At 44.0% G+C, this 72089-nt stretch overlaps 3 protein-coding genes across 5 annotated transcripts; all 3 read right to left on the bottom strand.

Moving 5' to 3' along the window:
* Positions 1 to 18514: 18514 nt before the first annotated feature.
* LOC123102186 (uncharacterized) lies at positions 18515 to 20147 on the bottom strand. Of its 2 annotated transcripts, none has more exons than XM_044523489.1 (4): positions 19892 to 20147; positions 19045 to 19154; positions 18894 to 18954; positions 18515 to 18808 (listed from the first exon to the last, which is right to left on the bottom strand). In XM_044523489.1, exons 1-4 carry the CDS (start codon positions 19912 to 19914, stop codon positions 18700 to 18702), a joined length of 303 nt encoding a protein of 100 aa, XP_044379424.1. In that variant the 5' UTR covers positions 19915 to 20147; the 3' UTR covers positions 18515 to 18699. The 2 variants fall into 2 exon arrangements, with proteins under 2 accessions (XP_044379424.1, XP_044379423.1); XM_044523488.1 differs by having other exon boundaries at positions 18515 to 18815; positions 18898 to 18954.
* LOC123102187 (histone-lysine N-methyltransferase ATXR7) lies at positions 19672 to 37384 on the bottom strand. Its single transcript, XM_044523490.1, has 20 exons — positions 36755 to 37384; positions 35930 to 35999; positions 34389 to 35585; positions 33438 to 33974; positions 32566 to 32640; positions 30429 to 30574; positions 29873 to 30323; positions 29660 to 29782; positions 28715 to 29005; positions 28280 to 28612; positions 27864 to 28169; positions 27397 to 27778; positions 26321 to 27316; positions 25839 to 26242; positions 25635 to 25757; positions 25464 to 25544; positions 25101 to 25154; positions 24872 to 25023; positions 24027 to 24069; positions 19672 to 20173 (listed from the first exon to the last, which is right to left on the bottom strand). Exons 1-19 carry the CDS (start codon positions 36811 to 36813, stop codon positions 24048 to 24050), a joined length of 5802 nt encoding a protein of 1933 aa, XP_044379425.1. The 5' UTR covers positions 36814 to 37384; the 3' UTR covers positions 19672 to 20173; positions 24027 to 24047.
* A 2234-nt stretch (positions 37385 to 39618) lies between these two features.
* LOC123102184 (protein TRIGALACTOSYLDIACYLGLYCEROL 2, chloroplastic) lies at positions 39619 to 43740 on the bottom strand. 2 transcript variants are annotated; one of them, XR_006448804.1, is made up of 7 exons: positions 43312 to 43740; positions 42667 to 43051; positions 41902 to 42231; positions 40955 to 41070; positions 40760 to 40850; positions 40480 to 40681; positions 39619 to 39937 (listed from the first exon to the last, which is right to left on the bottom strand). XR_006448804.1 is itself a non-coding variant. In XM_044523487.1 (6 exons), exons 1-6 carry the CDS (start codon positions 43635 to 43637, stop codon positions 40589 to 40591), a joined length of 1341 nt encoding a protein of 446 aa, XP_044379422.1. In that variant the 5' UTR covers positions 43638 to 43740; the 3' UTR covers positions 40281 to 40588. The 2 variants fall into 2 exon arrangements, 1 of the variants encoding a protein (XP_044379422.1); XM_044523487.1 differs by lacking the exon at positions 39619 to 39937 and having other exon boundaries at positions 40281 to 40681.
* Positions 43741 to 72089: the final 28349 nt, after the last annotated feature.

Below are 72089 nucleotides of genomic sequence, written 5' to 3'. Positions count from 1 at the left end.
TAAATTAAGACAACTCCTATGGCTCCTGCCGGTTGTCATACTCATCGACATGCAAGTCGTGATTCTTATTACAAGAACATGATCAATCTCATACATCACATATATCATTCATCACATCCTTTTGGCCATATCACATCACATAGCATAACCTGCAAAAACAAGTTAGACATCCTCTAATTGTTGTTGCATGTTTTACGTGGCTGCTATGGATTTCTAGCAAGAACGTTTCTTACCTACGCAAAACCGCAACGGTGATATGCCAATTGCTATTTACCCTTCATAAGGACCCTTTTCATCGAATCCGATCCGACTAAAGTGGAAGAGACAGACACCCTCCAGCCACCTTATGCATCAAGTGCATGTCAGTCGGTGGAACCAGTCTCACGTAAGCGTACGTGTAAGGTCGGTCCGAGCCGCTTCATCCCACAATGCCACCAGATCAAGATAATACTAGTAACGGTAAGCAAATTAAACAAATCATCGCCCACAACTACTTTGTGTTCTACTCATGCATAGAATCTACGCATAGACCTAGCTCATGATGCCACTGTTGGGGAATGTAGCAATAATTCCAAATTTTCCTATGTGTCACCAAGATCAATCTAGCAGATACTAGCAATGAGAGAGAGGGAGTGCATATTCATACCCTTGAAGATCGCTAAGCGGAAGCGTTCAAGAGAACGGGGTTGATGGAGTCGTACTCGTCATGATCCAAATCACCGATGATCCTAGCATCGAACGGACGGCACCTCCGTGTTCAACACACGTACGGAACGGAGAGACGTCTCCTCCTTCTTGATCCAGCAAGGGGAGAGGAGAGGTTGATGGAGATCCAGCAGCACGACGGCGTGGTGGTGGAAGCAGCGGGATCTCGGCAGGGCTTCGCCAAGCACTAACGAGAGGGAGAGGTGTCACGGAGGGAGAGCGAGGCGCCACGGACTTTGGTGCGGCTGCCCTCCCTCCCCCCACTATATATAGGACCCCTAGGGGGGGCCTAGGAGATCCATACTCCAAGGGGGGCGGCGGCCAAGGGGGGGACTTGCCCCCCAAGTCAGGTGAGGCGCCCCCCACCCCTAGGGTTTCCAACCCTAGGCACAGGGGGAGGCCCATGGGGGGCGCACCAGCCCACCTGGGGCTGGTTCCCCTCCCACTTCAGCCCATGGGGCCCTCCAGGATAGGTGGCCCCACCAGGTGGACCCCCGGGACCCTTCTAGTGGTCCCGGTACAATATCGATTACCCCCGAAACTTTCTCGATGGCAGAAACTGGACTTCCTATATATAAATCTTCACCTTCGGACCATTCCAGAACTCCTCATGACGTCCGGTATCTCACCCGGGACTCCGAACAACTTTCAGGTACTGCATACTAATATCTCTACAACCCTAGCGTCACCGAACCTTAAGTGTGTAGACCCTACGGGTTCGGGAGACACGCAGACATGACCGAGACAACTCTCCGGTCAATAACCAACAGCAGGATCTGGATGTTGGGGAACGTTGCAGAAAACAAAAAATTTCGTACGGTTTCACCAAGATCCATCTAGGAGTTCGTCTAGCAACGAGTGATCGGATTGCATCTACATACCTTTGTAGATCACGCGCGGAAGCGTTCAAAGAACGGGGATGAGGAAGGCGTACTCGACGTGATCCAAATCACCGGAGATCCTAGCGCCGAACAGACGGCACCTCCGCGTTCAACACACGTACGGTCAGCGTGACGTCTCCTTCTTCTTGATCCAGCAAGGGGGAAGGAGAGGTTGAGGAAGATGGCTCCAGCAGCAGCACGACGGCGTGGTGGTGGTGGAGCTGCAGTACTCCGGCAGGGCTTCGCCAAGCACTATGGAGGAGGAGGATGTGTTGGAGAGGGAGAGGGAGGCACCAAAGGCGTGGGGTGAGAAGTCCTCCATCTCCCCATTATATATAGGAGGGCCAAGGGGGGGGCGCCGGGCCTAGGAGATCCAATCTCCTAGGGGGGCGGCGGCCAAGGGAGGAATCCCTCCTCCCCAAGGCACCTAGGAGGTGCCTTCCCCCTTTGGGACTCTTCCCTTCTTGAACCCTAGGCGCATGGGCCTCTTGGGGCTGGTGCCCTTGGCCCATGTAGGCCAAGGAGCACACCCCTACAGCCCATGTGCCCCCCCGGGGCAGGTGGCCCCACCCGGTGGACCCCCGGGACCCTTCCGGTGGTCCTGGTACAATATCGGTGACCCCGAAACTTGTCCCGATGCCCGAAATAGCACTTCCTATATATAATTCTTTACCTCCGGACCATTCCGGAACTCCTCGTGACGTCCGGGATCTCATCCGGGACTCCGAACAACATTCGGGTTACTGCATATACATATCCCTACAACCCTAGCGTCACCGAACCTTAAGTGTGTAGACCCTACGGGTTCGGGAGACATGTAGACATGACCGAGATCGCTCTCCGGTCAATAAACAACAGCGGGATCTGGATACCCATGTTGGCTCCCACATGCTCCTCGATGATCTCATCGGATGAACCACGATGTCGAGGATTCAATCAATCCCGTATACAATTCCCTTTGTCAATCGGTATGTTACTTGCCCGAGATTCGATCGTCGGTATCCCAATACCTCGTTCAATCTCGTTACCGGCAAGTCACTTTACTCGTACCGTAATGCATGATCCCGTGACCAGACACTTGGTCACTTTGAGCTCATTATGATGATGCATTACCGAGTGGGCCCAGTGATACCTCTCCGTCATACGGAGTGACAAATCCCAGTCTTGATCCGTGTCAACCCAACAGACACTTTCGGAGATACCCGTAGTATACCTTTATAGTCACCCAGTTACGTTGTGACGTTTGGTACACCCAAAGCACTCCTACGGTATCCGGGAGTTACACGATCTCATGGTCTAAGGAAAAGATACTTGACATTGGAAAACTCTAGCAAACGAACTATACGATCTTGTGCTATGTTTAGGATTGGGTCTTGTCCATCACATCATTCTCCTAATGATGTGATCTCGTTATCAATGACATCCAATGTCCATAGTCAGGAAACCATGACTATCTGTTGATCAACGAGCTAGTCAACTAGAGGCTTACTAGGGACATGTTGGTGTCTATTATTCACACATGTATTACGATTTCCGGATAACACAATTATAGCATGAATAAAGACAATTATCATGAACAAGGAAATATAATAATAATGCTTTTATTATTGCCTCTAGGGCATATTTCCAACAGTCTCCCACTTGCACTAGAGTCAATAATCTAGTTACATTGTGATGAATCGAACACCCATGGAATTCTGGTGTTGATCATGTTTTGCTCTAGGGAGAGGTTTAGTCAACGGATCTGCTACATTCAGATCTGTATGTACTTTACAAATTTCTATGTCTCCATCTTGAACATTTTCACGAATGGAGTTGAAGCGACGCTTGATGTGCCTTGTCTTCTTGTGAAACCTGGGCTCCTTGGCAAGAGCAATAGCTCCAGTGTTGTCACAGAAAAGCTTGATCGGCCCCGACGCATTGGGTATGACTCCTAGGTCGGTGATGAACTCCTTCACCCAAATTGCTTCATGCGCTGCCTCCGAGGCTGCCATGTACTCCGCTTCACATGTAGATCCTGCCACGACGCTCTGCTTGCAACTGCACCAGCTTACTGCCCCACCATTCAATATATACACGTATCCGGTTTGTGACTTAGAGTCATCCAGATCTGTGTCGAAGCTAGCGTCGACGTAACCTTTTACGACGAGCTCTTCGTCACCTCCATAAACGAGAAACATTTCCTTAGTCCTTTTCAGGTACTTCAGGATATTCTTGACCGCTGTCCAGTGTTCCTTGCCGGGATTACTTTGGTACCTTCCTACCAAACTTACGGCAAGGTTTACATCAGGTCTGGTACACAGCATGGCATACATAATAGAACCTATGGCTGAGGCATAGGGGATGACACTCATCTCTTCTATATCTTCTACCGTGGTCGGACATTGAGCTGAGCTCAATTTCACACCTTGCAACACAGGCAAGAACCCCTTCTTAGACTGATCCATATTGAACTTCTTCAATATCTTATCAAGGTATGTGCTTTGTGAAAGACCTATGAGGCGTCTTGATCTATCTCTGTAGATCTTGATGCCTAATATATAAGCAGCTTCTCCAAGGTCCTTCATTGAAAAACTCTTATTCAAGTAGGCCTTTATGTTGTCCAAGAGTTCTATATCATTTCCCATCAAAATTATGTCATCTACATAATATGAGAAATGCTACAGAGCTCCCACTCACTTTCTTGTAAACACAGGCTTCTCCATAAGTCTGCGTAAACCCAAACGCTTTGATCATCTCATCAAAGCGAATGTTCCAACTCCGAGATGCTTGCACCAGCCCATAAATCGAGCGTTGGAGCTTGCACACCTTGTCAGCATTCTTAGGATCGACAAAACCTTCCGGCTGCATCGTATACAATTCTTCCTTAAGGAAACCATTAAGGAATGCCGTTTTGACGTCCATTTGCCATATCTCATAATCGTAGAATGCGGCAATTGCTAACATGATTCGGACGGGCTTTAGCTTCGCTACCGGTGAGAAAGTCTCATCGTAGTCAACCCCTTGAACTTGTCGATAACCCTTAGCGACAAGCCGAGCTTTATAGATGGTCACATTACCATCCGCATCTGTCTTCTTCTTAAAGATCCATTTATTTTCTATGGCTCGCCGCTCAACGGGGAAGTCAGTCAAAGTCCATACTTCGTTTTCATACATGGATCCTATCTCGGATTTCATGGCATTTGTCGGAATCCAGGCCCGCCATCGCTTCTTCATAGTTCAAAGGTTCACCGTTGTCTAACAACATGATTTCCAAGACAGGGTTGCCGTACCAATCTGGTGCGGAACGTGTCCTTGTGGACCTTCGAATTTCAGTAGGAGCTTGATCAGAAGTATCCTGATCATCATCATTAACTTCCTCTCTAGTCGGTGCAGGCACCTCAGGAACATTTTCTTGAGTTGCGCCATTTTCCGGTTCAAGAGGTAATACTTCATCAAGTTCTACTTTCCTCCCACTTACTTCTTTCGTGAGAAACTCCTTCTCTAGAAAGGATCCATTCTTGGCAACAAAGATCTTGCCTTCGGATCTGAGGTAGAAGGTATACCCAATAGTTTCTTTAGGGTATCCTATGAAGACGCATTTTTCCGACTTGGGTTCGAGCTTTTCAGGTTGAAATTTCTTGACATAAGCATCGCATCCCCAAACTTTTAGAAACGACAACTTAGGTTTCTTCCCAAACCATAATTCATACGGTGTCGTCTCAACAGATTTCGACGGAGCCGTATTTAAAGTGAATGCGGCAGTCTCTAAAGCATAGCCCCAAAAAGATAGCGGTAAATCGGCAAGAGACATCATAGATCGCACCATATCTAATAGAGTGCGGTTACGACGTTCGGACACACCATTACGCTGAGGTGTTCCAGGCGGCGTGAGTTGTGAAACTATTCCACATTTTCTGAAGTGCGTGCCAAACTCGTGACTCAAGTATTCTCCTCCGCGATCTGATCGCAGGAACTTGATTTTCCTGTCACGTTGATTCTCAACCTCACTCTGAAATTCCTTGAACTTTTCAAAGGTTTCAGACTTGTGTTTCATTAAGTAGACATACCCATATCTACTCAAGTCATCAGTGAGGGTGAGAACATAATGATAGCCACCGCGAGCCTCAACACTCATTGGACCGCACACATCAGTATGTATGATTTCCATTAAGTTGGTTGCTCGCTCCATTGTTCCTGAGAACGGAGTCTTGGTCATTTTACCCATGAGGCATGGTTCGCACGTGTCAAATGATTCGTAATCAAGAGACTCTAAAATTCCATCAGCATGGAGCTTCTTCATGCGTTTGACACCTATGTGACCAAGGCGGCAATGCCACAAGTATGTGGGACTATCATTATCAATCTTACATCTTTTGGTACTCACACTATGAACATGTGTAGTATTACGCTCGAGATTCATTAAGAATAAACCATTCACCATCGGAGCATGACCATAAAACATATCTCTCATATAAATAGAACAACCATTATTCTCGGATTTAAATGAGTAACCATCTCGAATTAAACGAGATCCTGATACAATGTTCATGCTCAAAGCTGGCACTAAATAACAATTATTAAGGTTTAAAACTAATTCCGAAGGTAAATGTAGAGGTAGCGTGCCGACGGCGATCACATTGACCTTGGAACCATTCCCAACTCGCATCATCACCTCATCCTTCGCCAGTCTCCGCTTATTCCGCAGCTCCTATTTTGAGTTACAAATGTGAGCAACCGCACCGGTATCAAATACCCAGGAGCTACTACGAATACTGGTAAGGTACACATCAATTACATGTATATCACATATACCTTTCATTTTGCCGGCCTTCTTGTCCGCTAAGTACTTGGGGCAGTTCCGCTTCCAGTGACCACTTCCCTTGCAATAAAAGCACTCAGTCTCGGGCTTGGGTCCATTCTTTGGCTTCTTCCCGGCAGCTTGCTTACCGGGCGCGGCAACTCCCTTGCCGTCCTTCTTGAAGTTCTTCTTACCCTTGCCTTTCTTGAACTTAGTGGTTTTATTCACCATCAACACTTGATGTTCCTTTTTGACTTCTACCTCTACTGATTTCAGCATTGCAAATAATTCAGGAATGGTCTTTTCCATCCCCTGCATATTGAAGTTCATCATAAAGCTCTTGTAGCTCGGTGGAAGCGACTGGATGATTCTGTCAATGACCGCGTCATCCGGGAGATTAACTCTCAGCTGAGTCAAGCGGTTATGTAACCCAGACATAGTGAGTATGTGCTCACTGACAGAACTGTTTTCCTCCATCTTACAGCTGAAGAATTTGTCGGAGACTTCATATCTCTCGACCCGGGCATGAGCTTGAAAAACCATTTTCAGCTCTTCGAACATCTCATATGCTCCATGTCTCTCAAAACACTTTTGGAGCCCCGGCTCTAAGCTCTAAAGCATGCCGCACTGAACGAGGGAGTAGTCATCAACACGTGTCTGCCAAGCGTTCATAACGTCTTGGTTCTGTGGGACGGGTGCGTCACCTAGCGGTGCTTGTAGGACATAATCTTTCTTGGCAGCTATGAGGATGATCCTCAGGTTCCGGACCCAGTCCGTATAGTTGCTGCCATCGTCTTTCAGCTTGGATTTCTCTAGGAACGCGTTGAAGTTAAGGACTATGTTGGCCATTTGATCTACAAGACATATTGTAAAGATTTTAGACTAAGTTCATGATAATTAAGTTCATCTAATCAAATTATACAATGAACTCCCACTTAGATAGACATCCCTCTAGTAATCTAAGTATAACATGATCCGAGTTAACTAGGCCGTGTCCGATCATCACGTGAGACGGACTAGTCAACATTGGTGAACATCTTCATGTTGATCGTATCTTCTATACGACTCATGCTCGACCTTTCGGTCTTCTGTGTTCCGAGGCCATGTCTGTACATGCTAGGCTCGTCAAGTCAACCTAAGTGTTTGCATGTGTAAATCTGTCTTACACCCGTTGTATGTGAACGTTAGAATCTAACACCCGATCATCACGTGGTGCTTCGAAACAACACACTGTCGCAACGGTGCACAGTTAGGGGAAACACTTTCTTGAAATTATTATGAGGGATCATCTTATTTACTACCGTCTTTCTAAGTAAACAAGATGCAAAACATCACATGCAATCAAATAATAATAGTGACATGATATGGCCAATATCACATAGCTCCTTTGATCTCCATCTTGGGGCTCCATGATCATCTTATCACCGGCATGACACCATGATCTCCATCATCATGATCTCCATCATCGTGTCTCCATGAAGTTGCTCACCAACTATTACTTCTACTACTATGGCCAACGCGTTTAGCAATAAAGTAAAGTAATTTACATGGCGTTTCTCAATGACACGCAAGTCATACAAAAATAAAGACAACTCCTATGGCTCCTGCCTGTTGTCATACTCATCGACATGCAAGTCGTGATTCCTATTACAATAGCATGAACATCTCATACATCACATATATATCATTCATCATTCATCACAACTTTGGCCATATCATATCACAAAGCACTTGCTGCAAAAACAAGTTAGACGTCTTCTAATTGTTGTTGCAAGTTTTACGTGGCTGAAATAGGGTTCTAGCAAGAACGTTTTCTTACCTACGTGAAATCCACAACGTGATTTGTCAACTTCTATTTACCCTTCATAAGGACCCTTTTCATCGAATCCGCTCCAACTAAAGTGGGAGAGACAGACACCCGCCAGCCACCTTATGCAACTTGTGCATGTTAGTCGGTGGAACCGGTCTCACGTAAGTGTACGTGTAAGGTTGGTCTGGGCCGCTTCATCCCACAATACCGCTGAAGCAAGATAAGACTAGTAGCGGCAAGAAAGTTGACAACATCTACGCCCACAACAAATTGTGTTCTACTCGTGTAAGAGAACTACGCATAGACCTAGCTCATGATGCCACTGTTGGGGAACGTTGCAGAAAACAAAAATTTTCCTACGGTTTCACCAAGATCCATCTAGGAGTTCATCTAGCAACGAGTGATCGGATTGCATCTACATACCTTTGTAGATCACGTGCGGAAGCGTTCAAAGAACGGGGATGAGGAAGGCGTACTCGACGTGATCCAAATCACCGGAGATCCTAGCGCCGAACAGACGGCACCTCCGCGTTCAACACACGTACGGTCAGCGTGACGTCTCCTTCTTCTTGATCCAGCAAGGGGGAAGGAGAGGTTGAGGAAGATGGCTCCAGCAGCAGCATGACGGCGTGGTGGTGGTGGAGCTGCAGTACTCCGGCAGGGCTTCGCCAAGCACTATGGAGGAGGAGGATGTGTTGGAGAGGGAGAGGGAGGCACCAAAGGTGTGGGGTGAGAAGTCCTCCATCTCCCCACTATATATAGGAGGGCCAAGGGGGGGGCGCTGGCCCTAGGAGATCCAATCTCCTAGGGGGCGGCGGCCAAGGGAGGAATCCCTCCTCCCCAAGGCACCTAGGAGGTGCCTTCCCCCTTTGGGACTCTTCCCTTCTTGAACCCTAGGCGCATGGGCCTCTTGGGGCTGGTGCCCTTGGCCCATGTAGGTCAAGGAGCACACCCCTACAGCCCATGTGCCCCCCCGGGGCAGGTGGCCCCACCCGGTGGACCCCCGGGACCCTTCGGGTGGTCCTGGTACAATACCGGTGACCCCGAAACTTGTCCCGATGCCCGAAATAGCACTTCCTATATATAATTCTTTACCTCCGGACCATTCCGGAACTCCTCGGGACGTCCGGGATCTCATCCGGGACTCCGAACAACATTCGGGTTACTGCATATACATATCCCTACAACCCTAGCGTCACCGAACCTTAAGTGTGTAGACCCTATGGGTTCGGGAGACATGTAGACATGACCGAGATCGCTCTCCGGTCAATAAACAACAGCGGGATCTGGATACCCATGTTGGCTCCCACATGCTCCTCGATGATCTCATCGGATGAACCACGATGTCGAGGATTCAATCAATCCCGTATACAATTCCCTTTGTCAATCGGTATGTTACTTGCCCGAGATTCGATCGTCGGTATCCCAATACCTCGTTCAATCTCGTTACCGGCAAGTCACTTTACTCGTACCGTAATGCATGATCCCGTGACCAGACACTTGGTCACTTTGAGCTCATTATGATGATGCATTACCGAGTGGGCCCAGTGATACCTCTCCGTCATACGGAGTGACAAATCCCAGTCTTGATCCGTGTCAACCCAACAGACACTTTCGGAGATACCCGTAGTATACCTTTATAGTCACCCAGTTACGTTGTGACGTTTGGTACACCCAAAGCACTCCTACGGTATCCGGGAGTTACACGATCTCATGGTCTAAGGAAAAGATACTTGACATTGGAAAACTCTAGCAAACGAACTATACGATCTTGTGCTATGTTTAGGATTGGGTCTTGTCCATCACATCATTCTCCTAATGATGTGATCTCGTTATCAATGACATCCAATGTCCATAGTCAGGAAACCATGACTATCTGTTGATCAACGAGCTAGTCAACTAGAGGCTTACTAGGGACATGTTGGTGTCTATTATTCACACATGTATTACGATTTCCGGATAACACAATTATAGCATGAATAAAGACAATTATCATGAACAAGGAAATATAATAATAATGCTTTTATTATTGCCTCTAGGGCATATTTCCAACACTGGATACCCATGTTGGCTCCCACATGTTCCACGATGATCTCATCGGATGAACCACGATGTCGAGGATTTAATCAATGCCGTATACAATTCCCTTTGTCTATCGGTACAATACTTGCCCGAGATTCGATCGTCGGTATCTTGATACCTCGTTCAATCTCGTTACCGGCAAGTCTCTTTACTCGTTCCGTAACACATCATCCCGTGATCAACTCCTTGGTCACATTGTGCACATTATGATGATGTCCTACCGAGTGGGCCCAGAGATACCTCTCCGTTACACGGAGTGACAAATCCCAGTCTCGATTCGTGCCAACCCAACAGATACTTTCGGAGATACCCGTAGTGCACCTTTATAGCCACCCAGTTACGTTGTGACGTTTGGTACACCCAAAGCATTCCTACGGTATCCGGGAGTTGCACAATCTCATGGTCTAAGGAAATGATACTTGACATTAGAAAAGCTTTAGCATACGAACTACACGATCTTGTGCTAGGCTTAGGATTGGGTCTTGTCCATCACATCATTCTCCTAATGATGTGATCCCGTTATCAATGACATCCAATGTCCATGGTCAGGAAACCGTAACCATCTATTGATCAACGAGCTAGTCAACTAGAGGCTTACTAGGGACATGGTGTTGTCTATGTATCCACACATGTATCTGAGTTTCCTATCAATAAAATTCTAGCATGGATAATAAATGATTATCATGAACAAGGAAATATAATAATAACTAATTTATTATTGCCTCTAGGGCATATTTCCAACAAGAAGAGGATGTCTGGACTTTGGTGGTAGACTAGCTCCTAATGAATTTGAAAAGATCTTGTTTAGGCTTTAAAACCTCCAGCATCTTAACAGCTTCCAGCACCCTGAAATGCATAATTGTTCCAGCATCTACAAGAGGAAGCATCGGATACACGTTTAAACTATTCCAAATGATTAGATAATTAGACTAACATTACTAGCATAAAAGTATCATAGAAATATCACATAACTGCTGGAGTTGTGCATACCCTGCGTTGCTTATACTTTTGTCTCGAATTGCTGGTAAAGATGGGCCCTTTCTATTGAGCCGCAAATCTTGTATGGCTATAATGCAATCCTTCAGCTCTGATGCCTTGTAGCCTATCGGTTTTGCATTTCCTTACTCTACTACACAAAATCACAGGATTGTTTAGCCTTGAGAGCACAAAATATCAAAGGCAAAAAAATGAGCTTTCAGAATCTACCTCTTAGCTCTTACCCGAGGATTAGTATCTAGCCCAGTGGTCAACCTAGAAAGAAAAAATGATGAAGCAACAATATTGATGGCAAGAACGGGAAACAACTCTAGTCCAAACGACTCGACTCAGCACAATAGCTACCCAGGAACTCAAGTAACAAGCTGGAGCACCGCGACAAAGCATGCAAGAATAACTTCAGGCGTCGACACAAAGAAGCAATGGAGGAAGGATTAAATGAAGTTGGTCCAATATAATGAAAGGATTGGTAGTCACCTTTTGTCTCTTGGGCTAGATCTTGTAAACCACATGACATTATTAGCGAGACAAAGGTAAAATACACAAGGACTTAGTTAGACACAATTCGGAACATACACATCACAGAATTGGCAAATGACGCAATATGATACCACCAAGCAATAGTTCTTATATAAAAAACAAAGATGCATTTGATTGTTCAGTTAGTTGCTAGCATACTATCTCTGTCAATCATAGGAAAACTAGTACTCCTAAAGTGCCAATTACCAAACTATATAGACTCCTAAACTTCTAAACTACCAATTACCAAACCATATGTTCATATTATCCTCTACGATGAGCCGACCATGAGAAAGCTTCATCTGCTCCAAAAGGCAGAGCAATAGAGATGGATGTTAGGTGGTGCTACTGTTGGAGATGAAGCACTATACAATTTAATTCATCACATGGCATAATATGGAAATGAGCAAACACTAGTCCATTTATTTATCTTACTTTTGAGTCTAAAATATGGTACAAAGAATTTTCTTAGCAGTGTGTCATAAGCTCCTTTGAGAAGGAAACATAATGGTTTCTCATGAGCTAGCTAATATCCAGGCTAATAATGGCTCTTGAATTGACATCAAAGCAAAAAACAGATCATAAAATAGGGACAAAATTATCCAAATCATGAAAAAAATACAATGCATCAGCAAAGAGTACGAGCTTTATCTCAGCGCTTGCGAGTGTAGAGCAAGAGAAAGAGGTAAAGCTACGGCCATATGAATTCAAAAGTTTTAATTCTAGAAAGTATGAGCTCTAGCATTTCATTCGTCAACCATAGATAGAAAAATGTGTAAGAATAGGTCAAAAAGCACAAAACGGGTTGGCAACCAGGTGTTAGTATCAAGGCAATCTAACTATAAACAAAGAAAAACGCTTTGCATTTCCTAAAGGGGTGATCTTCTTCTAATTACTTGGTTTTATGTTTTAAAACAAAAAGATACAATGAACATTACAAAATATAAATGGTATGGCGGTCCCTCCTCTTTTTACCCGGACTTGGGATTGGCTACACATAGCATAGGCAGAGTTACCCACCCACCCTCCAAAGTGAGCAAAACAATCCTTAATTTTGGGGAGAGCAAATTTTCTCTCCCCTACTAGTAAGGATTGCCTCGCCCTTGAGTAGCATTAAGCAGCAAGGATTTCCTCTTGCATAGGCTTTTTTTAACCAAATGATCAAGGCAAACGTTAGTTTTGATGGAGAGCAAAATTTGCTATCCACCAATAGCAAGAATTGCCTTGCCCCTTCAGTAGCCTTAAGTGAGCAAGGTTTTCCTTGGTTTTGAGGGAGGCCAAATGGCTCTCCTTCACTATCAAGGATCACCTTACCCCTTGCTTAGATTTACATTTGTATTAATTAACCAGAGTCTTCCTTCAATTTTAGAAGTAAAATATGATATTCTACGTAGCCAAAATTGATTTGCCTCTTGCATAGCCTTATCTTTGCGCCAAATAAACAAGCCAGTCATTGTTTTTTATGAAAAGAAAATTTTGCTTTCCTCCACTAGCAAGGATTGCTTGAGTAGACTTAAGTAATCAAAGATTTCCTTGATTATAAGAAATGTGAGCAAAATGCTATCCCTTTTTTGGAGGGGTCAATTCTCTAGAAGCGAGGATTAAGCTATCCATACTTTTGAGCAAAGTGAGAAAAAAATCCCTTATTATGGGGAGTCAATCCTCAAAGAGCAAGGATTTCTATTTACCTAACCAATTTTTTGTGCAATGTACACAAGACTTTGTTGCATACGTACGAAGTCAACCCTCCATGAGCAAGATGATTTTGCCACTTGTCTGATAGGCACCATACTTTCGGGGACAATGCGCAGGTGCAATGTTGTATGAAGCATCGGTTCAACGAGTGCAACATGTACACCACTACCTGTTATCATGAAACAATTATCGTGATAAGAATCAACATCATATTTCATAATAAAAGTGCATTGAGGTTCAAGTAATAATTATGAACTGTGTAAACCCTGCTATTTTACTAAAGCATGAGCGCCAGACCAACATAGAGATTCACTTGGGGTATCCAGTATACATAGGAAGTAGAAACTACATCCATACAACATAGCGTCACGCTCTAAAAGATCAAAGGATCAACTGTATCAAAAAGAAGAAAGGGCTCCCTCATAAAGTAGCAAAACTACAGAAACAGAGTATTACTCATAGGAATAGAAAAAAAATGAAATGTTTGCTTAATCATGACACTTGTTTGTGGTAGGAAAATGACCTAATAGTGGAGATAATAAATAAATAGGATAATTTATGTGATCAAACGTGTATCTATTATCACCAACAGTAAAGAAAGTTGCTATTTCAGAAAGTAGGTGTAGAAATATTTGGAAACCATGTTTCAAAGGAAATGAAAATATATTCATAAATGGATAGTTGCAGGTACAAACTTATGGATTCGATGCAAACAACAAGGAAAAATTATGACTCATTAAGCTCATAGAATTGACAACATATTTTTCGTAAATAAAGAAAGTTCAACAATGTTATAGTAATAATTATGAACTATTGTATGTAGACCCAGCCTCGTTATCATGACCCAGCTTAATTCTCACACATATTTGTGGTACGAAACCGACCCAATTAATAGTGGGGATAATAAATAAGTTGGATAATTTCTGTGGTCAAACTTGTGTCTATTATCATCGAGAATACAAAAAATTGCTATTTTAGAAAGCCTGTGCAGAAATATTTGGAAACGAAGTTTCAAAGAGAATGAAAAGATTTTCATATATGAGTAGGTACAGTATACAAATTAAACATATGGACTCAAACGACGAATGATAAGAAAAAAAAACATTGACTCGTTGAGCTCATGTATGATCCGAGAACGAATGGGTTCATCAAGCACTACCACGGCGCACCGTGCGTGAAGAGGGATCGGATGAAAGCTTGGGCGTGCGTGAAGCACAAGCCGGCGTCCGAGTCTAGCCTCCCGGCGGGCAAAATTAATCCAGCCAACACCATAAAAAGTGTGGGCGAGCTGAGGTGGGGGAGAGGCATGGAAGCTAGTCTGGAGAAGAGTGCGTGCGGTGAGGGACGATGAAGAAGGGGGCTGGACGGCGCTACCGGTTTGATGCGACGAACGGTCAGCGCGGGTCAGAGTTGGATGGGTGTGATGCTTCTTTCTCCACTTTCAAAGTGCTAACCAATCGAGTAAGTTTAAATAGTTTAGTCACAATCAAGTAGCTCATGCTTAATAGGCATTCTTTCCTTTGCAATGCCGCCGTTAGGATATTCAGGAGAGGGGCCAAAAAATCAAGCTACTACTACATGCTCATATCCTCGTCAACATTCTGGATGTCTCTTTTTTATAAAAAGTTGTATTTCTGGGTGTTTCGAATGAACAAAGCAATGTTGGTTTCCTGCGGGCAGAAAAGGTGATACCCACCGCACACACACAAAAATAACATGTATTTGAGTGATAAGTAATTCTGGACAAAGGTAGTAGTGGATTTTTATATCTGACATTTCTAAATACCCAAAAAAACAAGTTGAGAAAAATCTATGCATTGGCGGATTACTCGTTTCATGGAGGGTTGCGGTGGCTTCTATATTTCAATCTACGGTTTTAGAAATTTATAATTCTTTTTTTTTTACTAGGCGGAATTTTAACCAATCAAGTTTTTTTCTGAAAAAACCCTCGGATCTATTAGCAACACCAGCAGTACAAACAACCGCAACAAAATAGAAATCACAAAGAGATCCAAATGGAGTCAACCACCTCCATCTTAGCTAGCTAAAACTGTAAAGCCATGGTTTTTCCATAAAAAAAAAAGGCAATAGAGGGATATAGCTACCGCGGGGAGTTAAATGTGACGATAGATGGCCACCGAATAATACTGGTGAGGATAGTTGATTGTGATGCCCGTTTGCACCGAAGTACCAAGAATGGGGCGGCGCACCAAGCGATACTACAACAATGATCATATGGACTAATGATGGACAAGGAAACCAACATTTATATTAAGCATTAGGTGGAACGTCCACTAAAATTTTCACTAGATGGCTTAATGCTTATTGTAATTTTGAGCATCGTCGATGTCGAAATTGAGTCGTTGCTGAAATCATCGTCGTCAAAATCATCCTCATCCTCACCTGCGTGCTTGTGGTCGTCTTCACCATCACCTCCGTGCTCACCCTCGCCACGTTTGTGACCGACGGCATCGACCCCGTCGCCACCGGCATGCTCTGATATATGTCACACTTGCCATTTGGTCCACTATTGTTGGTTATTTGAATATGCAATTTTAGTCTAATTGAAGAATAAGTATGTAGCTAATGATATACGGGTCTCGTATATAAAAAAATTATGAAGGCTCGGATATGGAAACTCTAAATTTCCATGCCTTCAAAAGCAGCAGGACAGGGACGAAAGATGTTGAAGAGTGAAGACCAATGCTCATCGCGCAGGAAAGTCCATTTCCGAAACCTGCTCTTACATACATTATGCCATGTATTTTCCATCATTTTTCTTGTGAGCTTGGTCATATTTCTTGTAGCAGTTCGCTGCAATAGAACAATAGAGAAAGTCGCAATCTCTTGTACTCCAACTCGGTTCCTGATTAATGAACTGTATTGCACTCATTTTATAATAAAAAGGGCAGCCCGATGCACGTAGCTCCTGCTTGTGCAAGTTTCGGAGAAGGGTCCAGCCACTTTGGGTCTTTTGTACGTAGGTTTTTCCTACATTTCTACAAGAGGCTATTTTCAGGATTCGAACCCGTAACCTCATGATCACAAGGCAACAGCTTTAGCACTGACAATAAAATATAAGATAGAATATATATAAAAAAATTAGCCATATAAGAAGATAGGCGCGAGTAAAACAAACGTTGAAATAGCAAAATCTGGTGGAGCAAGCAGAACTTTGGTGATCTGCCAAAAATGCCAAACACAACCTCAGTGTTGTTGTCTCTTGAGAAGGAGTTCCGCTTGAGAAGAGGTGACCTTGCACTTCACGGCCAAGAGCCCAATACCACGCGAGGTGCAAACGGTTTTTTTTTTCAGCCACACAGACACAGGACCTCAGATGTGCTCTGACACGCACTGTTTGCCTTTTATATAACAACAGTTACATACAAGAATGCAAACAAGTCTTAAAATGGCAATACAGTTACTTTGTGGCATGAATTTTACAGGAAAAGAAAAACAGGGGTTCAATGAAGCTTTACATCCTTGCGTTGCATGCTCGGTAACATTTCACTCCTCGAAATACGTATATTTAGGTAAAAAGGTAAACCAAGTCCATTAGTCTGAGCTAAATAAATACTCCCACCATGGGACGGAGGGAGTATTTGTTAATTGAACTAAAATCACGACATTTTTTTGGATCGGAGGGAGTATTATTAACCTGGACTGATCGCATAGCAAAACAGACACGAGAAAACTATATTCAGGCGGTCAATTTTAATTTTATTTAGTTGAAGTTGCCGACCTGCCGGATTCGAACCGACCAAAGGAGAGCACGGGGGATTTCCCATCCCTGTGCTGCCACCCACGCTCTTCCGACCGAGCTCAAAGCCGGTGACACAAACAACCACTTGTTACACCTACTAGTAGGCTTAATAAAGACAGGACATTAACAAAGGATTATTTAGTTAAGTATGTTGTTTGTTTATATGACATGAAATGGCTAGTGTCACAAAATATATTTTTAAAAACAACTACTAATAATTGTGATTTTGTATAGAGAAACCACATGTTAGCACAAGGATTTGGCGTACGAACATCTGCTGCTTTTATACGTGTGTGTGTGTGTGTCTATATATATATATATATATATATATATATATATATATATATATATATATATATATATATAGTATACTATACTACTAATAACACCCACAATAAAATCAAAATATAATCCACAGATCTCCTTGGGTTTGGTGTTCACTTTCCTTGCTCTCTCTTGTCCAAGCGATTGGGCCCGAATTTTTTTAAGTTTTCCTCACATAAATAAATCTTTGGTCCATGGAATGGGCCCAGCAAGGCAGATCAGCGTTTCCTAGGCGCTCAAATACAAATCATACGCTTGCAAATGCTTCTAGATGATTGACGTTTGATGGATGATCCAACATTTATCCACGCTTCCAGTGGACATGGTTACATTTACAGTGTACCATTAAAATGTAATTTTTCTCCACTTGACATAAATTTTCTCCACGGTTGATTTTGTCCTGGAAGTCTACAGCATGCACGAACAGGTGGGCCAAGGCTAACGGGACAGAGAACCAGAGGCCATATACCAACAGTGTGACGCAAGGGTCTGATGTGTTCTGTCATACTAGTGACTTTATTTGGGGGCTCAACCCTTCACACGTCATGCAAAAAAAGGAACTTCCTACGTCGGTTGGTCATTAGAGCTGCTATGAAAAATATACTGTCTGTTTATGTATTGACAGTGAAAATAGCGGTTAGTTTGGTTGTAAATAGGATCAATAAATCTAGCATAGCCACAAACGATTGCACGCTCACGTCACACCCCAAAATGCCAAGCGGAGCCATGTGGCTTCACTGAGCTTGAGCTTCCATGGAAAGATGGTAACAATGGGCGTACGTGTTCGGCCTGTGCCCAAACTAACCATGAATTTTGTCCTGCTGGCAGAGCCTAAAAGCTTGTCACATGCTTGGATGATTGCCAAAAGCTTGGTCTTTTCTCGCATGCCACAACTATGTATTGGCTTGGCTATCCATGGGCACAACTCCTGGCTTAAGATCTCCTTTTTTCCGGGTTTGTCTATCTATGTCTAAGTCGACTGAGATTTTCAGTTCAGAAGAGTGCATTTTTAGTTTAGTGAAGTAGCGCAACTTACATTTTATTTTTCACCAAAAGTTGCGCTTCTCTAAGAGAATCTCAGTCGACTTGGAAGTAGCAACGCCGGGTTTTTTTCTTCTTCTTTTTCTTGGCAAAGCCAGCTGATTTAGCAACGCACCAAACTCGAATCACCCATTATTTTCTTTGGGATATGCCGAGCCTGAGACCTGCGGGCCTCTTCATATTCTTGCCTGCTTTGGACTATTTCCCCGTTCCTGCTCGCTTTTGCAGTGAGATTAGCATGCACACCTGCATCACGGGTTGGGGCTACACAAGCAAACAGATTAAGAATGCACTTACTTACACTGGTGGATTATGCATGTCTCGGGCGAGAAATCAAGCAACCTGCAAGAACGCCATCCTGTGGTTAACACAGAAGTCAGACCAAATATAAGCAATGCAATTAGGGGAAATAATTGGTGGCTAATACAGGCAGGAGATGAACACATACCACACTGGTTCCGAATAGTTTGTGGATAGAAGCATATACATTCACATTCATACAGGGCGTCTCTACATACAAACCCCACGGATGACAGATAGAGATATATATGTATGTACCTGCAACAAGACGAGCAGGTCCATGAATAAACAACACGGCTTACCCAAAGACAGGATACAACTGCGCCCAAGAAAACAAATTTTATAGTGTGATTTATAACATATTAAAGCATGTGTGCAATGGCTCTGACAGAATTTCTTGTCAATCCCAAGAAAATGGGTCTGACGAGAGTTGTATCATCAAAAGTTCCAAGCGACAGTGTTTCCCTGCTCAAAGCAACTAAAGCCAAAGCAAAGAAAAGGCCCAAATCTGATTCATGCTGATCCGGGTGCAAAAGCTGGCCATGTTGGTAGGTACATCTTCCGTATGTAGGGGATACACGGAGAAGGCATCACACCACAGGCCCATCAAGCAGGAAAGGAGATTCCCTGCCATGCATGTGCAAGCAAGCGACAAGGCTATTTCCTTCCATACTGACATGCACGCAACTAATATGCATACTTCGTTCAAGTTGATCAAACACAGCAGGGGCAATGCATCCGTGACATTCTAGCATTGGGGCAAAGAGCATAATCCTCACAAGATGAAGGCAAAACTTCATTATTGCTTGCCTTTCTGTGTTTCATCTTTTACAGGCTACTAGTTAGATTTACTTCTCGTCCAATAACCACAATGTAATCTCTATATCTTTCAATCGGTCAAATGTAATTAATCATAGTGTTGGGCTGTTTGGCAATGTACAAGATTGTGGGTTTTCCAAATCTATCCAGATATGAGCAAGAACATTAGTATTAACCTTGTCAGCAAGTAACCAACCATCCACTAGCTCCGCCCACGCTGAACTCACTTGTCCTCCTCTTCACTCTCACCAGACCAGAGGGAGAAAGCTCACTTGCAGTCTTCCACAAGGCAGTGGCGAGCTGGCAACCAATAGTCGGCGATTGTGCCTTACTCTGGATAGCCTGAATTAGCAGCTCATCTAGCCTAAAATAGTGTAGTTTGTTCTTCATCACAGGGTAAGAAACTGTAATCTCCCCAAAACAGCATGTTCCACCATCCTGTACTTTAGTGTAAAATCCTGCCCAGGGACAAAAGGAAGACAATAAAAAACTCTAGATCTCCAGCAAGTCGTTTTCAAGTTAAAGATTCAAAAGAAACTCCAAAGTTGCCAGCAATGCAGATATAATGATATGGAAATAAAATGATGGCATTAGCCCACTAGAAGTTGGCCGCTGGTGCTGGATCAAGCCTAAAGGTACATGTAAGTAGCTCAGTACCCAACCATATATGAATATATGGAAGGTCATCCATATACAGGTAAAAGTTACATTACACTCTTACAAAGTACTTGGGTTGCTGAAGTCTAAAATAACTGATTTTATCAATCGGGATCTTTATGTCAGAAATATTAACAAGAAGGCATGCAATTGCGCGAGCTTGGACTACAAAGTAACTCGTTGACATTCCGTGTTCCATGTCATCTCTACACTATTAAAGGGGGATCTGCTGTCGTCGTGATGGTTCCACCTCCTTACCACGTACGATTCCCTCACCCATCATTTTTCCCATCCCAGGGATCTGTCGTCATCGTGATGGTTCCACCTCCTCCTTACCACATACGATCCCCCTTCCCATCGTTTTTCCCATCCCCGCCGATCCCCACCAATTTTTTCCGTAACAAAAAGGAAACAACCCAACCCACGCACACACGTCTCGCCTATGTGATCCCTAACTGCCACAGGCCACTTACCTCTACACATGCACGATCTGCTAGGGCGAAAGAAATTGCTACCCTACTGTCGCCTCCTATCGCACTCCCTTCGTCGTCATGCTCGCCGTCGTGCCAGCCGCCTTATTGCCATGGTGTCCCTCCCTCCCTCCCTCTCACGATGGTTGTGCGGAAAGCGATCGGAGGGCATGGCCGGCAGCAGCACACGGAGGCTCGCAGCGGCACTTGTGGTTCATGCTTGCGGCGGCTGCGGAGAAACGTGCACAAGCCCAGGCAGGCAGCAGCCAGGAGCAGCGGGCGAGACCGAGGACAGGCTGTGCTCATGTTCGTCTCTCCCCTTCTCTCCCTCATATGCGATGTGCTTCCTCCTGTACACTACTCTCTTTACCTCTTGTATTTTTACTTTTCAAGCAACCTCTTTGCCTCTTGTATCCTGTAGCCCTAAGTATGACTTGTGCAAATCAAGATGAAAAATCTAGGTGGAGAGTTTGATGAAGGTATTTTTTTTCTGGTCAACAAAAATCAAGTTTGTTCCTACACTTTGATATTATGATTTGTGGTATAGTAAACACCATTGCTGCTTATTCAGTAAATATGAGAATATAAATGGGTAGCATGGTCTAATAAATAGATTATGGTACTTTTCTGCAAGTTATTTTATGAATGATAAAGATACAAAATTTATCATGTAATATTCAGATCTCACATTTATCTCTATACACTTATGGCATCAAAGGTCTTTGTTTCCTAGAAACCGAAAATAGATACAAGATCAAGGGGCTGTTTGGTTTGTGACTAAGATTGCCAAACGTTGCCGCATCTAATTCTAAGGTTAGGCAAGTTTGACCAACTTAGGTGAGTGTTTGGTTGAAGCCACACCTTAGGCAAGCCACAATATGGCCCCACGTGACATACACACGAAAAGTGTGGCAAGATTCCCTCAGGCTTGCCAACTTGTGGCTCTCATTTTGTTGAACTAATCTAAGGCAAGCTTGGCAAAAATGTGTGGCAAAATATGAATGCAAGGCCTAGAACCAAACAGCCCGCAAGTATTTTGTATGTTTTTTTCAAACTGAAAATTCTAATATTTATCTAGCAATCTTTTGCAGGTTGTGAGGCTGCTCCATCATTCCATATTGTCGAGCTTCCTAAAAATGGAGGGGACTTGTTGCAGACTCATAATCTATGATCTCACGTGTTACGTTTTTGGTACCATTTATTTGTCGAACATTTTTAAGAAATTTGACTCTTCGCACTACTAGATAAGTGGCAGCATTCAATATGTAGTTCTACATGAGTTTATCATCATTATGTAAATATGGTTTTGGAATCTTTCACAAGCGCAACAAAACAAACATGATAAGCTCTGCTAAGCTTTCATATTAATGCTACTTATTGTAGACATGCTAATAAACTACTAAGCTTTCATATTAGAATTTTAACGTTCCGTAAGTACTTTCCTTTACTCCCAGTTTTGTAGGTATAATGATCAAGGTCCAGATTCACTAATTAACTGATGGATTTGTGCAAATATTTTGAGGTCAAGCGAAAAGAAAATCAACTTCTTGATTTCACGATTTAGCGAACATGATCAAAGAGTTGTGTAGTCATGAGGACGCCAACTTCACACTGGAATACTTAACGTAAGGAGTCATGAGGCTGGAATATAACACTTCTTTACCTTCTACTTATATTTGCTACAGTGAAGGAGAAACTATCTATCTTGAACACTATGTGTCATTGTTGTATTGTGTAAATTGTAGCCATGCACCCGTAAGTATTAAAGCTAGGAAGGCATGAAGCAGACTTTTATTTTATGTACTCCATTCTTCCCAACATGTAAAGCACTTACTTTGGAGGACACGACTTTGACCTGTTGTATATGCCAAAGTACGTGGATTGAACATGTTTAAAAGGTATGGTAGTATTTCTCTTGAAAAATAATTTTATTCCATGTGTGTATACTAATTTTATAGCCATACACTAAGTGAAAATAATAGTCAAAGTTGTGTGACGAGGAACATAAAAAGGCAAGCGGGCCCTACATTTTGGAAGGAGAGAGAATACTATACATTTTTGGAAGAAGGGGGTATTAGTTTATTGGTGTCACTTAATATCTAATTGTTTTGTTTCAAATATAAGTGTCAAATTGAGTGATTAATTTTGCTTTCCCATGTCATGCATGTGCCTCTAACCTTTACTTGTTCTGATGTACCTGGACCGTAGAACCTTAATGTTCTACACTCCCAACTACACCATGCGACAGGTTGCTTCAATAAGGCTTTTGTCGGCAACGCCAAGAAAATGTTGTGACTTATACAAGAAATGAATTCTAAAAGTAATGGTCTTGTCACTAAAGTTTTAGATGTAATTTAACTTTTCAAAAGTTGTTATCCAAAAATATATTTTTGAATGCTTCAATCTCGTAACACTTCTATGATACAGTTCAATAAACAATGCATTAGCTATAACTAAATGGATCAAATAACCTCATACACCAAAGTAAGCACATCAAACATTGAGTACTTCCATCATCTGATCGATAAATCGTCACTATTTTATATCCTCCCATGGCAACACACGGGCGTTCAACTAGTCTCTGTAATAACACAATATGACAGAATTGCATTTGATTATCTGACTGCACAACACCCCCATACGGCTTCAGTAATGGAGTTAAACTGATCTCAGAAATGGAGATATATAAAATGAATGAGGGGACTGTGAACCATTGCTAAACCAATCGGATTACTTCCCCATTGACCTAGATTTCTCGAACCCACACCGAAATGCATGTAGTTTGTATTAGAAGAGGAACGCTGAGAAGGGGACAACATTGCCCATTGTCCTGGAAATTAAGTTCATTATAGCAATCAGCTGAGCATTTGCAGTTCCATATAATGAAACCTATATATGCTGTCCAACTCTGGCAAAAATTCTAACCCAACGATAATACTAACACCCAAATTTAGGGCACACAATAACGTAACACAATGATTTGCCACTTCAAAGAATGTCTACTGATGATATGGCTATGCTACATTTTTTCTTATCGAGGAATACCATATCAAATTCTTTGGAGCAGATTATTGTCGGCTTTCAGCTTTTCACCAATAAGAATGATAGCTAAACAGACGACAAAGTATAATGTAAATGCTAACTTCTGAGCCTAACATGGAAATACTTGTAACTGTAGCATTACCTCAGTAATAAGCTTGACTTCTTAGTTCATTGATCCACGGCACCTAAACAGCCAGCACGTAGTTAGCAAGTGAATGAGTAAAAGAGAAATATCCTAAAAATGGCACAAACAACTATCTCGATAAAATAAGGATAAGATTAAAATAAAACAAAATTTAATGGTAGCATAAATATTGTATCAGATGAATAAACACATGAAATTATTCTACGGGCACTCTCAAGCTCCAAAAAAATTGAATTTGAGTACTGGCTATTTGTGCTCAGGTCCACATGACGGTGGAACAGTCAGTGGCAAGCGCAGAATTTCGGAACACATCCCAAGCAAATTACAGGAAATAGCACGACAAAGAAAATCAATGAGAAAACAGACGTCATTCAATTTAGCAACATATGAATTCATATGTATGTAGATCATAGTTTAAAATCTTGTTGGCTAATCAAAGTGGATAGCAGGAGTATCAGTTCCTGGTGAGAGTGTCATTTCCAGCTGTCAATTGTTTTGTAGTTTATTCTCTATTAGATCATACTGAAACTTACATAATACTGAAAGTTTAAAAGAAGAATGAAGGTTCACAGCAATCAGAGCAGTAACCAATCCTGTGGAGGTGTAGATTTTTTTTGGGGGGGGGGGGGGGGGTGTTGAGTGAAGTACAGAAATGGTATCGATTCTGTAGCTATCAACAGTTCAGTGAAAATTATTCCTGTGCAAGCAATTCCTTAGCATTCATATATAATTAACCAGGGGGGGGGGGGGGGGGGGGGGGTCAGACCTAAAATAAGTAGAAACTATAAAAAAAACGCATTAACTTCTACAGAAGATGTCATGTAAAATATCTAAGCGATTACCTTTGGGAACCACAGTGGCATGGTATCTTCTTTTCCTCCAATGGAAATTTGTAATTGTACGTCAATTCTTCGCCAGCATATATACGCCTCTTTGCGTAAATGAAAATCTTCTTGTGGCCCTCAACAGTAATTACTTTTGTATAACAATTCGGCTGGCAAGGAAATAATGAGACTGCTATTCAGCATGTTACAGACATCACAGTTGAATGTTTATTGTTAAGCAGTTTACCTCACACGAATGGTTGATAAATCTTGCTAAACCACCACGCTTAGTAGCATCAACCTGTGTAAATTAAGAAAAAATGGAGGCAATGAACAGAGTTGCGCAAGGTGCAGTCACAAAAACTGGCAAAGATTAAACATGATTTCAATCAAAGGTTTGAGACTACCAAGCATCACAAGGACCCCAACCCATTAAAAGATCACATTTATGCTTTACATTATTATATTGTCACATAGCTCCATCATTTTCTGTACTGCTTCAACATTATCCAATTCTTCTATTGTCTAAGAAGCAAATATCAGAAATAAAGACATGTATGCAGCACACCATTTTAGATAAAGGCAGATAGGAATAATCTTCTACACCTACCACATAATCATCGTCCAAGCGAAAAAGGTAACTGCTTCCAATTCCACTCTTCTCATATTGATCCTCACGTATGTCTGAGACCTGCATGGTACAGATATATCAATAAGCTTCTTATAAAAACTACGTACTACATTGATGAAGGGATTGTTGATTTCAAGATAACAAAATTACCGGACGGCGAATCAGTTCACCAACATATTCAATAACGAAATCTTCTGCATCAATTGACTCAAGGGCCACCAGACCCCATTCATGGATCTTGCTCCTTTGAAAACGTAACCGCTTCTTCCTTGCCTGTATGCCAAAGATAGAGTCAGTGGTCATCCAAACTGTCATGGCAAGAGAAACTTGTGTACATGCAATGATTTATTTTACCTTCGATTGGGTAATTTTCAGTAGCTCAGTGCCTTCAGAAGCAGCTAACAGGTTTCGTAACTTTACGCGATTTGTTCGCGCAGATGTACCTTTAACTTGCGGATTTTTCCACACATTATTAGCTGAAGTTGAAAGAATACTCCGAACATGGTACCCTCTCACACGAGTCCTTTCTGATGGAGTGGCGGTGCGTGCCCAATTACGCCACTCCCACCCATTGGAGGAAGCTCTTGCACAGCCATCTGACTCTGGACACAAAATCAATGGCTTTGCCTTCTGACTGGAGTCAGTAGACATGTTCTTATTCTTTCTTTTCTTTGCGAGCTTTGTGGGCACACTAATGTTCTCAAAAGGAACCTCATTATCAACCAGAGGCGTCCTAGTAAGATGAGAAGTCCTTTGTCCTACAAAAGAAGGATGATGCATGTGATAAATCTATGCAAATTTACAGGGGATGAAGCAAACAGGATTAAAATGCTTACTCTTTGGCACATCATTGGAAAGCCGCTTCAAGTCTTGTTCGATATTCAAAGGGTTTACAACATTATCAAGAGTTTTGGTACGACTCTTGGAGGTCTTTGGCACATCACTGGAAAGCCGCTTCAAGCCTTGTTCAATATTCGTAGGGTTTACAGCATTATCAAGAGTTTTGGTACGACTCTTGGAGGCTTTTGGCACATCATTGGAAAGCCGCTTCAAGCCTTGTTTGATATTCAAAGGGTTTACAGCATTATCAAGAGTTTTGGTACGACTCTTGGAGGCCTTTGGCACATCATTGGGAAGAAGCTTCAAGCCTTGTTTGATATTCAAAGGGTTTACAGCATTAGCAAGAGTTTTGGTACGACTCTTGGAGGTCTTTGGCACATCATTGGAAAGCCGCTTCAAGCCTTGTTCGATATTCAAAATGTTTACAACATTATCAAGAGTTTTGGTACGACTCTTGGAGGACTTTTTCGACTTCCCGGCCTTCCTTGGTTCCTGGACATTTTTAAGATGAACCTTGCGCTCAACAAGCTCGCGTAGAGGCTTGGAAAGCTGCTCATCCGTTGGAGTTCCCACTGCTTTTTTGGATGACACTGCTTCACAGTTGTTCCTTAACTTTCTCTTTTTGTAGTACGCATATTCTTTATTAGGTCTCAATGATTCGTCGATGTTTTTAGGCACAAAAGTCTGCTTGGTATACCATGAATCAAGGCACTCGCTGATAGTATCTGACAGGAGAGATGCCCACTCTTCTATAACATTCGTATGCAGTGTCTGCCTGCAGATAGCCACGCTGATATGTCTAGATATTCCGGGCATAGAGTTAATTGATTTTGAAGGTCGGTATTTGTTTTTGTCCATGACCAGCACAGAAGCTGAGCCAGTCTCCACACCAGGAGGCACCTCATCAAAACTCTCATCCGATTCAGCTGCCTCAGATACATCCAGCTTTTCAAATATACTAGCATAAGATGAAGAAGGGGATTGATGCTCCACTGCATGCAAATTAAAGGGGTTAAAAATAATATAACCAAGCTCAGGTAAGACAAAATGCAATAGAATAATGGTCATTTACCATGAGAAGTGAGCATTTTATCTGTTGCCACATCAGATACAGATGATGTTGCGCCTGCCACCATGTCAGCAGGACTGGGTACAGTATCAGTAGCTATTTCAGCGGTAACCAACACTTCATCTACAGCCATTTCAGCCGGACTGGTTATTGCATCTACAGCCATTTCAGCCGGACTGGTTATTGCATCTAGAGCCATTTCAGCCGGACTGGTCATTGCACCTAGAGCCATTTCAGCCGGACTGGTTATTGCAACTGTAGTCATTTTAGCAATATCCAATGATTTATCTTGAGCCATTTCAGGAGGAATGGGGGGTGTTTCAAGAATGTCCATTGCAGCAGAACTAGGCGAGTCCGGTGCATGAACAGGAGTACGAATTAGTTCCTGCAATACACATGTCCAACATGAATCATGTAAATTTCAAAATCTCAGTAGTCATAAGAGAAATTATTTATCATTGATATCTCACTTGTTCAGTGATGTCTTCAAGTCCAAAGCACAACCAGTTTGTTATCTCCTCTGCAATAACCTCCCTGAAATGGTGAAACAAAGTTTCCTTTGCTGCCACGTATAGTTCATTCGCCAGCATTACCTGGACTCCTGATGAGGGGTCAAAATACATGGTGGAACTTGATTCACGCCACCAACTATTTTTGTCATTGCAAGAACTAATGGCTAACAGCGGCGGAGAGACGGGGCTTGCACACTCCAATGTTGGCCCAAATCCAGGTGGGAAATCCATGTCGCACTCAAGAGCTACTGAATCACATATTACCTGCAAAGACATGGAGGTATAAGAACCCATTATATATGACGAAAGAAAGGATATGAACGACAAATTGCCCCCCTCCAAGAAATAGATACACTTGGTGTCAGAGACAAAACCTTCAATCCATCAGCTTCTTGCTTGTTTGCGTTATCAGACGCACCAGGAATACTCGTACAAGGAAGACTTGAATGGTGATTTCTCTTAATCCATGAACCACAGTAGTCCATAACAGGATCATACAATATCCCATCCCAGATATTCTTCATGGATTCATAATAAAGAGTTTGCCAAACTGCTGATAATATATCAGAAAATTTGGCATGCACCGCAGTTGACTGAACAGCCACAGGAGAAGTTGCTCGTACTGTATTATATGAGTTTCCTTTTTTGTGATTAGTAAATTTTGCATGAGCCTTGCCCTTTAATGCTGAAGCCTTCTTGCTGTCAGGCTGCCAATGTCAAAACCATGAGGGGGAGATTATGAAAAACTGAAGAAGGACCATACAAAGAGGTGCTCTTATTAGAAACACTTTGTGCCAAATAATACACACCTTAACAGCTAGGAGTTTCGATTTTGCAGCTAGCTGCTTCTCAGTCTTCCTACAGGCGATAATTTCTGGAAGCACACAGCTGAAAATTTCATCAACAAAAATCTTGCGGGCTGATTTCACTATACCGGCATGGAGCTGATGACTAATATCATCGACTATGTCACCCATCACGTCACTGGCTGACCCAGAATCATTCTCTGAAGCTTCTGAATGCTCTGTGTGACCTCCACTCCACCAATCAACTAATGATACAAGTGTAAATGGACCAAATTTGCTATCAACATGGTAAACCTACAATAAAAACAGACTTCATTCAGATTGCAGACTAATAATGAGATAAAGAAAATAGTTCACAGCTATACACGCAAGATGTGTAAGTATGGTATTATAAAAAGGATCTAGTAGCACAGCACGTCAACTTTTTTGTTTAACTTGATTCACGGGAGAACAACAAAAACTTACAGATAGAAGTTTCATTGACATTTAATGAATTTAACCGTTTGTACGCAGAAAATAGCTTGTGCTATCAATTTGGTATTCAACCTCACTGAGTTACCCAGTATTTTGCACTTGACAAGGCGAGAAGAGAAATGTAAATGAAATAATTTATCAAACGGTTTACAAGTGGTGTTAATCTAACACATAAGTGCAAGGACACTCAAGCCAATAATGCAACGAATTTCAAGAGGTCTTCACAAAACCAACAGCATAAATAGTGTATGTACCAGACTAATATTCTTGAGCTTTGGCTAGTTATGACCAGATATGTAATTGCCTTCTAATAATTGCAGACCTGCCATTATGTAACTTGAATTGAAACATTGCAGTAAGCCAGTAACAGGGTAACAAGAATGAATTGTTGCTCGAATGGATAAAGCATATGCCAACATAACTCAAGAGGATGGGATTTACAAGACATGGTTTTGATTGCTCAATATTTTTTACCATAGAAAGATCCTGGAGATAGCTGCTATGAAGCCAATAAGAAAGTTCAGCAAGAGAATGTGGCCCATGACGGCTGCCATCGCTGTCCTCGAACATCCAGCATGACTCATCGCTTGAGAGAGCCTGGTGAGAGAACAGAAGCTAAACAAATCAGGGAGGTAGACAAGCGGCTGGACGGTGTGCAGAAACATAGGTAAAAAATGCTCAGCGTACATTTGGAAGCGCCAGTTTATCAGTACGAGCCACTGTCTTATTCTCCTTCGGTTCATTCGGAGTGGTGACCGCGCCAGCAGAATTCCATTGTGAAAGAAACTGCTCCAGAGAACTCAAGGCTACAGGATTGAGCATTTGCCCACCAACAAGAGCATAAATAGCAAGATCTTGAGGCAAGAAACCACTGGATAGCCCCTCATAGAGCTGCTTGGGTGCGTAAGGCCCACACATCTGGCCATGCTCATTCACATACATACAGCCTTCAAAAGGCTGATGTTGCGGATATGCACCGTATGTCCCATTTTGACCATTTGAATGGCCCGTGCCAGACTGCGAATAGATCCCACCGCCGTTATTGACAGGACAAACATTCCCCTGCATGGCAACAAACATGCCAGAGCTCTGCGGTTGGTCGCCACTACAGGAAGCAATCTGCCGCCTCTCCGAACACCTGGTCAATCAGAGCCCGTGATCAGCTCCAGCTTTAATTAAGTAAAAAAGGAAGGAAACAATAATGTGACCAAAACAAACAGAGAGGATCAACGGAAGGTTGTACCGGTCAAGCATGTTCACGCGTGCACCACTGCAGGCCGACACGGAACAATCAAGCGGCTCCCTGTCAGACCACTTTGTACGCTTCGTTCTGGGGAAAGAGCTGGGGCTGCGGAAGCTCGACGACTCTGCTGGCGAATCATCCAAGCCCTGCTCACAAGGAAATTGCATAGGGGTCACTAACAACAACATAGTATTTCTCAAGTTCAGAACAAAAACCGACGCCGTGACCCTTCCACGCAACACGAAATTCACCATGCTATGTAACAGAACTCGCAAATTCAGGACGATCTCTAGGAATCGACCACCGTCACGTCTACGAGAGCAATCGCAAAAGTTCTCTCCGTCCTCGCCTCGCTCACACGCTACCAGCGGGCGCTATCGCCATAAACTCCAAAACCACGCTGTAATCCAAACCACCCACACGGCCGCGCAAGAGACATAATCCCCGGGGCCCAGTGGGCAGATCCCCGACGGCGGGACGAGGGGGCCCCGAGCCCGCCTCGCGGCGACGACCACGCGCGCGGGCCGGCGAGGCGGATCCGGTGACGGGGAGAGAGCGGGAGCGAGAGCTCACCAGATCGGAGCGCGCGTGCGGCATGGCTTGCTGGCGGGGGATCGGGCGCCCTCCGGAGTCGGGTCTCCGCCGCGCCGCCGGCGGGTAGGGTTAGCGGTTGTGGGGGGGGGGGGGGGGGGGGGGGGGGGGGGGGGGTGGAGAGCGTGCCGGGCAAGAGGAGAGAGAAGACGGGGAGGAGCGTTTCGGACAGCTGGCCCGGCCAGTAATCATCATCATGATCGGAAGAACAAAATTACTCACCTCTGATTATTGATTTCCAAACTGGGCAGAACATGAAGTTTCTATAATTTTTGTGTTCCTCTCCCTTGCTTCTCTGAATCCCGCGATGGCGGAGGCGGGGGCGACGGTGGGGACGAGAGCCGCCTTGACGACGAGTTAGGGATTGGGGCGGAGGGGTTTCGGAGTCTGGGGAGTTTGGGTAGAACGCATGAACCGAAGATGGAGGCGGCAGCGAGAAGGATGAAGTTAGGTTTTAATTCTGGGTGTTTGTATGAAGAGGGTGGATATAAGGTCTATGGATGAAGATCTACGAGTTGGCGGTTAGGGCAAAGGTATTCACCTGAGTCAGGAGAGTCCCCGTGATCCAGGATGAAGGTCGCCGGAACCGTGGATGATGAAGGTGGTGGGTGCGAGTAAGGTGGGAAGCGGATTGATCCAGTGAGGAGGCTGCAAAATCGAGGAGGACGAAGGCGGCGGCGGCTGTGGGCGGGTAGGATGAAATTAGGGTTTCGATTTGGGGTATTTGTACGAGGAGGAATGGGTTTAGGTCGTTGGATGAAGATCTCCAAATCTACAAAATTCTAATTTTTGGCAAATAAAAAATAGTTAAGTACTAAATAATGCACCCCATCCCAAAAAGGGGAAAAAAGAACAATTTTGATCTCTTCCCCTTTCGTCTTCATAACCAGGAACTCGAACGATATTGTTGAGACAAGATTCACCTCGAGTCAAAGCTAATAGCAAGGTAAAGGCTAGGCGATGACAAGTTAGAGGTTATGATGATGAGTTTCATCAGAGTCGGGAGAGTTTTGAGGAAGCGATTGATCCGTGGTGGAGAAAAAAATAGGGAGGATGGAGGTGGTTGTAGTGGGTAAGGCATGAAGGGTGAAGTTAAGTTTTCAATATGAGAGTGCCTATACATTAGGTATCTGAAAATTTCATCCGCGTCGGTCACTTTCGTCAGGACCGCTATATCTTTATCCAACGGCCAAAAACATATCGTGCATTGTTCATCTTTAACCCCATCTTCTTCTTCCTCACACAATCACCCCCGCCTACCCCACCTCAACCGTCTACCTCCGCCACATGCGGCCGGCAAGCGCTGCCACACGCCACCCCGCCCTTCCCTCAGTGTCCCCCCCCCTCCCCCCTTCGCCATTGCTTGAAGCTATCGCGACCATCCCTCTGAGCTCCCCAACTACATAAACTCTAGCGACCCCCCCCCCCCCACACACACACACACACCACACCACCACCCTCTTTGCGCCCATATCAAGTTTCGGACTCACTATCGCCGGTTCATGCTCGTGCACGACTCGGCCTTGCCATGGTCGGCATTCCTCACACCATCCGCGCAAAATTGCACCTTCAACCTCACGCAAAGCGGAAATTGTCCGACGCTCAAAAGAATTTCAGGTGCCTGACAATTAGCAAACACATTTGAGTATTCCTATCAAAGATGAATACAACAAAGATCATAGAAAAATCTATTTCAGCCAACTGAAAAACATATTACTACGAAAAACTAACATTCCTGTGTTTCTACAACTCTGATGGTTCTCAATTGACGCCATGAGCCAGAAGATCTTCATCCCACGCTAAAACTATGCTATTCCGAGAGAAGATGACAGAAATTGATTAAAGGAGTAGACAAAAACAGAAAGCAGAGATGAATTCCAGCATACACCAAGTGCTTTACAAGCTGAGCAATGTAACAAATCCACAGAGCATTTGGGCAGGGCTTTGAAAGACTTTCCCTAAAATACACTCACAGTTGATCACTGCCTTACAACTGCTGCTACTTCAGTGAGACATCTACTTGACTCATGAACAACTCGACTCCTTATCTAGAGATGCAGCAGGGGTAGGGCAGTGCAACTCTCTAGCTAAATCATGGCAACCAAAAGGTGTTTGTGAATGCCTGAAATCGAACCATTTCCCGCGAAACCCGCGCCTCGGTCACTCTTGCTCCAGTTCTTAGTTACTACTGCTACAACATTACATTGCTGGTTCCATCTGCACCGCTAGTACCACCCAAAACATCACAATGGGTTCAGAAGTCATCAGTGACAGTTTCACCTGAAGAACTCTTGCCACTGCACTATCAGCCCTGAAGCTCTCCGCAGGAAAACCATGGAAGCCAAAAGGAGTTCCAGGCCAGGGTAAAAGCTTCAGAGCTCATGCATCAATGGTGAGGTGCTTCTTGTGACTGGACACCTTGGCCTGCAGCTTCTCCAGCTTGGCGCTGGCGCTCCTGTGCCGGTCGTTCATCTTCCCCTCCTCGGTGCTGCACATCTGCAGCTTCATCTTCAGGCTGAACATCCGCTGGACCCGCGCCGCCCACCCGTCCTTCCCCGCGGCACCGCCGAGCTTCCGGATGTCCTGCCGCATGCCAGAGCACTCCCTCTCCAGCTCCGCCAGCCGCAGCCGCATGCTGTCCATGCCGGCCCTGAGCGCCTGGTTCTCCCTCACCGCCGCCGACGTGACCCAGCGGGCACCGGCTTCGCCGGACGTGGCGATGGTGCCACTGCCATGGAGGGGGCGTGAGGATCCTTCCAGGTTGTCGGAGACCATAAGGCACCCGGCGATGGATGTCCGCAGCTGGAGCTGCTCGAAGAAGAGGACCTGCACCACCACACGCAGCGGCAGGCGCTCGTTCTGCGCTGCGTGGGTGCATGCCTCCAGGGACAGCTTCTGGCAGTCGATCAGCCGGCAGAGATGCTCGCGCTCGGATTCCGGTAGACAAGAATGTGCCTGTCAGCATTGCAGAACAAGACTAAACAGCATCAGCAATGGTAAAGTTCAGAATTTAGCAAGTCAAGCGGCTAAGAGTGACGATGTGATTATTATGGAAAACAATAAACAGCATTAACAATGTGTATGTGAAAAAAAATGCAAATGTGTCTTCATTTCTTGGCAGAAAAACTTAAACATATATGGACATTAGTGTCACCATGCCTTTGGAAGAAGTATCAATTTTACAAATTACAACACTAGGGCATGTTTGGTTGGCTTCCACACTTGGCCACATTTTTGTGCCACCACAAAAACTGTGGCACGCCACTTGTGGCAAACTATGGATGGCAACCAAACATGCCCCCTTTGAAGTGGAGATGAAGAAACTGCATGGTAACTATTTTCAGATAAAAAACAGACTCAAAAGTTTACCTTCAAGTATACATCAATGGCGCGGTAAAGTCCATCGTCTAGAGGCCGGGCATATTCAGGCAAAGCAGTTGCAAGAGATTCAAATTTCGGTGGCTTCAGGTTGATATCTGGTGCAATCTCTGCAAGGTAGCCATCAATCAGCTTGGCGACAGCGGTGATTGGTGCAAGTGAAGGAGAACCCATCACATCATCCAAGCACGGGGAGCCACCACCCATGGTCTGATCCATCGCCAAGAAGTGATCAAGGATCCTGCGCACACATTCGACATTGTAGAGCGTGTCCATTGTGTACGAGAAGTTCGGCAGCAGCAGATCCTCCAGTGTGGCTTCATCTAGTTGCATGCCAACCCTTTTCTCCAAGTTGGAAATGCAAGCACGGCTGACTTTCAGAATCATGGCAGTTCGAAGCAGCCAGAGCAGAACATTTGTGGATATCAGGCCTCTCTGAAGAGGCAGCATCCTGTCAATGTCCTCAAGCAAATGCCTTTGTTCTTCCTCGGATAAGGTAGCAGCAGCAGAAGTCAGGGGCACCGGTCCCATGCTTTGACGCCTATTCAGTCCTGGGAGACACTTCTTGGCATAGTACGTGAGTGAACCGGCGACGATCTCCTCCTTGGCGCCTCTTGACTCCATGGTGGAGATAAGCCTCTTGTATGTAGGGAAGCTCAATGATGAAGCATCATCATACCACCAATCTGAGCTGAAGTTCCCGAGCTTTGCGCCCGTGCTAATACCATTCCACAATACACTGCCACCAGGGCTATGCATCGCACCGTGCTCTGATACTGGCCAGCCAAAGAGGTCTGGGTCGATGCTAGCCTTGGCGGCCAACGATTCGACGCACCTCTTTGCAATGTGAAGGTCTTCGGCATGAGGGAGAAGGACATCACATGTCTTGAGTGCTTCCAGGGAATCTTTCCAGCTGCGGAGAACGACTTGGTTGAAGAACATTTCTGCCTGGTGGATGAGGTTATCCTGAGCTGTTTCTTCTGTCATCTCGAGATATTCGGCGGCGCAACGAAGGTGGACAATATTTGCTGGAGAGAGCTCTATCTTCAAACCATAACAGAACCTTGCCACTAACTCGAACGATTTTGCACCTCCAGGGATGTCAGACAGTTTGATGGTACATTCATCTTGGTCTGAATTCTCCTCAATCAACCTTCCCAAGATGGCACTCTTTGAAAGCAGAGGGAACTGCAAGGAGATAAGGACCATTTGGAACAAAAGGACAGCCAGTAAATATCAACCTCACACATTGAAGGCGAACATCGAGAGGAAGTAATTTGTAAGTGCTCTTTCTTTCATTCTTCTCCTTGAGAATCACTTTGTTAATGTATAACTATTAAGGACTACACTAATTAAGTACAGGTGTACAACTCATCTAAGAAAAGGTAAGGAAGCAGAGATGATGTTTTTTCTTCGAGCTTGTACCTAACGGTCTAAATACAAGCGCGGGCTAAGCTACAATATCTTGCTTCAAATCATCACAAATTTACAGTGGGCTACTAATACTGTAGTAGATTGAAAAGGCAAATTACCTTGTGGAGGTGGAAAGACATCTCCCCGACCTGAACGATAACGTCGCTGGGAAGTCCAGTTGTGCAGAACCTGCAAGGCCCACAAGAAGACGGTCATCAGTGAATCACTAACCACATATATTTCGGCTTGCACAGTTTTAGTGAAGCAAGTGAGGTAATGGGTACGAGTAGTAGTGTAAAAGAACAGCTTCCCTGTTTAACTTAGATGCTAAAGAGAGAACTGATAAGGCATTGTTTCATATCCTGACCATCTCTTTAAACAGAATCTATAGACAGACCGGCATTGCTTCTACAGAAGCTACTATAAAAGAGCAGGAAGGTCGCTGTAGGCTAGACTCTAAAAATATCCACCCTGAAGTACTGGAAGGGGACACCTGCATTATCTGGCATTTCAGCCTCACCAAACCTTAAAACTGGCCCTGTACATGAAAGCGAAAGGGGAAACAAAAACCCTAGCGCTTCATAAAGCACAACAAGAAGAGGAAGTAGTAGCAATGTGGGTGCAGACTAGACTAAATCACACAAATCGCCATGCCAGAAAATTGGGCAAGAAAGAAAGATCCTGGAGTTCACGTCATGTGCCCCCAAATCCCCATTTGAAACACATTATACTCTTTCTACCTTTTCTAATTTTCAGACTATACATAGTAAACTAACAGCAGGAGGCCAGGAACAGGACAAGCGCGCCCAATTGTTTAATGTCGGCCACGAAGCTTCCAAATCGCACACATTTGCATGCATGGCAGCACAAGTCTGAAAGAACTGAAGCAAATGGCAAAGCCATGGCTGGTAAAAAAAAAGGAAGGAGCAGAGCATGGAGCATACCATGCTTGGCCTCGCCTGGTGAAGGCGTCCGGCTTGGAGCCCAGCTTGACGGAACCCATGGATCCTTGGAGGGATGGAGCGAGGGAGGAACGGATCTGACTCCCGTGCGTCCAAATCCGGGGAGCACGCACGGCACGGGCAGCACACCCCAGCCAGGTAACCGCCACTCCAGAGTTCTCTCTCTCTAATCAACGCCCCGGTCCCGAGATGGAGCAAGAAAACATCACCATTGCAAAGGGCGAGGGAATGTGGAGGCGCAGAGGCTAGAAACTCCTCACGATTCCTGGGGCTGGAGCTCTAGCAATGGGGGATGGGGAGCGGGAGCAAGGCGGAGCAGAAGGGAAGGAGCGGAGAGTCCAAGAAACGATGGGCCGGCGACTGCGGTGGGGGCGAAGGAGAAGGCGAGAGAGCGGGCGGCTGCAGCCGGGGACAAAGAAGAAGGGTGGATTGGTGCGAGAGGGGGCTGCGTGCTGACAAATGGTGCATTGATGTGGGTTTTGGAGACCTGGGGTGGGAACGAAGAGGGGAATGCTCCAGAGAGAGAGAGAGAGAGAGAGAGAGAGAGAGAGATTAATTTTTTGTTGGAGGAGATCTACCTCTCCTCTACTCTAATCCAATCTGGGGCGTGGTGCAGTGCAGTGAGATCCTCCTGTAGTCCTGTTGATTTCCACAGAGTGGACCCGGTAGCGTCCAGCGTACTACTGCAGTGCAGATCCATGGCATTAACAGTCTGCACACAGCGTTTCGTTCACATCGTCTGTGATCTACGGTACAGATAACAGATCCATGGCATTATCTTACTAGCACTCTTATCACAGCATTCATTCGTTCACGTTGTTTGTGTGCTCGGCATTATCAAGGCTTTGGCATCTGCTTGCACATGACCGGAGCCCGGCCGCTTTGCTTTTGCTTTGGGACTGCAGCGGCAGGGAGCACGTAGTACGTGGTACTAGTAGGGAGATAAACAAACGAAGCCGGGCGTTGGAAACGGAACGGAATGGACGCTTGCTTGCTTGCCTTCTGGTCCACGCCGAGGACCTTTGGCAGGCGCCTTCCCCCATGCAGCTGCAAAGAGCCGGCGCGACAGTCAGAGCAGTGACCAGGAAAAGATAAGATTCCTGCTCCGCGCTGCGCCCTCACCGACAGAAAGTAGTACTGTGACTGGATTTGCTTCCCGTTGATTCTTCTTCTCCTTCACAAGGATGAGAAGGCACGTGTGTACTCATCCAACAAGTGTTCGTCTTTGGGTGAGTGAATAACTTGGAATTATTTGAAAATGGAAGTTGGAACGTGGAGACGGTCCCTGGCAAAGCGTGGTCAGAGCCAGGTATGAAATCACCGGTGGGATTAAGCGGACGAGGCATAAAACGAAATGAGTGAATCTACACTTTAAAATATGTCTACATACATCCATATGTAGTAGTTATTTGAAATGTCTAGAAAGACAAGTATTTAGGAACGGAGGGAGTAGAAGGGAAGGAAAATGGTAATAGGGAATGGCCAACAAACTGACTTTTCCATAGATGCATTGTGTGGTGACTTTTCCCCTCGGTGAAAAGTCCCCACAATTTTATGGAACTTAACTGATCCGGACTACGATAGTTAAGGAGCAACAAACTTGAGAATCTTCCTGGGCTTTGGCAATACATTGTCTTGAAACAGGCTTTCGCCCCGCTTTATATATAAAAAAACTACATTGGCAATACATTGTTAAAGTCAAGTATTTTTTTTTTGGGGGGGGGGGGGGGGGGGGGGGGGGTGCACTGTTCCTACTGTTAAATCTAAATTTACTGATTCTCCAGCTTGGAAATCTCTATTGAAAGTAAATGAGGTAAACTTCAGCTGAGCAAGGCACTAAAAAGGAGAACATTTACAGTAGATATGATTTGAATAATCTTATAATCTAAGAGGCTGCGGTACCTAGGAATGCATAAAACATTCAGCACCACAGCTTAATTTTCTTGGAATAGATACTTCTATTCCAAATAAGTTGTTGCACATTCATGACTATATGCCAGAAGTATGAGCACTATATACTTGTTAACAGATACGCGAGCCATTATAATGACCAGAAGTGGGCACTATTATTATTTTTGAAGTATAGGAAGGAGAGATTTGTTCGGTACCGCTCACATTATCCATTATCCATATCAATGGACCAGGATAACCATACACAAAATCTGGACGAATGATCTAACTCATACAGTTATAAAGCAAAATCATAGTATTATCTTTTTTTTAGTACTCATCCTCGTGAAAAAACAAATAAAGCACTTTGTCCTTCTCCTTAGGTGAACAACACCAGCTTGGCGTTGGGGACAAAAGCCCGCTGGTCTTTGCAGCTCACATAAAAATCATGAATGAATTATTGGAGAAACATTGATTCCTGAAACAAAATGAGCTTGTTTTTGCTGTATGAACCAGGAAATTAAACAAGGAAAAAATCATGCATAAATCATGGTCGGTCTAATCGAGTCAAACAAGAACGGACATCTTTACCATATCACTCTTGCTACAGAAGGAATCCATTGCATTGCAAAGTCTTCTCCACGGTTGGAGAAGATTCAACACTAGTTCATGAGATCAAATACCAACAGTTCAGCAGAAAACAAATTGCCAATAAAGTAGCCAAACAAGCAAAGCACAAGTTGAACGATCCTGACTCGTCTTGCAATTCTGTCGCCTCCAAATCTTGGCTCTCTCTCAACTCTCGGGTGTGGGTGGTTTTCTCATCGGTGCCTTGCCTCTTTTGGGGTAATATGCACCATAGCTAGAAATCTATGCAACAGCCAAGGGGGGCAATCAATATCATCAAGACAATCATTTTCTTGATTTATTTAAGCATTCAATGATCATGAATTCATCCTATTTGTAAGTCCAAGAAGAAACAGCAATGAATCAGAACTGTGGTTGCTTTGTTCATGCCAAACCAAGTCACCTCCCTCAGGTGGTTGCTTTGTTCTTGCTAATTCTTAGTCAATCGAGCTTTGATTTAAATATGTTTCCACTCATGTTGCACAACGTCTACTACCAGAGAAAACCTAGTCCGCTCACTCACTAAGGCTTACTATTTGCATTATTACTATATATGGATAGCACATTGTGGTCCAACTCGCTGACAAGGAAGGCGATCAAAATTCCTGGAGGCAGCTGCAGTGACCCTTTATGCAAGGAGGCATAGGCCTACGATCCAAAGAAGCAACTCATCAAATTACAAATCTCAAAGAATGTCATTGTGGGACAGGGTTGTGGCCTATATAAAAAAAAGTATATTAAAGGATAGGGTTGTTTTTAACATGTTATATGCAGCAGGCTATAGTTGACATAATGTGCTCTGAAAAAAAATTCAAAATGTTGATTATCTAGTTTTATGCTGGGAAAGAAAAATCACAAGTTGCTCTAACCAAGTAAAATATAGTCTACCATTTCATAGAACAAAAAACAGTCTATTTCTAGAAGTATAATCTGAATTTAACGAAGACTGATAAAAGTAGTAGTTCATTAGATGTTCAGGAGCCACTGTTCATGGGACAAAATATCGACAATTTATAGATTGCTAACATAAGCACAATAGTACTAGCAAATTCCTTGTACACACCTGTTCAACCACAACCGTGCTGCACACACAAAAAACCGGCCTGCTATAACTCCTCGACAACAACAAATAATACTGCCTTTCGTGTCAAGAATGCAGAAAAGATATCAGGAAAAAAAAACTGACAGACCTCAACAATTATTAGCTTCTCTTAAAGATGCTTCAATCTCATCTGGATGGCCTACTCTACTCATAATTCTCCATCTCAACACATAACTGTGTTTTGTTCAACTGAGGGATCACAATAGTCTGCTAAGTGACTTAATCAGCAGCTTGATGTTCTGTCGTGTCGCCTCATCGCCAGTGAAACCAGAGATGTCTGAGCTGATGCTCTGAAAGTAACCAAGGACACATGTAAAAACCTTGCTTGCCTCCAGTTCCAGAAATAACTAAAGATACAGATAACAGACCTCAATGTTCTTCAAAGTAAATATAAGGGTGAAAATAGACTGCTTGATTAGATCACTGTTCTCAGGGGTAAGCATGGAAGACTTCAACCTTCTGCAAGGTGGCATAAGGACAAGTAAGATAAAGAGTGCCATAAATTTTGCACTTCCGATGCTATAATAGAGCAGAAACAGCAGTTGGTAGGATTAATCAAGTACCTTAAATCGCCGGATGCCTCAGCCAGACCTTTAGCTATGGTTTCCACATCCTTCACCAGATCACTCTCACGCACCTCCGAGAGCAAAGGTTGAACTTCTTCAGCTAATGCTTCAATCTGTTCCATCACTAACATTTAAGTTGATGCATATGACATTTAATGGCACAACTAGTGACCACTATGTTCCTCTATTGTCTGCAAATAAGTTGAGATCCAGGAAACTGCATATATGTGGAGAAGGCATCAGCCACCCTGTTTTTGCAAACAGAAAATAAAAACCTAACAACATATGCCAACTGAGTGGAGGTCTTTCCCCTTGATGATGGCCCTGAAACAGTTAGCCAAGCATACTAGCCAGTGGCCGGGGTAGGTATGCAATAGCAACATGATGGACCTAATCTTGGAATTTTCAGCAGTTCAACCCAAGTCCCACGGAAGTATGCGAAACTTGTATCAGTTTTGACAGAGTTAGTTTTGAGCTCTAGTATTGTAAAGATGACCAAGTTTTTTTTAGCAGTATTAAAACAGACTATGTTACTTGGTATGCTGCCCAATACCCATCATATGCAGGACATATATGGAAAACATGTTGACGCTCAGAGATGAGTATCAATAGTCACAAAATTAGGACATAATATATGCCATCACTTGACAAGAAATGCTATGAGGTAATGCAGAACCAGCCCCCTATATAGTACCACATGCATTTGGCAAACGAGTCTTTCTTCACAAATAAAAAGAACTGAGGTTTGGGAAACACTACTGCAAGAATGCAGACCTGCTTCGCAGAACTTCATCAGGTAGGGGTCATTTTAATTTTGTAAAATGAAATCCTATTCAGAAGTATCGAGTAAAACGGAGTGGTTTCACAGATAATTCATTAGCTAAATGTGGCAAACGTATCAAAGGATGCAAAATGTCACACAAGAATTAGTCAGAAAATTGTACCCGTGAAAGGAGAGGTTGTGCTTCTTCCATTATAGATGCAACCTTTTCTGCCAACTTGAAGCTTTTTTGAACACCAATTTCCTCCATGTCTCTTCCTAAACGGGTAAATATACCAACCAGTGCATCTAAGCTTACTCCTTGATGTCCTTTCATTCTCTCTTTGTCACAAAGGATTAAGCCTTCTTTGGAACAGTCTGCGTCAAGTGGACCAACTGAAGGTGTAGGGAGTGGATCTTTTGGTGTAATGTCAATCATTGTCTCCATTAAGAGACCAGATTGATTCACCTCAACCAATGAATTACGGGGCACAATAATTTTATCATCTTCAACCTGCCATATAGAAGAATTCATCTATCAGAGATTGAGTCCAAAAAAGGGAAGTCTTCTATCGTACAGCAAAGAAACTGCAGCACAGGAAAAAACAAGGGAACTATTGATAACAACTTACTAGCATGCCACACCCACTCACTATCATAATGGAACAGGAGAAATGTGACAAAATGATTTATTGGGCAAACTAAATTATGGTTCAGTATTGAAAAATGCTTACACGAATTGCAAGCACTCAGGAAGAGAAGGCAAAGCAACACCTTCCAGAGTGAATTTTGTCAGAGTTCGGGACTAACAACTTTATTTTGTGTTCAGTTTCCACATACTACATTCTACACAGTACAGTGAGAAATCTATGGATACCAGTAAAAAGGGAACTATTGACATGAATTATTGATGAAAAAAGAGGAGAGAGCAAGAAGTGTTGATGCGCACCTCAACATATGCATCAATACTCTTGAGCGAAGAGTCGACACGGACGACGTTCCCAACGGTGACCCCGCGTATCCTGAGGGGCGTGCCCACGCAAATCCCGCACGCCTGGCTGAACTCGAACACGGCATTATACTTGCGGAACCGCGACCGCAGCTGGAAACCCCGGAGCCACGCAAGCGCGAGCGCCAGCAGGACCGCCCCGGAGACCATGAAGAGTCCCACACCGCCTTCCCACACGCTGCGCTTCCCGAATCCATAATCCCCTAGCGGTTGCACCGTCCGTTGCCACAGCTCGACGAGTGGGGCCAACAGGTTATTGCCGCCATTAGTCGAAGGCGAGGGCTCGCCGCCGCTCGAGGCTGCCGCATTGGTACAACACAAGAATCTGCGCCCCCCAAGAAAAAACAAGAAACAGCAAGAATATGACTATTTGCTAGGCTTCCTCAGTATGCATAGCAGCAGAAACATACTACTACAAGCTCCACAGGATATAAGTCTAATCTCACTGTCATAGTGGAAACACAGGAAAAGTTCTACAGCCTGACTCCCACCCTTGTCGTGATTATTACAACGTTTCTATCACAAACCATCACCGCAGCCCAGAACCTTAGAGAAAGCGGAGGAAGAGGAATCAGAGTGGCTTACCTATGGCGGAGTGGAAGAAGAGGCCGCCGCGCGGAAGGCGTCAGGGCGAGCGCCGGCGCGGGCAGAGCTCCTTCGCCGGCCAAACTGGTGGCCGGACGGCGCCGTCTCCGTGCCGCGGTCGCCCAGGGCACTCCCGCCAACAGCGCTGCTCCGCGCTGTGGCCCTGTCGGTGGCCCAGTTCCCGACCGCACGCCTCGGAGGGCGGCGGCGAGCAACGTCCCACGCCGGCCCCGGTTCCCTCCGGCCGCGCAACGGAGGAGGCGTGGAGGGAGCAGCAGGGGCGCGGGAGCCGCGCCCGTGACCCTAGGATTCGCCGCCGCGGCCATCGGGCCCCCACCGCCGTGGATCCGTGGAGTCCGTCGCTGGAGAGGTGGAGGAGCGAGGGCGTGGCCTGTGCGGTTGGTTGGGCCCGATGGGGATATTGGGATGGTTGGGCCTACTGAAAATTCGGGGGCTATTCTCCTCTGCAGGAAAAAAAATCTCTCACTTACGCTGATGGCGGACGCGAACGTCGTTGTTGACCATTTCTCGTCAGTGTCGCTGTGATGCAAAAACGTCTGGGTTCGTTAGAGCATCTCCAACAGGCGCGGGACGCGCCGCGCGCAAAAAACAGATTTGTCGCACGCGCATCGTCTGATTTGACGCGGCGCGCAGCACTGGCTCCAGCAGCCGCGCTAAAATGCAGCGCGCGCGCCGCTCCAGCAGCGCGCTAAAATGCAGCGCGCGATAACATTTTCGAAAGCATAAAAATAAAGATAAAATTGCATAGATAAAAAATAAAGATAAATTACATAGATAAAAAAACGATACAAAGGTATTTTACATCGGTACAACTAGATAGATAGTTCGAAAACATAGATAGATAGAACTACGGTGCAAGTAGATAGAAACTACTATGGCATACTAGATAGAAACTACTCCAAATCGCTACCATCATCATCACCATCATCATCCTCGTCGGTGTCGTCCGAGGTATCGAGCCACATGTCGTCCCAACGTTCGTCGTCTGTCGTGAAGATCGACCTCCCACCTGCTGCAACGATATCGGACTGCGCATTCGCCAATGCCTTCCGCCGACGCCGGTCCACCCGCTCCGCGCGGCGCCTTGCCGTCCTCTCCGCCCAGTAGGCACGCTCATCGGCGACGTCCTCCAGGTGGCGACGGCGCCACTCCGCCATGGCTCGCTCGTCCTCCTCGGCGATGAGAAGGCGGCGGCAGCGCCGAGCGTGGTCGGCACGGTCCATGTCGGTGATGAGACACGGCGGAGGGGCGACGCGCTGCGCCTGCTCGCGCGTGAAGACGTCCCTGAAGTTCATCTGCGTCCGGGGCCTATCCAACCGCCACGCCGCCGCGTCGTACGCGCGGGCCGCCTCGTACGTGCTCCGGAACGACCCGAGGCCGAGCCGGACGTCGCCGGACCGGATCTCGGCGGAGTACCAGCCGTTGGGGCACTCGCGGACGCCGCGGTAGCCCGACGAACCCCGGCGGCGCGGCGGCATGGTGGCGCGGTGGTGGCGCGGAAAGCGGCGAAGCGGCGAGGTTGCGAGGTGAGGGCGCGTGGCTGTGTCTATGCGCGTGGCGAGCGCGGCATTTTATAGGCGCGCGCGAAGCGGCGCGCCAAATCTACCGCGCCGCGTGCCGCTTTCTCCCGCGCGCGCATACGCTTCCCGCGCGCGGTAACTTCCCGCCACCGCTGGAGCGCGCGGAACCAGCTGGCGCGCGCTAAACGCAAATTTTACCGCGCGGGCGCGTCTTTTGCAGCACCTGTTGGAGATGCTCTCAGGCCTGTACCTGTACAAGGAGGTGTTTAGAAAAATAAATCGGGTTTTTGTGAAGCATTGGTGTCTATTTTTATATGAGAGACGTCTAATTAAGCGTCTACCTTGTACAAATAAGCCCCAGTGTTTAAGAAAAATATGGTTTATTTCTCCAAGCATCTCTTCTATGCATCTTGCATTGTACACGGCCTTAGAGCATCTCTAGCAGTAGGGATGAAAACGAAGCGGAAACAGACGATACTGTGTGCTATCATATTTGTTTTCATTTTTTTAGAAACGGAAACGAATATAGAACTCCAAAAATGAATACGGAAATAGATACTACTGAAAACGGATATGGAGCGAATACATAGCGGACACATAAACAGAAGTGTGTGTTGACCGGAACTTAAAACCCCCTTGAATAATAGAGAAACACACAGAAACAAATTTAATGAATTGTTAACATGGATACAAAATAATATGGTTGTGTTAGCAACTTAGGGTAGTATTGTAGTACTAATGGACAAGTTCATAAGGGAATTTTATTTCTGTGCCCCTGGTTCTTAGTTCTACTCATTCATACCCACGATTTTAACTTTTGCTCACTTTTCCCCACTTCCTTGGCTGAAACCCTCAGAATTGGTCAAAGCGGACGTTACCGTCGGGTCAATGGATTGACCGTTAACTCTGAGAGTGGGGCTGCGTAGGGCCGAGTCCACATTTTGACCGTTACGTGCTAACCAGTGGGGCCGCGAAACTGACACTCACTGTAGGTTCCCCTCACTGTAACCTGAATCAGATCGAGTTGCTTCCGCGCCGCCCCCTCCGTCGCCGTCGTGCCGCCTCTGCCACCGTCGTGCCGCCTCCGTCGCAGTCGTGCCGCCTCCGCCGCATCTACCCTCTCTCCCCATCTAGGATTAGGAAGCGATGTCGGGGGAGCACCCCGTCTGGTACATCGACCGTGTAGATGACTGGGTCGAATCAGAGGCGGATAATTCATGGATTCCACATGGGTAAGCATCGTTTTGCTCTCAAATTGATTAGGAGATCCGTAAATTAGGTTGTATTTGACCAACGTTAGCATGAATCAGTGCAATTTATCTGAAAAATTTCGGCCTAACTGTGCCCTTTATCTTATCTCAATCGAATAGGGTTGATCCTGCACTTGCTTTTCGGCTGGCGGTTAGAATGGAAACTAGCGAGCTACGTGGAACTAAACCGTGTCTGATCTCTGGGTTTTTCTATTCTAAAGTGGTAGAAACCAGCGTTTCGTTCACAGATTTCCGCGACACACTCTGTTGTGAGTATCCGTGGAGCCCTGCCGATGCTGTTGAACTGGGATATTTCAACAGTACCGAGCAGAGATTTGTCCCATTAACTTGTGATGAGCATCTGGGATTGCTATTTAGTTTGAATGCTGACAGTCGTTTCGGTAAAATCCATATTTGGCGTGCTTCAAGCACGCAAACAACGTATCCTGAAGGGGAAGGGTGTTCAGACATCATCTGTCTCTGCTAATAGCGAGCGTCCTCGCACTCCTTGTAGGTCGAGACCAGGTAAACCTAGTGGTTCTGAAAGCCACAACATGTCGGCTGCCACTAATTCTGCCACTTCTCCTCCCCCTTCTGCACCTGATGTAGAAGTAGATGCAGAGCCCGACGAGGAAGTTCCTCGACATGATGATGAGGATGAGATCCTATTCCCTGAACTGGTAGATAGAGTTAGTCAACAGGCAGTGGAAGATGAATATGTAGAGGAGCCTAGCAGTTGTGCTAGATTTGATGACACTGGCGATGAAGAGAGGGAGGAGAACATCGACTCCTTAGTTTTATAAGAATATGATGGTGAGGACATGCCAAGAATTGAGTGGAACAGAGAGAATCCTGAGCTTACTCCAGGAATCGTATTTGCATCGATGGTGGACTGTCGTAATGCAGTGACTACATATTGCATTCTCACTGAAAACTCCTATGAGGTTGATAGGAGTGAGCCAAGAAGATTCACTGTTCATTGCCCTTATGATAGGTGTAGGTGGAGGTTTCATGCATCCGTTATGCTAAAGAGCAAATTGATTCAGGTATTACAACAGAATATTTTCATCAGATTATTTATCCATTCTATATTCAGATCGTGTGTACTGTTTCTTAATTGTATTTGACATCATTTTTCATTTTGTTTCAGATAAAAAGCAACCCACACGGGCACACTTGCCCACCTGGGGAGGGGGGGGAGGACAAATCTAAGCTTGCAAAGAATAGGTGGGTGGCAGATGCAATCTTGGATTGGGTGAGGGAAACACCAACAATTGGTCCAACAACACTCCATGGGAAGCTATTTGAGAAGTACAAGATTAATATACCTTACATGAGGATTTTCTATGCTTAGGAAAGGGCTCCTGATAGGATTAATGGTCCATGGAATGAGAGTTTTCAGTTGCTTTACACCTTCAAAGCTGAAGTGGAGACGGCTGATGACTCACAAGTATAGGGGATCTATCATAGTCCTTTCGATAAGTAAGAGTGTCGAACCCAACGAGGAGCAGAAGGAAATGATAAGCGGTTTTCAGCAAGGTATTCTCTACAAGTACTGAAATAAGTGGTAACAGATAGTTTTGTGATAAGGTAAATTGTAATGAGCAACAAGTAACAAAAGTAAATAAGGTGCAGCAAGGTGGCCCAATCCTTTTTGTAGCAAAGGACAAGCCGGAACAAACTCTTATAATAGGAAAAGCGCTCCTGAGGACACATGGGAATATCATCAAGCTAGTTTTCATCACGTTCATATGATTCGCGTTCGGTACTTTGATAATTTGATATGTGGGTGGACCGGTGCTTGGGTCTTGTTCTTACTTGAACAAGCATCCCACTTATGATTAACCTCTATTGCAAGCATCCGCAACTACAACAAAAGTATTAAGGTAAACCTAACCATAGCATGAAACATATGGATCCAAATCAGCCCCTTATGAAGCAACGCATAAACTAGGGTTTAAGCTTCTGTCCCTCTAGCAACCCATCATCTACTTATTACTTCCCAATGCCTTCCTCTAGGCCCAAATAATGGTGAAGTGTTATGTAGTCGACGTTCACATAACCCTACTAGAGGCTAGAAAACATACATCTTATCAAAATATCGAACGAATACCAAATTCACATGACTACTAATAGCAAGACTTCTCCCTTGTCCTCAGGAACAAACGTAACTACTCACAAAGCATATTCATGTTCATAATCAGAGGGGTAATAATATGCATATAGGATCTGAACATATAATCTTCCACCAAATAAACCAACTAGCATCAACTACAAGGAGTAATCAACACTACTAGCAACCTACTAGCACCAATCCCGGACTTGGGGACAAGAATTGGATACAAGAGATGAACTAGGGTTTGGAGATGAGATGGTGCTGGTGAAGATGTTGATGGAGATTGCCCTCTCCCGATGAGAGGAGCGTTGGTGATGACGATGGTGATGATTTCCCCCTCTCGGAGGGAAGTATCCCCGGCAGAACAGCTCTGCCGGAGCTCTAGATTGGTTCCGCCAAGGTTCTGCCTCGTGGCGGCGGAGTCTCGTCCCGAAAGGTTGCTTCTGATTTTTTTCTCATCGAAAGACTTCATATAGCAGAAGATGGACGTCGGAGACCCACCAGGGGGCCCACGAGGTAGGGGGCGCCCTAGGAGGGGGGGGGGCGCCCCCACCCTCGTGAGCAGGGTGTGGGCCCCTGGACTTCATCTTTGGCGAGGATTTTTCTTTATTTATTTTAAGATATTCCGTGGAGTTTCAGGACTTTTGGAGTTGCACAGAATAGGTCTCTAATATTTGCTCCTTTTCCAGCCCAGAATTCCAGCTGCCGGCATTCTCCCTCCTTATGTAAACCTTGTAAAATAAGAGAGAATAGCCATAAGTATTGTGACATAAAGTGAAATAACAGCCCATAATGCAATAAATGTCGATATAAAAGCATGATGCAAAATGGACGTATCAACTCCCCCAAGCTTAGACCTCGCTTGTCCTCAAGCGAAAAGCCGATAACAATAAATATGTCCTCATGTTTAGAGGTAGAGGCGTCGATAAAAATAAAATACAGACATGAAGGCATCATGATTATTCTCATAACAGCAACATATATAAATTTTGTCACATGATTACTTATGTTCAAGTGATGATCAATTCACAAAGCGAAAGTATGAATCAGAAACCTTATTGAGCCCCAACAAACTATAACCTCAGTCATTGAAGCAATTGCAATTTATCATAACATCATAAAGAGTCTATGTCAGAGCTAAAAAGCAAGTCCACATACTCAACTATAACCTAATCCTTCATAATTGCTAACACTCACGCGATACTTGTGGTTATGGAGCTTTAATCAGACACAGAGAAAGATAGGGGCTTATAGTTTTGCCCCACAACCTTTTACCTCAGGGGTAATGTCAACAATAATGGTTCATGCTCCCCTACATCCAATTTTATATATATATATATATATATATATATATATATATATATATATATATCATGTTCTTTCCAACATGCTGAGCTTGCCAAAGGATAAAGTGAAAAAGGAAAGGTGAAGATCACCATGACTCTTGCATAAGGTAGAATATAATAATAAGGATAGGCCCTTCGCAGAGGGAAGCAGAGGTTGCCATGCGCTTTTATGGTTGGATGCATAAAATCTCAATGCGAAAGAACGTCACTTTATATTGCCCCTTGTGATATGAACCTTTATTATGCAGTCCGTCGCTTTTATTACTTTCACATCACAAGATCGTATAAAGCTTATTTCTCCCCCACCTATAAATCATACATATTTAGAGCAATTTTTATTGCTTTGCACCGATGACAACTTACTTGAAGGATCTTACTCAATCCATAGGTAGATATGGTGGACTCTCATGGCAAAACTGGTTTAAGGGTATTTGGAAGCACAAGTAGTATCTCTACTTGGTGCTGAGAATTTGGCTAGCATGAGGGGGAAAGGCAAGCTCAACAAGTTAGAGGATCCATGACAACATACTTTATCTCAGATATAAGAAAGACATAACTCATTACGCTGTCTTCCTTGTCCAACATCAACTCTTTAGCATGTCATATTTTAATGAGTGCTCCCAATCATAAAAGATGTCAATGATAGTATATCTATATGTGAAACCTCTCTTTCCTTATTACTTCCTATTAATTGCAACGATGACCAAAGCTATGTCTGCCAACTCCCAACAACTTTTAATCATCATACTCTTTCTATGTGAAGCCATTACTCTCAATAAGATCAATATGAACTCTTTGTTTCTTTTTATTCTTTTTCTTCTTTTCTTTTATTCACCCAAGATCATGGCAAAATAATCAAGCCCTTGACTCAACACTAATCTTTATTATATATATAGCTCACGGACTCGATTACATAGAGAGATCATAAAGCAAAACTCAAAACTAGATCATGCCATAAACTTTATTCTACTAAATCAAGATACTACTAATAGGGTCGAATAAGAAAAACGGTAAAGATAGGAGTTGTGATTATGATACGATACCGGGGCACCTTCCCCAAGCTTGGCAGTTGCCAAGGGGAGTGCCCATACCCATGTGATTATGTCTCCTTCTTTGTTGTTGATGTAATATTATTGGCGATGATTCCCTTCAGGATACAGTTGACTTGCTGCTTGAGATCCATTATTCTCTAACTTATTGGAAGGGATTCCCTTCAGGATTATTCCCTCGAGCTTATTGACTTGCTGCTTGAGATCCATTATTTCCTTACGGAGCTTCCCTATGACGGCCAAAGCTCCTTAAACCCAAGGGTGTTGCATAGCTGCGGGAGAATAAGAGACACTCCTCCTCATATTTTCGTAAGAAAGAAATCTAACATTGGAAGGGATAACTGAGTTTGGAATAGCTGAGCTCTGTAGTTCCCCCATTGTGAACCCGGCTCGGAAACGAGAGGTGACTTCTTGATCCTCCATGGCATCTACCCTCAGCAAGTCAGCCTCCATCTCCTCCTCCGTTGCTGGCCCAAAGTGGTCAGCGTCTCTGTTTGCCCTTGGTTCCGGTGCCGGGTTAGATACCCGACTCTCCCCGACTGACTCTTGAGAAGACATCTTGCTCTAATCTACAGCAGGACAGCTCGAAACAAAAACAGAGGAAATTTGCGTGATACGGGAGTCAAAACCTTTGGGAGGTTATATAATGAATTTTTACCGACCAAAATACGTATCGTACAAGAAAACGGAGTCCGGAGGGCACATGAGGTAGGGGGGCGCGCCCAGGGGGGTAGGGCGCGCCCACCACCCTCATGGGGCCCTCGTGTCCTTCCCGGACTGCTACTTATTTTTCTATTTTTCTAAATATTCCAAAATGGAGAAATATTGCCTTAAAAATTGTTTTGGAGTCGGTTTACTTACCGTACGACATACCTATTCCTTTTCGGAGTCTGAAACATTCTGGAAAGTGTCTCTTATGTATTCCTCCGGGGTCACGGTTTCAATAATATTGGTTTCAACATTTATGGGATTACCTGAGATATAATGTTTGATTCTTTGACCGTTTACCACCTTCGGGTTAGTGCCTTCGAAGTTGTTGATTTTTATGGCACCGGAACGATAGACCTCCTCGATAACATAGGGGCCTTCCCATTTAGAGAGAAGTTTTCCTGCAAAAATTCTTAAACAAGAGTTGTATAGCAATACATAATCACCTACATTAAACTCACGCTTTTGTATCCTTTTGTCATGCCATCTTTTAACTTTTTCTTTAAACAACTTGGCATTTTCATAAGCTTGGGTTCTCCATTCATCAAGTGAGCTAATATCAAATAACCTCTTCTCACCGGCAAGTTTGAAATCATAGTTGAGCTCTTTAATAGCCCAATACGCCTTATGTTCTAGTTCGAGAGGTAAGTGACATGCTTTTCCATAAACCATTTTATACGGAGACATACCCATAGGATTTTTATATGCAGTTCTATAAGCCCATAATGCATCATCAAGTTTATTGGACCAATTCTTTCTAGACCTATTAACAGTCTTTTGCAAAATTAATTTGAGCTCTCTGTTGCTCAATTCTACTTGACCACTAGACTGCGGGTGATAAGGAGATGCAATTCTATGATTAACATCATATTTAGCAAGCATTTTACAGAAAGCACCATGAATAAAGTGTGAACCACCATCAGTCATTAAATATCTAGGGACTTCAAACCTCGGAAAAATAACTTGCTTAAGCATTTTAATAGAAGTGTTATGATCAGCACTACTAGTTGGAATAGCTTCTACCCACTTAGTAACATAATCAACAACAACTAGAATATGTGTGTATCCATTAGAGGCAGGAAAAGGTCCCATATAATCAAAGCCCCAAACATCAAACGGTTCAATAACAAGTGAATAATTCATAGGCATTTCTTGACGTCTACTGATATTACCAATTCTTTGACATTCATCACAAGACAAGACAAACTTACGGGCATCCTTGAAGAGAGTAGGCCAATAAAAACCGGATTGCAATACCTTATGTGCAGTTCTATCTCCAGTGTGGTGTCCTCCATAAGCTTCGGAGTGGCACTTGCGTAGGATCTGTTCCTGTTCATGCTCAGGTACACAACGTCTAATAACACCATCTACTCCTTCTTTATAAAGATGTGGGTCATCCCAAAAGTAATGTCTCAAGTCATAGAAGAACTTTTTCTTTTGTTGGTATGTGAAGCTAGGTGGTATAAACTTAGCAACAATATAATTGGCATAATCAGCATACCACGGAGTACTACGAGAAGTACTTATAACATTTAATTGTTCATCAGGAAAGCTATCATTAATAGGTAGTGGGTCATCAAGAACATTCTCTAACCTAGACAAGTTGTCTGCAACGGGGTTCTCAGCTCCTTTTCTATCAACGATATGCAAATCAAATTCTTGCAGCAGGAGAACCCACCTAATAAGTCTAGGTTTAGCATCTTTCTTTTCCATAAGATATTTGATAGCAGCATGATCCGTGTGAATAGTTACTTTAGAATCAACATTATAGGGTCTGAACTTATCACAAGCAAATACAACTGCTAAAAGCTCTTTTTCGGTAGTAGCACAATTTCTTTGAGCATTGTCTAGAGTCTTACTAGCATAATGGATAACATTTAATTTCTTATCAACTCTTTGCCCTAGAACAGCACCTACAACATAATCACTAGCATCACACATAATTTCAAAGGGTAAATTCCAATCAGGTGGCTGAACAACAGGTGCAGAGACTAATGCTTTCTTAAGTGTTTCAAATGCTTCTACACAATCATCATCAAAGACAAATGGTATATCTTTTTGCAATAAATTAGTCAGAGGCTGAGAAATTTTTGAGAAGTCCTTAATGAACCTCCTGTAAAATCCAGCATGACCAAGGAAATTTCTTATACCTTTGATGTCCTTGGGACATGGCATATTTTCAATAGCATCAACTTTGGCTTTATCAACTTCAATACCTCTTTCGGAAACTTTGTGCCCCAAAACAATACATTCATTAACCATAAAGTGGCACTTTTCCCAATTCAAGACAAGATTAGTTTCTTCACATCTCTGCAAAACTCGATCAAGATTGCTCAAGCAATCATCAAAAGAGGAACCATAGACGGAAAAGTCGTCCATGAAAACCTCACAAATCTTTTCACAAAAGTTAGAGAATATAGCCATCATGCATCTTTGAAAGGTAGCAGGTGCATTACATAAACCAAAAGGCATACGTCTATAAGCAAAAGTACCAAAAGGGCATGTAAAAGTAGTTTTTGATTGATCTTTAGCTGACACGGGTATTTGAGAGAAACCAGAATAGCCATCTAGAAAGCAATAATGTGTATGTTTGCATAATCTTCCTAGCATTTGATCAATAAAAGGTAAGGGGTAATGATCTTTCTTAGTGGCTTTATTTAATTTGCGGAAATCAATTACCATCCTATAACCTGTGATAATTCTTTATGGAATCAATTCATCTTTATCATTAGGAACAACACTAATACCTCCCTTCTTAGGGACACAATGGACAGGGCTTACCCACTGACTATCAGCAACGGGATAAATTATACCTGCCTCCAGAAGCTTGAGTATTTCTTTTCTTACCACTTCTTTCATTTTAGGATTCAGACATCGTTGAGGATCACGAACTGGTTTGGCAGCTGCTTCCAAATTTATTTTATGTTGACATAGAGTGGGACTAATGCCCTTAAGATCATCAAGAGTATATCCAATAGCAGCCCGATGCTTCTTTAGAGTTTTCAATAATCTTTCTTCTTCATGCTCTGAAAGGTTAGCACTAATAATAACATGATATATCTTCTTTTCATCAAGATAAGCATATTTAAGATTATCAGACAAAGGTTTAAGCTCAAACACGGGATCACCCTTGGGTGGAGGGGGATCCCCTAAAATCTCAACAGGTAAATTGTGTTCCAGAATAGGTTCCTGTTTAAAGAATACTTCATCTATTTCCCTTCTTTCATTCATGAACATATCATTTTCATGGTCTAGCAAATAGTGTTCTAAGGGATCACTGGGAGGTACGTCAATAGAAGCAAGACCAATAATATCATCCTTACTAGGAAATTCTTCTTCACGATGTTGTTTACTAAATTTAGAGAAATTAAACTCATGAACCATATCATCCAAGCCAATAGTAACAACATTGTTTTTGCAATCTATCTTAGCATTAACAGTGTTCAAGAAGGGTCTACCAAATATAATGGGACAAAAGCTGTCTTGTGGGGAGCCAAGAACAAGAAAATCAGCGGGATATTTAGTTTTCCCACACAAGACTTCAACATCTCTAACAATCCCAATTGGTGAAATAGTATCTCTATTGGCAAGCTTAATTGTGACATCAATATCTTCTAACTCAATGGGTGCAATATCATGCATAATTTCTTTGTATAAGTCAATGGGTATAACACTAGCACTGGCACCCATATCACATAAGCCATGATAACAATGATCTCCTATTTTAACAGAAATAACAGGCACGCCTACCACAGGTCTATGTTTATCTCTATCACAAGGTTTAGCAATTCTAGAAGTTTCAGCGTTGAACTGAATAACATGCCCATCAATATTATCAGACAAGAGATCTTAACAATAGCAATATTAGGTTCTACTTTAACTTGCTCAGGGGGTACATAAGTTCTGATATTGCTTTTATGAACAACAGTTGAAGCTTTAGCATGATCCTTTACTCTAACAGGGAAAGGTGGTTTCTCAACATAAGAAGTAGGAACAATAGGATCATTATAAGTGACAGTCTTTTCTTCAACTTTAATAGGTGCAGCTACTTTTACTTCTATGGGAGGATGATATTCAAACCACTTCTCCTTAGGGAGATCAACATAAGTAGCAAAAGATTCACAGAAAGAAGCTACTATCTCAGAGTCAAGTCCATATTTAGTGCTAAACTTACGGAAAATATTGGTATCCATAAAAGATTTAACACAATCAAACTTAGGTGTCATACCTGACTCCTTACCTTCGTCGAGGTCCCAATCTTCAGAGTTGCGTTTAATTCTATCCAATAAATTCCATCTGAATTCAATAGTCTTCATCATAAAAGAGCAAGCACAAGAAGTATCGAGCATGGTGCAATTGTTTTCAGAAAGCCGAGCATAAAAACTTTGCATAATTATTTATCTCGAGAGCTCATGATTGGGGCATGAATATAACATTGATTTAAGCCTCCCCCAAGCTTGAGCAATGCTTTCTCCTTCACGAGGCCAGAAATTATATATATAATTGCGATCACGATGAACAAGATGCATAGGGTAATACTTTTGATGAAATTCCAATTTCAATCTTTTATAGTCCCACGATCTCGTATCACATAGCCTATACCATATCAATGCGTCTTCCTTCAAAGATAAAGGGAAGACCTTCTTCTTAGCAACATCATCGGGTACACCTGCAAGCTTAAATAATCCACAAACTTCATCCACATATAATAAGTGCTCATCAGGATGCTTTCTTCCATCTCCTGTAAAAGAGTTAGCTAGCAGTCTTTCCATCATACCCGAAGGAACTTCAAAAGGAGTTTCATTTTCAATAAGTTCAGTAGGTTGAGGAGCAACTCTTTGCTCTACTGGATGGGGCGAAGATACCCCGAACAAGCCCCTCAGAGAATTACTTTCCATAGTAACAAGTGACAGTAAATTTTAGCACACTATATAAATTTTTCCTTACCAAATTCCACCTACCAAAGGCGCTACACTCCCCGGCAACGGCGCCAGAGAAGAGTCTTGATGACCCACAATTATAGGGGATCTATCGTAGTCCTTTAGATAAGTAAGAGTGTCAAACCCAACGAGGAGCAGAAGGAAATGATAAGCGGTTTTCAGCAAGGTATTCTCTGCAAGTACTGAAATAAGTGGTAACAGATAGTTTTGTGATAAGGTAAATTGTAACGAGCAACAAGTAACAAAAGTAAATAAGGTGCAGCAAGGTGGCCCAATCCTTTTTGTAGCAAAGGACAAGTCGGAACAAACTCTTATAATAGGAAAAGCGCTCCCGAGGACACATGGGAATATCGTCAAGCTAGTTTTCATCACGTTCATATGATTCACGTTCGGTACTTTGATAATTTGATATGTGGGTGGACCGGTGCTTGGGTGCTGTTCTTACTTGAGCAAGCATCCCACTTATGATTAACCTCTATTGCAAGCATCCGCAACTACAACAAAAGTATTAAGGTAAACCTAACCATAGCATGAAACATGTGGATCCAAATCAGCCCCTTATGAAGCAACACATAAACTAGGGTTTAAGCTTCTGTCACTCTAGCAACCCATCATCTACTTATTACTTCCCAATGCCTTCCTCTAGGCCCAAATAATGGTGAAGTGTTATGTAGTCGACGCTCACATAACACTACTAGAGGCTAGACAACATACATCTTATCAAAATATCGAACGAATACCAAATTCACATGACTACTAATAGCAAGACTTCTCCCTTGTCCTCAGGAACAAATGTAACTACTCACAAAGCATATTCATGTTCATAATCAGAGGGGTAATAATATGCATATAGGATCTGAACATATAATCTTCCACCAAATAAACCAACTAGCATCAACTACAAGGAGTAATCAACACTACTAGCAACCTACTAGCACCAATCCCGGACTTGGGGACAAGAATTGGATACAAGAGATGAACTAGGGTTTGGAGATGAGATGGTGCTGGTGAAGATGTTGATGGAGATTGCCCTCTCCCGATGAGAGGAGCGTTGGTGATGACGATGGTGATGATTTCCCCCTCCCGGAGGGAAGTATCCCCGGTAGAACAGCTCTGCCGGAGCTCTAGATTGGTTCCGCCAAGGTTCCGCCTCGTGGCGGCGGAGTCTCGTCCCGAAAGGTTGCTTCTGATTTTTTTTTCTCATCGAAAGACTTCATATAGCAGAAGATGGACGTCGGAGACCCACCAGGGGGCCCACGAGGTAGGGGGGCGCGCCCTAGGAGGGGGGGGGGCGCCCCCCCACCCTCGTGAGCAGGGTGTGGGCCCCCTGGACTTCATCTTTGGCGAGGATTTTTCTTTATTTATTTTAAGATATTCCGTGGAGTTTCAGGACTTTTGGAGTTGCACAGAATAGGTCTCTAATATTTGCTCCTTTTCCAGCCCAGAATTCCAGCTGCCGGCATTCTCCCTCCTTATGTAAACCTTGTAAAATAAGAGAGAATAGCCATAAGTATTGTGACATAAAGTGAAATAACAGCCCATAATGCAATAAATATCGATATAAAAGCATGATGCAAAATGGACGTATCAACGGCTAGTTCAGGGAGTGTTGTAGAGATTGACAAGCATATAGTTAAGTACAAATTAAAAGGGAAGGCACTGGAGAAGGAGTGCTTCAGGAGGGCTTTTGTTTGTTTCAAGGCTTGCTGGCACTGGTTTCTGAATGGTTGTAGGCCCTATTTGGCTGTTGATGCAACTGCTTTGAATGGAAGATGGAGAGGCCAGCTAGCAGCAGCTTCTGCAGTTGATGGACACAACTGGCTATTCCCAGTTGCATTTGGTGTGTTGGAGGTAGAGTCCGAGGAGAGTTGGGTCTGGTTTCTGCAGCAGTTGCACAATGTCAGGAGCAAATGCAGAGGAGAATGCAGCAGCAGAGGAGAATGTAGCAAGTATAGAGGAGAATGCGGCAGTAGAGGAGAATGAAGGAACTGAAGTAGCAGCGAGGTACGTGTGCAACATTTCCCTTTATTTGCATTTGTTCTCTTTTTTATCAATGACCAAGCTCAATTTGACCCAGGTCTAGGTTAATTAGAGGCACAGGACAGAAAAGACCAAGAGAGGAAGAAACTTCATCGGTTGAACCATCATCTGATGCAGAATTTGAAACCATGGATTATGAAGGTTTTGAAGCTATAAGAGAGGAGGAAGTTATTTTGTATGAAGTTTCTTTAAGGATGAGTGAACCCACAGATGACCGTCAACTGGTCATCACTTGCTCGGTCAGTCAAAGCTCAGCAAAACCGCCACCACCAGAAGTGAAGATCAGAAGCAACAAGACAAAGCTTTCAAAAGCACAAAATATCCCAGCCAGGGAAACCAGAAGCAAGACGGTTAACCCATCCCGGAACACAGGGAGCAAGGCAAAGATTTGAATTTGAACTTGAATGGAAGTCATAAACTTTGAACTTTAAGGATTTGTAATAAGGGTGAAAACTTCTAAGGTGTAATAATTCTATTTTGTAATTTGATGTGAAATTTGAGGTAGAATTTGAATTTTAGGCAAACTTTGAATTTTAGGCAAACTTTGAATTTGAACCAACACTTGAAGTCCATTCCCCCGTGGCGTGAGCTGCAAAGTTTGTTGAACTATTATAAACGTTAGGTGATTAATTCGATCTCTTTTGCATGGTAAAACTTATAGTCATGAGAATGTGCTCCAAATGAGCTCCCAAGCTAGGGTAAACAACCCCATTTGTAATCAAGTTTTTTTGGACCTACTCCAAATGAGCCGTATATTTTTTATTAACACCTATTCAATCTATATAGTGTAGATCCGAAGAACTCACTATTTATTGAATTAATCTTTCTATTTTTACATCTTTTTGAGACAAATATACTTTAATAGAAAATCATGAAAAAACATGTTTAAAATATGAAAATGGAAAACTAAGTTCAGATCCTTCTTATTCACTTCGAAATCAAGCTTTGGTGATTTTTTTTATTTTTTTTATTTTCAAAAACCGAAGAGAGCCCTACCTCCTCTCCTTGGTCTCTATGAAACGTTGTACGTGATAGCTCATATGTGTGAAGGTTTTTTCATGAAAATGTCCATAGACAAAGTTTATGATTTTTAATGGGTAACATGTCACACAAGACAACATTGTGCGTAGGTTTTATATTTTTTTTTGATTTTTTAAAAATTAATGGTGCTCATTTGACCTCGATCGTGCTAGCTAGGTTTTTATTTGTAAATGTTCGTATACCAAGTTTACTATTTTTCCTCGTTAGTGTGTCTTATAAAACGACGAACGACAAAGGTTTCATATTTTTTTGATTTTTTTAAATTAGTTATGCTCAGCCAAAGCCTTGGAAACCCCGTTGACCAGCTCAAAACCCCTCAAAACCCCGCGGGGTTTCGCCTAACCCTAGCTCCGAACGTCAGCCGTCCGATCATACCCTAGCGCCAAGCGACAGCCCTCGGATGTGGTCTTCTAGAAGGAATTCTGAGGACAGGCTGCGTGCAGGCTCCACGCCGTTGGATCACATAGACGGCTCCGCATCGTTGGATCGTGGGGCGATCCGCGATACGTGTTGGTTGTGCCTCCCCTTTCTTCTGGTGCTTATTCTGCAGTGATGAGAGGACCCACTCCTCCTCTGCTTCTTCTTCTCCGGCGACAAGAGGAGCCACTCCTCTGCTTCTTCTTCTCCGGCGAGTTTGGGCGATATGTCGAGCTCCACTTCAGCCTCCCGCCCCTCGTGGACCCAGTATGGTCCACTTCCCATGGAGCGATGTCCTGACTGCCCACGCAGCGCACCACTGATACGGTTGGCTTCGAAGGAGGTCAAGAATGGCAACTATGGGCGCGAGTTCATGAAATGCGAGAGCAAGCTAGAGGGGCAGGTTAGATCTCATGATATTTCTCTAATTTCTTTTTCTATTTGCTTTTAATTTTTTTCGATCTAGGATTTAGGGTTCATGTTTTCATTTTAGATCATGAAGAAATGCACACATTTTGAATGGCTGGATGACTACGTTAAGCGGATTCAATTCAATGGGGCCCCAACCCGGGAGCTCAGTCTGCCGTCAGCACCAACGAATTTGGTCTCTAAAAGTGTTGCTCTGACAGTTGGGGATGCAAATCTGAAGGGGGAATTAAAGAATATGAACAAGAACTTGAAGCAGATGATTCAATTGAACAAGCAGGCGAATCTGACAGCTTTAGGATTTTATCCCTTTTATTTTTGTGTAGTTCCTCTAGGATTTGCTTACTTGCTGGTCATCACTCGTTAGAGATGTTATTAGTGTGGTGTCATGTGCTCTAGGATTTGGTTAAATTTGTGGATCATGTGCTCTATGCTCTGTGTTACTTAATTTGTGGATCATGTGCTCTATGCTCTGTGTTGCTTAATTTGTGGATCATGTCAGTTTCTTCAGTTTTGTACACTTTCAGTTTTGTACACTTTCAGTTTCGTCAGACAACACAGACCGCAGAAAAAACGTAGTTCTAGGGCCCAAATTGTGTTGGGCCGTATCATTGCGTTGAGTGCCGAAGGCCCACAAAGATAAAAGAGGCCTAGAAAATAGTGCACGTGCTGGCTCTGTTTTTTTCCTTGATTATTGCCATGGTAAATCCCCTTTTATTGTTGGACTTGCCCATGTCAAATTTATTTGTACATATCGTGGAATTTTCCTTCTGTATATAGCCTACGGCACAACACTTTGATTTTTTGACATGCGGGTATTATAAAACATGTTTTTGTTGCAATAAAATACGAATATTGTATACACGAATTTTTGTTTTTGTTATTAAGAGCATGCCAGACTTAATTATGTAGATCATGATATGCATCTGAAACCACGTCTAGAATAATCCCCTAAAATAAAGTCCGGTGGCACCATTAGCCACCATATCCATCTAGAGAGCATGTCTAGGGCTCGGCTACGACACCATATCCATCTACCGATATCTCACGTAGCAAGCATACATCCATAACATAGAAAATAGGTAGCAACCATAGCATACTTCTTACATAAAACAGAGGGTGCCCTAAACCATAGCATAGGCCACAAACTATTCAAAAATTAGCTTGTTTTTGTTCATACAATATACGAAATAGGGCCACCAACAATTCAAAAGAAATTGGCTTTTCTTCTTCATCTTTTGAACATCAACATGGCTCATTTTTCTAGCTTTAGTTTCCTTTTTGACACTTCAACTAGTCCATTATCCGCGCGTGCGAAAACTTGACCCTACTCTAAATGGGCCATTTAAACTTGACCTACACAAGTACACACCATGAATATAACAAGACGAATGGGCTACCCTCCAACCATTTTTACAAGGCTAACCCCAAAACTTGCTGGTTTTCATTGAGCGATAGCCTTTCATTGATTGATTTGGCATAAGGGCTCGCGTACGGCGCCATATCCCTCTAGCGATATCTCACGTCAAATAAGATAGAAATAGCAAGCAAAACACGGATAACAACCGACATATCAAATAAGGGTAGCAAGCATAACATAGTTCTTACGGGATAACACGACAGAGATAACAAGTTCACGGTACAACCAACGACATAGTTAAGATAGAAATATATAAAAGATAAAAAGCCCTAACACCATAGGGCATGACAAGCTCACGAGACCGGGCCTTCACCACCATCTTCACTGCGCCTCCTCTGCACTGCTCCTCCTCTCCATGCCGTCCTCGCCAATGTAGTAGGGGAGGCTGTGCATACCGTCGCGGGTGGGGAAGATGCAGTCAAAGTTTGTGAAGATGTTGTGGGTTGTGAATGCGATGAATTCACATCCACACCAAAACACCTTGCCAAGGAGGTAGCACACATCAAATGTGCTGGTGAAGGTGACGGTGAGCCCTATCGGCGGAGTCCTGGAGTTTGGGCGCACTTCCTCTAGTCGGAATATCACTGGCGAGCCCGCCGGGAGGTGGGCGAAGCCCGCACCGAGGAACCACTGGGCAAATCCCCTTGCACCCCTCCAGCGTGAGAACGCCCACACGTGGAGCATCCTCTCTGCGATGACGCTGGCCGAATACTGTCTCTCCGGCACGGTTGGTGGGAGCTGGAAGGTGGGGCCGTTGTACTGCATCCTCACCTCGCTTTGAGAGTTCTCTGGGTTTGGGTGACGAAGAGACGGGGGCGGCACAAATGGATGTGTGGAGAATAGGTGGAGGGGTGGTGGTTTAAATAGGGAAAGGGGAAGGGAAGGGGAGTGGCACCGGCCGCGCTTATGTTCAAACGAGTCGCGTCGATCGATCGATATGCCACTTTAATTGCCAACAGGTTTTAATTGCCACGTTGAATAGATGCGGGTGGATCAAAAAGTGTGAAACTGATCTACATCGAGGAGACACGCATGGGAGATGAGACAAACCAGCAGCAGCGGCTCCCATGAAAAAGAGGCCGGTCAGCGCATCATGGCGGCGGGCAGCGACGCATGCAGGTAGGCTAGCTACGTGCATGCATAGCATGCTAGCTAGACATGTCGTGCATGCATAACAGGCTTCTGGCATTGCGGCCCACGCATGGCCCAACAGTCTAACGACGGCCCAACGGGCGAACAGCGGCACCCTCCCAACGGGCGACACAGTCAGCGCGACCTCACTCGTCAGAGTTAACGGTCAAAGCACTGACCCGACGGCATCCATCGTTTGTGAGCAGTTCTGAGGGTTTCGGGCAAGGTAGTGGGGAAAAGTGAGCAAAAGTTAAGAGCGTGGGGATGAATGAGTATGGCTAAGGAACCAGGGGCATAGATGTAAAAATCCCATTTCATATAGGGTCTACTTAATACTTAAGTATGTGTGTGCTAGTAGAAGTTGGTCCTCAAATGATCCATTCTGCTCATTATGTCATTGTGTGTTGTTTGGTAATTGGGACAAAGTAGCCATAAGCCTATAGTAGAAATAGGAAGTTCATATTCACGGAGACAAAAAGTTCCCTTTTCACGTCTGTTCCACCGGAAAACACCGTTCCATTTTTGTTTCCATTTCCACATACAAAATTCCATTTCCATTTCCGTTTTGCAAATTTTCATTTCCGTTTTCATATTTCCTCTTTGTTTTCATTTTTCCTCCGAAAAAGTGGAAACTTTCCACTCCATTTTCATCCCTATCTAGCAGACCCCTTAAAATGCGTTTTAAGGGTCGGTCTCAGCGGTGGCCGAGCAAACCCCTTAAACTTAAATTGTAAAATCAAATATTTGCAGATTTTTCCCCACGTCTTCTTCTTCCTCTCGCCCGTGTCCACGATCTGCTACAAAGCCGGCGGGCGGCGCAGGAAAACGGTCAAATACGGAGCCGCCGATGGCCAAATACGCAGTGGCCAAATACAAAGCACATCGAAAGCTGCCAAATCCATGAGCTAGCTTGCTAGCTCCTCCCGAGCCAGCTCCAAACGATCCAGATCCATGAGCTAGCTCCCCGAGTCAGCTCCAATCGATCCATCGATCCAAGAACGAGCTAGGAGCTAGCTAGCTCCTCCGTGGCCGTAGCTAGCTCATTCGTCGGAAGAAATGCGGGTGGGCGGTGGCCGGTGGCCGAGGGGCCGGGGCGGGCGGGCTGTTGGGGAATGCTGCATGGGAAACAAAAAAATTCTACGCACACGCAAGATCTATCCATGGAGATGCATAGCAACGAGAGGGGAGAGTGTGTCTACGTACCCTCGTAGACCGTAAGAAGAAGCGTTTAGTAACGTGGTTGATGCAGTCGAACTTCTTCGCGATCCAACCGATCGAGTACCGAACGTACGACACCTCCACGTTCAGCACATGTTCAGCTCTGTGACATCCTTGCCTTCTTGATCCAGCAAGACGGGCGAAGTAGTGGATGAGTTCCGTCAGCACGACGACATGGTGACGATGATGGTGATGCTATCTCCGCAGGGCTTTGCCTAAGCACTACGAAAATGTGACCAAGGGACAAAACAGTGCAAAGGGGCGTCGCACACGGCTAAGAGATTGTCGTGGGGTGTGTGGCACCCCTTCCTCATGCTGATAGAGGCGGGGGTGTCCCGATCTTTCGATGAGATGATAACTATCAATTTGGTGGAGACGACTTTGACGATCCGACTACAAACGTGCACGACGTTGCGCCTTAGCATTCGCTAGACCAATCTCCTGAGGTTACCGACGATGCCAGAAGCACGGTCAGCCTGACCACGAAGGTCTATTCCTGCAAGCAGTCGGAGAACGAGCAAGAATATGATAAAGCAATCTGAATATTGCAAATATATATGAAGTATTGATAATGGTGGGGATCCGTAAGCGGTCTTGGTCTGGTCGTTGGACACAAATGAAGTACACGAAGTTGCAATGGCTAACTTTTAACTAAACAAATCCCAAGAAAAGAGCTACTAGATGGATCTACTTATATAGGAGCAAGGGGTGGTGGCCAAGGAGGTGGAGGCTCATGGGCCCAAGTGGAGGTGATGCAACACACCTTTGGACTTGTTGTTTGACTCGGATTCTGCTGCAGCGTCAGATTGTTTCGTCCATATCTGAACGCTTCGGATGAATTTGAAGGTGAATCTAATTGGGTTGGAAAGTGCACGAAATCTACTTTCCAACAAAAAAAGAATCACCCAATTCGGAGTCCGTATGAAAAAGTTGTTGGCGTTTTGAGTCATGTATGTCTGTGCAGTCCGAATCTGAATCCAGAACGTGGGAGACTTGGACTCTGTCTTCTCTTGGCCCAGAAGTGACGTGAGAGGACTTTTTGAACAGAACATAAACTTCTACTTTTCCCTTATCTTCATATGTGGATTGTACAAATGTCCCATACACCTGATAAATATGCATGTATGCAATATTTTTGGTCTTATCCAAGGTAGTCATGTCCTCATCATCCTCCCCTTCTTTAAAACAAAGCCGTCCTCGGCGTTGCTTAATCTGAAATGTGGCTAACAAAAGAGACAAGGTGTACATGTTGTATATGTATATGTCATCCATTTTTTTACTTCCCTTGGATTTTGCACATATGACACATGTATACATGAGTAACTTTCATAGTTAATGAAATATAAAGGCAAAATATTATCACAAGAAGTAGAAGGTATGAAAATATTGCAACTTAGTTTGCACATATATGTGAAGCTCTTATTCATATCAAAAGATTGACAATATTCATAATTAAACCATCCCAACATTGGTGAATAAACCTTACGTGCATCAAATTTACATGCTACAACATGCTTAAATAAGAAACCATGCAATAAGTCATTTGACACAGAATGATCACCAAGATTAGACGTCATATCAAAATGATTAAACATTGGCACAATTTTTTTTAAATGTATTTGATCCAAATCTGATTTATTTCCTGATTCACATGTTTCTTTGACATCAACAGTTAATTCAATGGGCGCACTCAAAATTGTTGGTATTTTAGTTGTTTGATCACATGATGCATTCATGACAGTAACATGATTCTCTAAAATAGGTGGCGTGCTCAAATCAACAGGTATTTCAGTTGTTTGATCACATGGTGCATTCATGACAGTAAAAGATTCTCTAAAGTAGGTGGCGTGCTCAAATCAACAGGTAACTCAACACATGATGTATTTAAGTTAACTAGGCATGCATCATTCTTATGTGAAGTTATATCATCAATACCTTTATTTTTACCTTGTCACAAAGACGTAGCTGATGTAGGTATGGACAATGACAATGTACCATACACTTGAGATGATGTCGCACTCACAATCTAAGGTGTGGCTGCTCTAGTAGGTGCAACAGTGGAGGAATCAACCGATGGTAGTGAGCATGAATTGGAATAGTAGTTATTGTAGTCACCCAATGCATCCTCCTGTAACTGTCTCTCAAAGGTACAAGCACGAACATACATACCAGTAACGCAACAAGGAATATACTGAAATCTTGCCTGAATATCATGGTTCAAACCACCAAAAAATCTATTCATTGTATCATCCTTAGATTCTTCTATGTCACAATGATGCATATAAGATTTGAACTCTTGGTAGTAAGCATGAACAGTGTTGTTGCCTTGTTTAAATTGTTCAAATTTGTGAAGCAATTCACGACGATAGTAAGGAGGGAAAAATTGTTGTCTCATTACATCTTTCAAATCTTTCCAAGTTGTGGGTTGGTTATCAACGTTTTTCTTACAATGCACACTCCACCAAACAGAAGCAAAACGAGTAAATGCTCTAGTGGCAGCTCATACTCGCTCAAGTTCAGAAAAGTCATGGTGACTAAAAACTTGTTCTACTTCAAGCTCCCAAGCTAGATAAATAGCAGGATTAAACTACCCTCAAATGGCGGTAAAGAGATAACCTGACCATGTACTTGTGTGTGTTGTCCCAACTCTCGTGATGGTGAAGATGTGTCAGTCGTCCAAGAACTTCTATCTCCAGAACCTGTCATGATTAGTAGAAACAAGAAACAAAATTAGAGAATAATGTTCCTATGAACTACTAGGATGTGGTTGTAAAGTGCTCACAGTAAAGCAAATATCAATATCTTACAAGTTCTTGTTGGGGAACGTTGCAGAAAACAAAAATTTTCCTACGGTTTCACCAAGATCCATCTATGAGTTCATCTAGCAACGAGTGATTAGATTGCATCTACATACCTTTGTAGATCACGTGCGGAAGCATTCAAAGAACGGGGATGAGGAAGTCGTACTCGACGTGATCCAAATCACCGGAGATCCTAGCGCCGAACGGACGGCACCTCCGCGTTCAACACACGTACGGTCAGCGTAACGTCTCCTTCTTCTTGATCCAGCAAGGGGGAAGGAGAGGTTGAGGGAGATGGCTCCAGCAGTAGCACGACGACGTGGTGGTGATGGAGCTGCAGTACTCCGGCAGGGCTTCGCTAAGCACTATGGAGGAGGAGGATGTGTTGGAGAGGGAGAGGGAGGCACTAATGGCGTGTTGTGAGAGGCCCTCCTTTCCCCACTATATATAGGGACTTAGTGAGTCCAAGGGGGAGCGCCGGCCCTAGGAGATCCAATCTCCTAGGGGGGTGCGGCCAAGGGAGGAATCCCTCCTCCCCAAGGCACCTAGGAGGTGCCTTCCCCCTTTGGGACTCTTCCCTTCCTTGAACCCTAGGCGCATGGGCCTCTTGGGGCTGGTGCCCTTGGCCCATATAGGCCAAGGCGCACCCCCTACAGCCCATGTGGCCCCCCCGGGGAAGGTGGCCCCAACCGGTGGACCCCCGGGACCCTTCCGATGGTCCCGGTACAATACCGGTGACCCCGAAACTTGTCCCGATGCCCGAAATAGCACTTCCTATATATAATTCTTTACCTCCGGACCATTCCGGAACTCCTCGTGATGTCCGGGATCTCATCCGGGACTCCGAACACCATTCGGGTTACTGCATATACATATCCCTACAACCCTAGCGTCACCGAACCTTAAGTGTGTAGACCCTACGGGTTCGGGAGACATGTAGACATGACCGAGACGACCCTCTGGCCAATAAACAACAGCGGGATCTGGATACCCATGTTGGCTCCCACATGCTCCTCGATGATATCATCGGATGAACCACGATGTCGAGGATTCAAACAACCCCGTATACAATTCCCTTTGTCAATCGGTATGTTACTTGCCCGAGATCCGATCGTCGGTATCCCAATACATCGTTCAATCTCGTTACCGGCAAGTCACTTTACTCGTACCGTAATGCATGATCCTGTGACCAGACACTTGGTCACTTTGAGCTCACTATGATGATGCATTACCGAGTGGGCCCAGTGATACCTCTCCGTCATACGGAGTGACAAATCCCAGTCTTGATCCATGTCAACCCAACAGACACTTTCGGAGATACCCGTAGTATACCTTTATAGTCACCCAGTTACGTTGTGACGTTTGGTACACCCAAAGCACTCCTAGTGTATCCGGGAGTTACACGATCTCATGGTCTAAGGAAAGGATACTTGACATTGGAAAACTCTAGCAAACAAACTATACGATCTTATGCTACGTTTAGGATTGGGTCTTGTCCATCACATCATTCTCCTAATGATGTGATCTCGTTATCAATGACATCCAATGTCCATAGTCAGGAAACCATGACTATCTGTTGATCAACGAGCTAGTCAACTAGAGGCTTACTAGGGACATGTTGGTGTGTATTATTCACACATGTATTACGATTTCCGGATAACACAATTATAGCATGAATAAAGACAATTATCATGAACAAGGAAATATAATAATAATGCTTTTATTATTGCCTCTAGGGCATATTTCCAACAGTCTCCCACTTGCACTAGAGTCAATAATCTAGTTACATGTGATGAATCGAACACCCATGGAATTCTGGTGTTGATCATGTTTTGCTCTAGGGAGAGGTTTAGTCAACGGATTTGCTATATTCAGGTCCGTATGTACTTTACAAATATCTATGTCTCCATCTTGAACATTTTCACGAATGGAGTTGAAGCGACGCTTGATGTGCCTCGTCTTCTTGTGAAACCTGGGCTCCTTGGCAAGTGCAATAGCTCCAGTGTTGTCACAGAAGAGTTTGATTGGCCCCGACGCATTGGGTATGACTCCTAGGTCGGTGATGAACTCCTTCACCCAAATTGCTTCATGTGCTGCCTCCGAGGCTGCCATGTACTCCGCTTCACATGTAGATCCCGCCACGACGCTCTGCTTGCAACTGCACCAGCTTACTGCCCCACCATTCAAAATATACACGTATCCGGTTTGTGACTTAGAGTCATCCAGATCTGTGTCGAAGCTAGCGTCGACGTAACCTTTATGACGAGCTCTTCGTCACCTCCATAAACGAGAAACATTTCCTTAGTCCTTTTCAGGTACTTCAGGATATTCTTGACCGCTGTCCAGTGTTCCTTGCCGGGATTACTTTGGTACCTTCCTACCAAACTTACGGCAAGGTTTACATCAGGTCTGGTACACAGCATGGCATACATAATAGAACCTATGGCTGAGGCATAGGGGATGACACTCATCTCTTCTATATCTTCTGCCGTGGTCGGACATTGAGCTGAGCTCAATTTCACACCTTGCAACACAGGCAAGAACCCCTTCTTAGACTGATCCATATTGAATTTCTTCAATATCTTATCAAGGTATGTGCTTTGTGAAAGACCTATGAGGCGTCTTGATCTATCTCTGTAGATCTTGATGCCTAATATATAAGCAGCTTCTCCAAGGTCCTTCATTGAAAAACTCTTATTCAAGTAGGCCTTAATGCTGTCCAAGAGTTCTATATCATTTCCCATCAAAGTATGTCATCTACATATAATATGAGAAATGCTACAGAGCTCCCACTCACTTTCTTGTAAACGCAGGCTTCTCCATAAGTCTGCGTAAACCCAAACGCTTTGATCATCTCATCAAAGCGAATGTTCCAACTCCGAGATGCTTGCACCAGCCCATAAATCGAGCGTTGGAGCTTGCACACCTTGTCAGCATTCTTAGGATCGACAAAACCTTCCGGCTGCATCATATACAATTCTTCCTTAAGGAAACCATTAAGGAATGCCGTTTTGACGTCCATCTGCCATATTTCATAATCATAGAATGCGGCAATTGCTAACATGATTCGGACGGACTTCAGCTTCGCTACCGGTGAGAAAGTCTCATCGTAGTCAACCCCTTGAACTTGTCGATAACCCTTAGCGACAAGCCGAGCTTTATAGATGGTCACATTACCATCCGCGTCTGTCTTCTTCTTAAAGATCCATTTATTTTCTATGGCTCGCCGCTCAACGGGCAAGTCAGTCAAAGTCCATACTTCGTTTTCATACATGGATCCTATCTCGGATTTCATGGCTTCTAGCCATTTGTCGGAATCCGGGCCCGCCATCGCTTCTTCATAGTTCGAAGGTTCACCGTTGTCTAACAACATGATTTCCAAGACAGGGTTGCCGTACCACTCTGGTGCGGAACGTGTCCTTGTGGACCTTCAAATTTCAGTAGGAGCTTGATCAGAAGTATCTTGATCATCATCATTAACTTCCTCTCTAGGCGGTGCAGGCACCTCAGGAACATTTGCTTGAGTTGCGCCATTTTCCGGTTCAAGAGGTAATACTTCATCAAGTTCTACTTTCCTCCCACTTACTTCTTTCGAGAGAAACTCTTTCTCTAGAAAGGACCCATTCTTGGCAACAAAGATCTTGCCTTCGGATCTGAGGTAGAAGGTATACCCAATAGTTTCTTTAGGGTATCCTATGAAGACACATTTTTCTGATTTGGGTTCGAGCTTTTCAGGTTGAAGTTTCTTGACATAAGCATCGCATCCCCAAACTTTTAGAAACGACAGCTTAGGTTTCTTCCCAAACCATAATTCATACGGTGTCGTCTCAACGGATTTCGACGGAGCCCTATTTAAAGTGAATGCGGCAGTCTCTAAAGCATAGCCCCAAAAAGATAGCAGTAAATCGGCAAGAGACATCATAGATCGCACCATATATAATAGAGTGCGATTACGACGTTCGGACACACCATTACGCTGAGGTGTTCCAGGCGGCGTGAGTTGTGAAACTATTCCACATTTTCTTAAGTGTGTGCCAAACTCGTGACTCAAGTATTCTCCTCCACGATCTGATCGCAGGAACTTGATTTTCCTGTCACGTTGATTCTCAACCTCACTCTGAAATTCCTTGAACTTTTCAAAGGTCTCAGACTTGTGTTTCATTAAGTAGACATACCCATATCTACTCAAGTCATCAGTGAGGGTGAGAACATAACGATAGCCACCGCGAGCCTCAACACTCATTGGACCGCACACATCAGTATGTATGATTTCCAATAAGTTGGTTGCTCGCTCCATTGTTCCTGAGAACGGAGTCTTGGTCATTTTACCCATGAGGCATGGTTCGCACGTGTCAAATGATTCGTAATCAAGAGACTCTAAAAGTCCATCAGCATGGAGCTTCTTCATGCGTTTGACACCTATGTGACCAAGGCGGCAGTGCCACAAATATGTGGGACTATCATTATCAATCTTACATCTTTTGGTATTCATACTATGAATATGTGTAGCATTACGCTCGAGATTCATTAAGAACAAACCATTCACCATCGGAGCATGACCATAAAACATATCTCTCATATAAATAGAACAACCATTATTCTCGGATTTAAATGAGTAGCCATCTCGTATTAAACGAGATCCTGATACAATGTTCATGCTCAAACTTGGCACTAAATAACAATTATTGAGGTTCAAAACTAATCCCGTAGGTAAATGTAGAGGTAGCGTGCCGACGGCGATCACATCGACCTTGGAACCATTCCCGACGCGCATCGTCACCTCGTCCTTCGCCAGTCTCCGCTTATTCCGCAGCTCCTGCTTTGAGTTACAAATGTGAGCAACTGCACCGGTATCAAATACCCAGGAGCTACTACGAGTACTGGTAAGGTACACATCAATTACATGTATATCACATATACCTTTCGTTTTGCCGGCCTTCTTGTCTGCTAAGTATTTGGGGCAGTTCCGCTTCCAGTGACCACTTTCCTTGCAATAAAAGCACTCAGTCTCGGGCTTGGGTCCATTCTTTGGCTTCTTCCCGGCAGCTTGCTTGCCGGGCACGGCAACTCCCTTGCCGTCCTTATTGAAGTTCTTTTTACCCTTGCCCTTCTTGAACTTAGTGGTTTTATTGACCATCAACACTTGATGTTCCTTCTTGACTTCTACCTCTGCTGATTCCAGCATAGCAAATACTTCAGGAATGGTCTTTTCCATCCCCTGCATATTGAAGTTCATCACAAAGCTCTTGTAGCTCGGTGGAAGCGACTGAAGGATTCTGTCAATGACCGCGTCATCCGGGAGATTAACTCCCAGCTGAGTCAAGCGGTTATGCA

This window comes from Triticum aestivum, chromosome 5A (assembly GCF_018294505.1).
Source record: "Triticum aestivum cultivar Chinese Spring chromosome 5A, IWGSC CS RefSeq v2.1, whole genome shotgun sequence".
NCBI lineage: Eukaryota > Viridiplantae > Streptophyta > Magnoliopsida > Poales > Poaceae > Triticum > Triticum aestivum.
Note: the sequence above shows the minus strand (reverse complement) of the source record. Positions and strands in the feature narration are given on the sequence as shown.

What these genes read in the sequence shown, in the direction of transcription:
- LOC123102186 (XM_044523488.1), bottom strand. Translation starts at nt 19,914, where the DNA reads ATGGTTGGTTACTTGCTGACAAG. An exon ending in GTTGGTTACTTGCTGACAAG is followed by an intron (nt 19,155 to 19,891) that starts GTTAATACTAAT and finishes GTCTTGTTGCAG; the next exon opens with GTACATACATATATATCTCT. An exon ending in AACTATTCGGAACCAGTGTG is followed by an intron (nt 18,955 to 19,044) that starts GTATGTGTTCAT and finishes TGTTAACCACAG; the next exon opens with GATGGCGTTCTTGCAGGTTG.
- LOC123102187 (XM_044523490.1), bottom strand. Translation starts at nt 36,813, where the DNA reads ATGGGTTCCGTCAAGCTGGGCTCCAAGCCGGACGCCTTCACCAGGCGA. An exon ending in TTGAAGACATCACTGAACAA is followed by an intron (nt 27,779 to 27,863) that starts GTGAGATATCAA and finishes TGTGTATTGCAG; the next exon opens with GAACTAATTCGTACTCCTGT. An exon ending in TTCCAATGATGTGCCAAAGA is followed by an intron (nt 26,243 to 26,320) that starts GTAAGCATTTTA and finishes CTTCTTTTGTAG; the next exon opens with GACAAAGGACTTCTCATCTT.
- LOC123102184 (XM_044523487.1), bottom strand. Translation starts at nt 43,637, where the DNA reads ATGGCCGCGGCGGCGAATCCTAGGGTCACGGGCGCGGCTCCCGCGCCC. An exon ending in GTATTGATGCATATGTTGAG is followed by an intron (nt 42,232 to 42,666) that starts GTGCGCATCAAC and finishes TCTATATGGCAG; the next exon opens with GTTGAAGATGATAAAATTAT. An exon ending in GAGGCATCCGGCGATTTAAG is followed by an intron (nt 40,851 to 40,954) that starts GTACTTGATTAA and finishes GCCACCTTGCAG; the next exon opens with AAGGTTGAAGTCTTCCATGC.